The sequence below is a fragment of the Vicia villosa genome, linkage group LG3 (assembly GCF_029867415.1).
Source record: "Vicia villosa cultivar HV-30 ecotype Madison, WI linkage group LG3, Vvil1.0, whole genome shotgun sequence".
NCBI classification, from domain to species: Eukaryota; Viridiplantae; Streptophyta; class Magnoliopsida; order Fabales; family Fabaceae; genus Vicia; species Vicia villosa.
In genome coordinates, this window is record NC_081182.1 from 61,443,728 (window position 1) to 61,515,816 (window position 72,089).

The window sequence follows — 72,089 nt, forward strand, 5'->3', positions numbered from 1 at the left end:
GAAGATGATTGATGTCTTTGAATGGTCCCCTGGGGCTTTTTAGGGTTTCCCAAAAGTGATCCCTGATTTTAGTCCTTGATAGGCTCCAAACCCTAGTCTGTTGATCTGAGTAATCCTGTGCTTAGATGACTGGGTGTCTTAATCAATCATAGGTGTAATAATGAGGCTTTTGAGTCTTATGATTGTATTAGAGACTAATCCCTCTATTGATTGATCCTTTGCCTGAGTTTTCTTGTCTTTGAATACCCTCGATTGAATGTCAGGCTGCTTTGGGTACTTGCTTTGACTTGATGAAAATCCTGAAGATATGTCATCTCAGGGGGGGTCAAAAATTAGGGTATGACAGTGCCACCATACCAAGCACGCCGATGCTTTCATAGCGCCAGCGCGGAAAAACGCCCTTACGGACCCTTGCCAAGATATCATAATGGTAGCTCAGGTGTATGCCTAGTAGCTAGGCCTGCTCTAATTCAAGCATACAATGAGTAGCACACAAGATTTTCCTAAACTGAGGAACATGCCAAGTTTTACCCTGTCAGTGCTCTAACTAGTACACAGGACTCGCCTAAACTAGGTGTCATACCAGGCTTGCCTAGTCAGTGCTCCTCTGAAGTAGACAAGATTCGCCTAAACTGCGTGTCATACCAGGTTTACCCTGTCGGTACTTCACAACATAATACAATCAGAAAAAAGGCATACAAACATAGCATACCATATCATCAAGCCACACAAGCAACAATCTCCGAACGTTCAACCGAAACGAACGGATAAGCATAATATGATCATCACATAGCATATCAATATAATGCATCAATATAATCCGCATATTGAGAATAAACACATCCATGATCATATACCACATAGCATGTTTAAATACCAGTTAAACAAGTCTCAAACGACTAAGGAAGCATTCAGTTTCCTATATAGAATTGAACTGCTCTCGGGGAATAGTTGCACAAAACTCCATTTACAACCTTTCATCTAAATGGGCGTCAGATATATTGAAAAATGATATTTTAATATCGGGGATAATGTTCCTAGATAGTACATCTTATAAGCTTTCCAACAGTATGAAGTACGCGTCAGTTGGACTTACGATGCAAAAGTTATGAATTTTCGAAGTTTTGCCATTTTCCCCTCTAACTTAATGTAACGGGTTACACTGTAACAGAAGCAAATTCCTGCATTTCTGACTCAGTGTAACCGATTACTGTAACGGATTACACTGTAGAAGAAGCAATTTTATTCACTTATTAGCAGCGTAACTGGCTACGGTAACGGGTTACACTGCAGAAGAAGCAATTTTCTACATTTTTAAGCTACTAAATCCACTCTTTTTCAATCCAACATGTCACAACATACCAAAATCATGTATTAACATAATTCTAACACTAAACAACCAATATAATTACATGCTAGCAAGTATCAACATGCAACCACATCCCAAAAGAAATCAAGTATCAAGAGACATATTTTCCATTATTGCAACAACATGTAACACAATGATATCACTAAGCCCTTATCATGCAATCTTCCCAACCAAATTTCTACCCAATTTCCTATCTATGGAACTCACCTTGCATCAATGGAGGTTTAATTGATAGCCATGTTGCACTTGAGCTTCCATCTTGATTAATATTTCACTTCCAACATCATCAAACCCGTAACCCTCTTTTGTCCACTTTCAACATCAATTGCCAATCTTCAAACTCGTTTTCTCCATCAATAAAGAAGATATAAGTACAATATCATATATCAAATCGAAGGAAATTTCGTGCAGATTCCATAACTTCAAGAATTACCTGAATCAGGGCTACGAGTACAAAGTTATGGCTTGATGAATAAAGGATGCTCCAAGAATACGAAAATGGGTTTTTGTTCATGAGTTCTTCTTTCCCCTTCTTTGCTTCCAAGCTTCTCACTCCCTAAAAATCTGATTTAGAATGGTATTGTCTCTACCAAACAAGCCTTAAGTCCATGCAATTAATGGTCAAAGTCCATTATGTCCTTCAACTAAGTGGTATTTACAACAATGCCACTTAGTTCAATTCCAACTAATTCCATTACTTCTTCTTAAGACTTCTGATATAATATAAACATGCTTATATCAAAACGGGATATTAGAATAATGGTTCCTAATCCAAGGATTAGAAGTTTAAACCATTATAGATTGAACCTTTTCTAGTGAAAAGGACCTCCCACAAGCCAACACAATGTCTTATCGGAAATCGCTTAACCTAGATTGGAAATCGTTTCAGAAGAGAGAGAATTGTTGAAATTCCTTTAATGTAGATGCTCAATGTTAAGATAGAAAATTTAAGACTAAAATAAGATCATTTGATTAGAACAAACAAGTAAGTAATTATAGTTAGTAGTAAAATCTGGTAAAAAAAAAATATAAATTTTGAATATTTATGGACATTCTTTTGGAATGGTTGCAAATTTAAAAAAAAAAATAAAAATTTGGGTTACCCATAAAAAATTTGTATATTCATTGATAATATTATTTTATATTTTTATGTGAAAAACTAATATTTGAAGAATTTTTTAAATATAAATGCTAATATTTTATCATAAAAAAATACCTATTAACCCATTTTTTATAAATAAAGATAAAATTTAATGGGTTAATAGGTATTTTGTCACCTGCCATATGAGTAAAATTTGAAAAACCCCTTTAAAAAAATCAAGATTCGGTCCTTAACATTTCAAGATTCTCTTTATTATGACACCTGTTGAAATCTAATCACCACAATATATTACGTATCATTTTAATTTATTTATTTGATGTAAAAATCTTAGTTGTTTTGGTTTTTTATTATTTTTTATTTTCTTAAAATCGATTATTCATTATTTTATTATTAAAATAAATGTTAAAAGCCAAAAACAGAAGGGTCCAAAATAAGAGAATTTTCAAATGTTAAGGACCAAATCTAATTTTTTTTAGGAAAAATAACTATTAACCCAAATTTTCTTTTTTATACCAAATTTGTGTATTCATATATCGTAATTATTTAATTTATTTTTTATCAAAAATATATATATTTTTAAAACTTCTTTTTTAGTATAAATGCTAACATTTAAAAAAAAAATTAACTTCTTTTTTTATAAATTAAAGTCTTAATACCATTTATTTTACTTTAAAAGTATTTGTAATTATAGTAAATATATTATATATATTTTAAAAAGAACATCATAAATAAAATACATAGATGCAAATAATGTATATCATTTTCTATATTTTTTAAATAAAATTTACTCTTGAAACACAGTAAACTTTATATATTCTAATTAAATAGGATAACAATTAAAATGAGAAAAAAATTATCTTTAAGTATGTCGTCACATGTAAAAAAAAAAATTTGATTCCAAATAATTTTAATTTTAAAGTAAATACAAATAAAAATAAAATTGTTCAACAACTAATTAATTATTATAGTAATTTTAAGGATTTAAATATTAAAATGATCTAAATTATTTTAATATAATTTTAATTAAAAATTAAAGAAATAGTTCTTTTAATTTATTATATTTGAAATAAAGATAAATTATCTTAAATTTTTATTAAGAACTTAAGTCAATTTTTTTCTTGTATCATGTCATAATATAATACCGTATATGATTTATTTTCCATCAAGTATATATACTATTTAATTTACAAATGACTTTTGTTAATTATTTTTACTAAAATTATCGATATCCAATTAGAATTTATGGGTATTAACAAATTGATTACCTTAAAAGAATTAATAGGTTAGTCAATTTTCTTTTAAATTGATTTTCTATGTAAAGATCAAATAAAAATTGACTCTCAAAAATTTGTTTCTTTGTGTTCTTCAAAGATGAATTTTACTCCCTTTATAAACCCAATGCCATGTTTTTCACAATATTAATTATTATTATTATTAATATTAATCACACGAAATAAAGTTGAATTATTTTATTTTAACCTTCTTCAATAAATGTATAATTTTCAGTCATTCAAACTTTTAACTTTGCATCTTTTCACATAATTTTTTAATAGTATAAATTTATTATTTTTAATATCAAAACATTAAGGTGTGGAAATGGCGACTCCATATCTTCTACATTTCCTTCCTTTTTCATTTCGTACATTACCAAAGTTTTAAAATATTAATATAATAATATGACACTTAATAGTTATATTTATTTTTTTATGCACTACCTATGTCTAAAAAACTATACTAATAAAGAGGAAAAATAGAGAGAGAAAAGAGAGAATTCTATCTCAGAAGTGGCATAGGAGGTTACCCTTCAATACAAATTTCAAGTTCTCCAAATTAAGGATAATTGATAAGCTAATTGAAATGTTTGGTAAAATTAATAGTTCAAATAATTTATAAATATAAAACGACACAAAAGATACTTAATACATAATTATTTTATTTAAAATTCTAATAAATTATAAAGGATAAAAGTGGATTTTTACTAAAATAACAAGAATAAAAAAAGAAGAAAAATGATAAGTTAAAACGCTATTTAAAATAGCATTTGGAAAATAAGCTATAAGCTCGAGATGAAAAGACCGTTACCAAACAAGCCTAAATTGTCATATGAGCTTATAAGCTATGATCTCAAAATTATATCTTTCCAAACAAATTCATAATATATTTGATTAGTGAACCGAACTATAGTATATAGACTGTTTTAAAATCGAACCATAAGACAAATAAATACAAAAAAAATAAAATTGAACCAAATCAAAATTGAAATAAAAAAATACTAAAAACAATCTAATTATTTTTAAAATTCAAAAAATAATTTAAAGTTTTGATTCTTTAATAAATTGTCGGCTTGGAAATAATTGTCTTCTAATAATTCAGTATGGTTTAAAATTTTAAAATGGTTTACCGATACTTTTGTTTGAATGTGATTATTAATAAATTGAGTGAAAATCCATTTTAGTCCTTCACAAAAATTGCAGAGGTCAAATTAATCCCTGAGAAAAAAATCCTTAAAAATCCTTATTAAATCCCTTACAAAATTTAACTGAGACATATTAGTCCCTCTACTAATATTTTTTTAAACCAATTTTTTTCTTACTTTTGAGCCGTGACTGGACTGTTATTGAAGACCCATTTTAGTCCCCCACAAGAAAGGAAGAGTCCAAATTAGTCCCTGAGAAATAAGTTCTTATTTAATTTCTTACAAAATTTAATTGAGTCATGTTAGTCCGTCTTTTAAATATTTTTTATTTTTTTAAAACGATTTTATAAACCCGCTTTCAGAAATTGAGTACGGGTCAGAGGTTGAGTTCCTTTGCACATGATCTTCAGAGTCCGTCCGAGTTTCCACCAGAAGTTGTGTTACCTAGTTGTGAGACATTTGTAGCACCCCAAAATTTGCCCTCTTTATTGGAGCTATAAGTTAATAATGACGTTTATTTCGTCATTCAAAAATCGAAGAAAAATAATAAAGAGTTTCTTATAAGGTGCTTGCAATTGTTAATTCAACTGAGCTTCATTGGATTTCATGTTGAGGAGTTCTTATATGCTTCGATTCTTATCTTCCTCAAGAATTCCTCAAAGCTTTATTGTTATGTCAGATTGAAGTACAGTTCATGTCATTGTGTGAGAGTTAGATTTGTGGGTTCATTTTGTTCAAGGTGTGCTTATTCTTGCATTTACCCTTGGATTGCAATATGAGTTTGACTTAGCTTAGTGATTGAAGTTAAGGATGCATTCGAAGAATAAGATGATCGAGATTTAAAGTTTGATTCAATTGATTCCATAAATTCAATTTAAATTCAAGATTAATTAATTGGATCCAAAGTCTTAAGCATTTGATTGGTCGAAGAATTGATTCAAGTTGGGAAATTCGTTCATATGGATTTTATTATACAAGTTTCAAGATTCAAGATCATTCAAATAATTCACAATTTCATACAAAGTCACAAAAACTACAAATCATGTTCTTTAACCAAAAAGCCCATTCAAATTAAAAAAAAGCCCATTCAAACTTGTACAAGATTATAAAAATTCTCAAGAGTCCATTATCATTACAAACTCTATTACAAAAATAAATGTCCATTCCATTTACATCCATCACAAAGTTCATTACAAAATTACAACAAAACAGAAATTCTGCAAGAGACCATGACGCCAAGGTAGCCTTCATAAAACCGAGTCAGTCATTCATTAACAAGGCAGCACCTTACTGCATAAGAAAACAATTTCAAACCAATTCCGCAGCTAGCTTCAAATCAAAACCGAACTTGCTGCAGTTTCAAAATAAAGACTTCACAGCTCAAACCGTGAACCCACAGCTACTATGTCCAAAACCCCTCGACAAAACCAATGATCTTGCAACGAATAAAACCAGTCCATAATAATTACCATCGGTTCATCCCTGCAAATAAACCGAACCGGTTTCGGTTCGAACAAAAAACGAATTAAGCATCACAATAGAAGGGGGAAGAAATATCAAATGAGGTTCACATAACAGAGAATAAAGGAACTCATAGAAAAAGAGCTCTAACAGAATTCAACAAGGAACGTAACAAACTCTTGGAACTCTCTCTCTGAATTTGCGATTCATCTTCATCGCATCTTCAACCTCTCAATCATCCTCTTCATCCTCAATCAATCACCACTCAGTAACCTTCATCATCTTCCACCTTTCTCCAATCTTCAACACAACTCAATCTTCATTGATTCACCAGTCCTTGAATCTTGAATCTCTCTGCAGAAAACCACCATAATCTCCATTCACTCTCTTCATCATTTCAACCTTCTCCAATCACTCTTCATCTTTTTCTCTCAACAATAACAAAAATCGTAACCGAATACTCAATCATCTGCAACCTTCCTCATCTCTTCATCGCACATCTTCAATCAACAGAAGCAACAGAAAAATGATACAACAGGATTTTAACAGAGAAAATGAGGAGGAGAAAGGAGGAACCGAATCGGAACGAAATTGAAACCATACCTCATAACAGAAAAGGAATTCAGAACCGCTCTCACGCACTCAATCTCTAACCTGGATCATCTTCTACATGATCAACTTTCAGTAACCTCCATTCTTGAGTCATCATAACTCCATTACAGCGACACGCGCTACAACAATACACAGTAACTTGCATCAATCGGTATCACATCATCATCGCAACGCATCCACGACAACCTTCATCATATACATAGGGGAAACTGGAGACGAGAGGAAGCGCGAGACGAGGGAGTTGAGATCGGAAGAGAGCAGAGAGCAGGCGAAAGGGGAGGACGTGGCCGAACGATGACTCACGGTGGCGCTATGGAGAACTCGTCGTGGAGATCCACCGGCCGCCGTTTGTTCATGAGATGAAGAAGAATGAGTGTTCAAAGGTTAATTTCTGAGTGTTGAAAACCTAATTTCTGCTTTGATTAGTATTAATTGAAATTTGATGATTAATTGAGATTAAATGTGAGTCCATCTGGTTAATAAAATCTAATTAAGGTTATGATGAGCCAAATTGTTGAACCTTGGGCCTTACAAAGATTCGCTGTGCACTCCCCCTTGGCCCATCGCACCACTCTCTTTTTGGTGCTGAACAAAAACCAAACAAAAGCAACTTTGGGCCACAGCCAGTGGGCCCTGCGCCCTTCACCTGGACTACACACTATTTCTAGCAATAAACCCCCTTGAATTCATTTCTCTGCCCATTAGATTTAGTTTTTCTTCTTATTTTTCTCAAGGAATAAAATGACATGAAAACAATTATTTTGTTATAGTAAAAATGACATAAAAACAATTACATTTGTTAGACTTTTGCATGATAAAAAAAATAATAAAAACATGTATTCTTTTCTAGTTATTAGATTTTTGTTTTCTATATGTGTTCTAGGTGATCATAAATATCTTTTCCTTGTTAGAATTTAGATGTTTTGTAGATAGTTTTGTTCTATTACTTTTAGATGAAAATGACATAAAAAACAATTTAATTTTGTTAGATTTTTGTTAGAACTTAATTGCTAGTATTTTCTATAGCGTGCTTCCTTGTTACTACTGATTTGTTTGTTGAGATGTGCGAGGTACTTCGCGAGAGCCTTCGATTGCTTCGTGTTCCACTTTATTTGTGGGACACGAATTCGCTTCCGGTGCGATTGATTTGCGTCGTGTTCCACCTTATTTGTGGGACACGAACTTATTCCGGATACGATTCATCTGATCTCTCATTCATTGAGATGTATATTCTTGCATCGTCTGGCCTGTGTTTCTCTTGCAGGTTGCTCGTGTGGTTATGCTCGACGTGTACCACATGTCGCTCGTGATTTATTTTCACGACGACGCTTTCTGACTCGCCTTGCTTGATGATGGCTTACGCGAAGTATTCCGGACTTCTCTGCTTACGCTTGCTAGCTCATTGCGGATTTGCTATCCGTTCGGTATTGTCTCCTTGTCCTTTTTATCGCTTTCTCGCATCATTCTATAACATGAGAAGTAGGACCTAGACATGCATCTCGCCAAGCCCTCGAAAGAGGCTCTGTTTTTGTTGGTGTGTTTATATTTGTGCTTTGCGGTAGGGAGTCATGGTGTAATAAGTCCTATATGGCACTCCGTTAAGTCCTCATGGAAGGCATGCGGAAAGGGTTAGCAATCAACCCCCTCCTAGTCTCATCGAGTCTGTTCATTATGTGCACGCTTCGCGTCGCTTGCTTTTGAACCTGCACAAGATCTTGTTATCGAGTATGTCAGGAAAAGGGTTCATGCAGCCGGACCCCCGCATTTCCTATAGCTCGCGTTGCTCGACGTTGATGCTCGGTGTACGCACACACCGTTTTCCTTTACAATCCGTGACGGCTTGTTTGCTGAGAGGGATCCGCTCCTCTTGTCTATGGCCCGATCATTTTCGCGAGGTCTAATGCTTGGTTAACTTGGGTTGAGTTACTCCCCTTGGCTATGGCGGGACCGCTTTTCTACCATTCGACCAGTTTCGTTGGTTTGTTTGCTTTACGAGCGGAGCTCGTTTGTGTGATATTATTGTTTGCTTTCCCTTTTATCCCCATAGGTTCATAGTTTAGTTTAGACTGGTATCCTTTGTATGCTAACATTAGGTAGCAAGCTTTTCCCCTTAGCTTAGGTCTTCCTCATGCATTCCTTAAAACACAAACCACACTCTTTGATTTTCTTTTCTTAAGAGCTTGTTATTTCCGCTCCATTCCCAAGCATAAGTCTCCAAAGGTCGAGCAGCGGAGTGCGAATGTAACTTGTTCACCTAAAAATAACAAAACAAACAGAAATTAGTTAGCCGAGCTACGGTAGCTTTGATTCTGCAAAACAGATACGTAGGCAGCGGGGTAGGGCCCGTGCGAGCACAATTCTTTCTTTTCCCTACATTCTGCATGCATTTTAGTCCAGATTAGCGTAGATTCCTTACACACCCATAGTTTTAGACACAGGCGTGGATACCATCGAGTACGATGGGCGCGAGGGGTGCTAACACCTTCCCCTCGCGTAACCGAATCCCTTACCCTTTTTCTCTGGTCGTGAGACCGTTGTTTTGTTTTGTGGTTTGCTGGCATTCCATTCCTTTTCAGGATAAATATGTTAGTGGCGACTCTGTTAATTTTCGCGGTAGCGACAGCTGGCGACTCTGCTGGGGACGTCTCGACCTGTTGCTGGTCCGGACTCAGCAAGTCGATCCTAGCGCTTGTGTGTTTATCTTTGGGTGTTTTACTGCTTTGCATATTTACCTATTTGCATTGCATTCTATGTGCGCTTTTACCTTTCTGCATCATATTCCGGACTGTCTGGATCTCTATTTGTTGGGTGGGTGTTTCAAGAGGTAAAAGGCCCAATACCCAGGCTATGTGTGAACCATAGGAACCCTAGGATAGAGTGGGAGCATGGTTTGTCTCGAGGTGTACGTCTCGGGATGGATTATGTGACCACGAGCAGAGTAGTGGTTTCAAACGGAGGTATTATCGTCACCCGCTTCTGCGCTGTGATGATGCTTACCTTCGGGCGGACCGTATACTGCGTTTCATGACCTTACCTTGGCCTAGACTTTACCCGTGAGTGGGGCGGGAATCAATGATCATATAACAGGTACATTGTTGGTGACCGCTGTTCTTGTTCGTGGGTTACCGCTGTTCTTGTTCGTGGGTTACCGCTGTTCTCGTTCGAGTGTACTATTGGTTCCTGTTCGTGGGGTACTATGGTTCTTGTTCGAGTGGTAATCTGTGTTCTATTCCAGTGTGTTATTGACTATGGGCTTTGGTTCCGTGGATTGATATTCCGTGTTCCGTGTGGTATACCATTTGGGGCCGAACCTTTGGCTTCGTACTATGTGTGTTACCGGCAGTCCAGAATGCCTGGTGGGCGGCAACAAACCCCACCACTTTGCATCATTGCATATTTACCTTTCCAAAAAATGATGTACAAAAAATAACTAGCATACATGTTCCTTTCATTTCCAAGGAATCATATCTTTAAGCCTCGTGTTGAGCTTTTCCATCTCATGCTTTCTAAATAAATCAAAACACGAGGATTCCTTGGAAATTGAATGAACATGGCATTGCATTCATACCATGCATCTCATACATTTCATGCATAACAGGTGTCCAGGATCGAGGATCTCATTCAGACTTGGTACTCTCACCAGACACAGAGACTTGACTTGTTCTTATTGAGTGTTCAAAGATCAGTTATGGAACAACTTTGTGGGGATTTGACCAAGATGAAAGCTCAGTTGGGGTTGTTTATGAAGACATGCAAGTTGTGACCCGTGCTCAAGGATTCTTAATAAGAAAGACTCAGGGAGCACTTCATGGATTTCTTCCACAATTTTGCGGTTTCTGAAGTTCCTCGTCAGCGGATAATCTCCTTTTCTCTCACGAATTCAAGGGGCATGTTCTTAGCAACGACAAAAGAGGTTTAGAAGAGAAGTCTATCTGATTTTCATGTCTTATGCTCATTTGCTTCCATGCTTGCTTTATTTGCAACTAGTTAAACTCCGTATTGTGTGGATGTCTACAAATTCTCTGCTGGATGACGATGAAACTAGGTGTGAATTCTATTCTGGGGAACCTAGTCGTGATGTTAAGATTTACAAGTGTTTGAAATTGCTTGGGGCTCCCGCACGAGGGATAAGCAAGACATTGTCTATCTTGAGCATTGCACCATTTGCATTGCTCGAATCCCTAAAGCACTTACATATTCCGTGTGACTTTGCCAGAATCTTCTGCCAGACAGTAATCAAGAGTGATCTGCATAAGCACCTCTCATTCTCAAGGTTCTGTTTCATATCCAGAGTCACTTCCTCCTCATGGAGTTTCCTTTTCAGTAGCCTTTGCTTGTTAACGGAGACATAAAGAGAATATGAGAAGCAAGCTGATGTGATCCCAATGCCTGGTGTTCCGTTGCTTCCTTGCTTGATAGAATTTTCATTGGTTAAGATTCATTGCTTTGGGTCTTTCTCACCACAGATAGCTCTCCTGATTTCAATGACAATACTCGGTGTTTTCCATTCTCGGGGCACCTGATCATAATATCAAGCCTTACAAGATGTTGAGGTACAAAGAGTCCAGGGCTTGCTCGATGCAAAGATGTTTGAGTTTATTCGTAATGGTTTCCACTGGCTGATCCCATTTCATTTGCTGCAAGTAGAATGTTTGTTCTTCCTCGAGGAGTAACTCATAAGAATCACTTTCAACTTGTACTGCCAGAGGCTTCCTTCACAACAACTGTTGTGTATTCCAAGTAACGACTTTCATAGCCAAGCGGCAGAGGTTATTGTTGTTCACTGATAGTAATACAAGGTTCCCCCATTCATGATGGTGTTTTCTGTTTCAGCAGCTATATTTAGGGCTCCCGACCGAGGGATAATCAAGACTCCGTGTTCTTGAGTTCGCATCATTGGCAGCTCAAATCCCTAAAGCATTCACAAACTCCAGTCGCTATATTTAGGGCTCCCGACCGAGGGATAAGCAAGATGCCTTGTATCTTGAGTTGTGCACCACTAGCACGACTCAAACCCCTAAAGCTGAGCACTTACAACTTCTGTATGGCTTCGCCAAAATCTTCTTCCGGGAAGTACTCTAAAGTGTTCTACAAGAACATATGCTAGTTCTTGGTGTGTTTTCCACTCTAGGGCAGTTGGTTATCTGATCGAAGGATGTCAGTCATTCAAAGACAAGGTTCAAGACCTGATTGACTCAAAGGCTATCACATTTGCACCTGAAGTCCAGAATTGAAGTTCTCCTCTGACTCAACGGATCTTCTGAAGCAATAAGTCCATACGGAGAGGATCTCCTCAACATTGGCAATTCCTAAATCATCATGCATTTTCATGTGTAATCTTTCTTGCTTTGTTCAATATTGTTGCATGTAAAACTTGTTTATTTTTGAACTATAATCATAATGCATTGGATATGTTTGTCTTGAAAAAAATCCATTCGCTTTTGTTCTTATATGTTTTTCTATGCTTTTTGTGATACTTAACTCTTGTTAATAAAGCATGATAACTCCGAAGGGAGAATGATGAACATAATACCAATAACCTCAAATGGTATGCTTTTGAGTAGAACCCTGTTGATGATGTACAGGCATTGTTTCAAATTCCCAAACACTGGAGATATAAGGGAGTGAAACCTTCGTTAACCCCTTTGAGCCTGGAAGTAGGAGTTTCTTTTCTATACGAAAAACCCTCACATTTAACCCAGGGGCGGGTAGTGTTTAGTTAACCTGATCAAGTGTTCGGAATTCATCAGGAGCACACGTCTAAGGATACAATAATGGCTATCTTTCAAAAGAATGAGGAAAGTCAAATCCACCACGATTATCCCTCACATCAGGAGGTCGAGATCGACATCAAAACCGTTGTGGTTACCTCATATCAGGAGGTTGAAACCAACATCAAAGCCGTTGTGGTTTATCCCTCACATCAGGAGGTCAAAATATGACGATACCTCAATGGTAATTCTTCATCAATCAATGACTCAGGCAGTCACTATGCACTTCCAACAAATCTGAGATTCAGGATCACACGACTGGTTCAAATAAATAATGAAAAAAAAGAAAAAAAAAAGAAGAAAAGCCCGCTAAGTCAACAAGTTGAAAGCATGTGACTTAGGCAAAAGTTAGGGCATCCCGCTGGACATCCAACTCAAAATTCAAAAGAATTTATCCAGGCAAAAGTTAGGGAAACAAAAAAAAAAGAAAACTGAAAGCAAACAAGGATTACAAAACAAGAATCCTTATCAAAAGAACAAAGTCGTGTGATCAGACACCGAAAACAAAAGGTAAAGTGACTGCCATGTCCGAACGCCTCATTGGCTCCTCAATCATCTCAAACTCCTCTGGAAAGATGAATGCTCGTGTCAAGTTAACTGAACTTAGGAATGGAGAACATCATGAAGGGGGTGGGCACCAAATAATTTGAGCCTAAAAATCCTTTTTTCTAAAAACCGTGAACCTGACCACGTTACAACCCTGAAAAGTCCTAACTGAAACAGGGTTAATTCGAAAGCAGACTATACACGAGAATACGGTAAGTTGACTCCTAGGAGATCCGCTAAACGCTTGAGTTGGTATCACACCATCTTTCTTTCAAAAAAAAATTGATGTTACGACATCCTTTCAAAAAGTTTATTTAAACTTCAGGACAAACATACTCTTTGCATTAGAATTATATTTCTCATAATAAACATTCTTTGCATATAAACAAGTGCTCGACATCAAGAAAGTTTCCATCATGAACTTCTGATGAAAAGTTGTATCCTCCCGAAGGACAAGTTGTCTTCCGAACTCCGTTGAGTAGAGGCAGCAATATTTCAAAGTTTGATCACCCTCAGAGGCACAAAAGCAATTGAATACTTTGTCGAGCAAGTTTTCAATCAATCTGAGGCAATCAGGTCAAGATTCGAAGAATCTCTCAAAATGCTAAGCAATCAGGGGCATTCACCCAGGCATAATCGAAGCTACCTCAAATACAGGTCAAGCAATGGCATGGTTCCAAAGTTCATGATACTGGGGCAAGTTGGCTATGATAGCATTAATCTCTTCAAAGTCCTTACAGGCTGGGGCAAAGCACTATACAGTGACATTTCCTTCCTCATCAGGAGGTGTTCAGTTTAAGTTCAAGTGTGAGCTAAACAACTTGTTAACTTGAGAACCGTCAGGGTCGTCATCCTCAGCAGTTAGAAGCTAAAAGTCCAATACTTGTTGGCATTCTTACAACCAATATGAATATGCAGGACACTATGAAAGCCAATGCCTGTTTGGTCTCTTTGAAGTCAACACTTGCTTGACCCCTTAAGCCCACTTACTGGTGGCACTCTCTCAGAAAATCAATGCCTGTTTGATACTCCAGACGATACTTGTTTGGTATTCTAATCACTGCTTGCCTATCAACTCATTGAATCCATTGCTTGTTTGGAAAGTTTCAAGCTCAGATGTATGACAATCTGTTTGCTCTTGCATTTTTCTGTTGTGGGTGAGCATCATTATCCTCTTCCATGTGAGGAAACCCCATGAAGATGTCATGCTATATCCTAGGGCATTCTCATCTGTTTATCTCGCAGGTACATCCTTTCGAGTGCACCATGTAAGCGCGTTGGCAGATCTAGCCAAGCGAGAGATCCTCATTCCCCAGCTGAGTGCATCTAGATGAGGTTTTTCTTTGTTCCAATATTCTCATCTCCTCAGCAAAGCACATCTCAATGCAATTTCCGTGCTTCAGAAGCCTTATTCCGCGATGGAATATCTCTTCCCCAGTTGAATCATGACTGAATGGTATCTTATTCCCCAGAAAGCTCTTAATGAGGTTCCTTGCCCAAGATCCTCATTTCCCCAGTAGAGCATTCTCTCCAACAGATTGACCTGTTTCCCCAAGAGAGTTATCTTATTCCCTAGTGGAGTTATCTTAACAAGAGGTTCTTACGCCGAGTTCCTTATCCTCAGCGGATTTCTTATCTCCTTAGTGGATCATTATGCAGAAGTATTGATCTTCCCCACTGAGTCTTTCCTCAGCAAAGATTCATTTGCATCCTCGGCAGAATCTGTTCTCGTTTAGAACTTCCCCAACGGAATGCGTTCTACACAAGCAAGTTGGTCACTCCCCATCAGAGTTGTCTTCATGACTTGCTCTTATCTCCACATCCCCAGAGTGTCGAGAATTTGCTTCTCCAATGAAGTTGCCAAGGTATTCTCCAAGCAGTCGATTGGGATGTTCTTATCCCCAAGCAGGATTTATTCCCCAAACAGAGCTCGCATCCAGATTTGATTGTCTCCAGCAGATTTCTGATTCATCTTTGCCAGCTCGTAGTTTGTGACTTCTGGTCACTCATCTTGTCCTCCCCGCAAAGTTCCATACTCTCTTCAGGACTTCTTCAGCAATTCAGTGCTCCTCCGTTGCCTCCCTAAGCAACGTTCGAATCATGCATCATTTGCATAGCATTCTCTAAGCATGCAGCGTCTTCCTCCTCGGAAACCTTATTCCATAAACATTCATACATGCATCATGCATAAATCATATCATATCTGTCTCTTTCTGCAGGAAAGTTATCCAGATTCAAATGCTCCCCAGAGAGCAATATTCGCCTAGTCATTACAGGCGCTTATCCTGATGTTTTGAATCAGAAGAGGATTGTTCTACTTATTTTCTGGCGCAGCTCAGATCAGTTCAAAGACATTCATATTCCCGATGCCCCCAGATCGGTGGAAGATATTTGTTCCTATCCTGATATTCAGTTCAGTTTTGAAGGAACCGCCTCCGGATCTCTATAGATCTTTCGAAGGAGCAAGCCCTCTGATACATCAGATCAGTTGGAAATATATACTCCCTGACGATTTAGTTCGTTCAGAAGAAGAAATTCGTTTGCCCAGTCCTGATGCCTAACCATCAGTTGAGGACGTTTTCTTTACCCGGCGTACACAGTTCGGAAGAAACATCTGTTCCTATCCTAATATTCAGATTCAGATTAGTTGAAGGAACCGCCTCCGGATCCCCGTGGTCTTACGAAGGAGCAAGCCACTGATATCATCAGATCAGATGGAGATGTTTGCCTGATCGACTTTGTCTTTCAGATGAAGATTGTCCTACTTATTTTCTAGCATCATGTCTAGATCAGTTTAAAGGCATTCTTTCCCCGGCGTACACAGTTCGGAAGAGATATTGTTCCTATCCTAATTCCAATTCAGTTGAAGGAACCGCCTCCGGATCCCCGTGGTCTTACGAAGGAGCTAGCTGCTAATTCCCAGATTAGTAGGAATATCTACCTGATGATTTAATTGCATCAGAAGAGATGTCTGCAAGATTCCCAGATCATGATTCCCAGATCAGAGATACCTATTACTCGTTGATGTCCAGATCAACCGATGTATCTCCTTCGATTCCCATATCGACCTAAGACATCTATCCCGATGCAAGTTCGGAGACATTTGATACGTCTGATACTCAGATCAGTCGAGATGTTCCTTCTCTTGATGCCCATATCATTTGAAGTGTTTCCCCTGCCTGTGGGTGCCCGTTCCTTCTTATCACAAGTTGGAGCATATTTAATTATCCAGGTCAATTGAAGTTTTTTCTCCCTGTTCATAGGGTGGTACGTTCCTTCTTATTGCAAGACGGGATCTTCTATTGATCAAGAGTGCAAATTTTCAAGTTCATTCTGGTATTCAATCTCCTTCCACCTCAACGGTTCGAAACTTTCGTTTCTCACTCGCCAGGTTCAAGAAGTTTGAATAGGGGCAGCTGTTGCACCCCAAAATTTGCCCTCTTTATTGGAGCTATAAGTTAATAATGACGTTTATTTCGTCATTCAAAAATCGAAGAAAAATAATAAAGAGTTTCTTATAAGGTGCTTGCAATTGTTAATTCAACTGAGCTTCATTGGATTTCATGTTGAGGAGTTCTTATATGCTTCGATTCTTATCTTCCTCAAGAATTCCTCAAAGCTTTATTGTTATGTCAGATTGAAGTACAGTTCATGTCATTGTGTGAGAGTTAGATTTGTGGGTTCATTTTGTTCAAGGTGTGCTTATTCTTGCATTTACCCTTGGATTGCAATATGAGTTTGACTTAGCTTAGTGATTGAAGTTAAGGATGCATTCGAAGAATAAGATGATCGAGATTTGAAGTTTGATTCAATTGATTCCATAAATTCAATTTAAATTCAAGATTAATCGATTGGATCCAAAGTCTTAAGCATTTGATTGGCCGAAGAATTGATTCAAGTTGGGAAATTCGTTCATATGGATTTTAGTATACAAGTTTCAAGATTCAAGATCATTCAAATAATTCACAATTTCATACAAAGTCACAAAAACTACAAATCATGTTCTTTAACCAAAAATCCCATTCAAATTCAATAAAAGCCCATTCAAACTTGTACAAGATTACAAAAATTCTCAAGAGTCCATTATCATTACAAACTCTATTACAAAAATAAATGTCCATTCCATTTACATCCATCACAAAGTTCATTACAAAATTACAACAAAACAGAAATTCTGCAAGAGACCATGACGCCAAGGTAGCCTTCATAAAACCGAGTCAGTCATTCATTAACAAGGCAGCACCTTACTGCATAAGAAAACAATTTCAAACCAATTCCGCAGCTAGCTTCAAATCAAAATCGAACTTGCTGCAGTTTCAAAATAAAGACTTCACAGCTCAAACCGTGAACCCGCAGCTACTATGTCCAAAACCCCTCGACAAAACCAATGATCTTGCAACGAATAAAACCAGTCCATAATAATTACCATCGGTTCATCCCTGCAAATAAACCGAACTGGTTTCGGTTCGAACAAAAAACGAATCAGCATCACAATAGAAGGGGGAAGAAATATCAAATGAGGTTCACATAACAGAGAATAAAGGAACTCATAGAAAAAGAGCTCTAACAGAATTCAACAAGGAATGTAACAAACTCTTGGAACTCTCTCTCTGAATTTGCGATTCATCTTCATCGCATCTTCAACCTCTCAATCATCCTCTTCATCCTCAATCAATCACCACTCAGTAACCTTCATCATCTTCAACCTTTCTCCAATCTTCAACACAACTCACTCTTCATTGATTCATCAGTCCTTGAATCTTGAATCTCTCTGCAGAAAACCACCATAATCTCCATTCACTCTCTTCATCATTTCAACCTTCTCCAATCACTCTTCATCTTTTTCTCTCAACAATAACAAAAATCGTAACCAAATACTCAATCATCTGCAACCTTCCTCATCTCTTCATCGCACATCTTCAATCAACAGAAGCAACAGAAAAATGATACAACAGGATTTTAACAGAGAAAATGAGGAGGAGAAAGGAGGAACCGAATCGGAACGAAATTGAAACCATACCTCATAACAGAAAAGGAATTCAGAATCGCTCTCACGCACTCAATCTCTAACCTGGATCATCTTCTACATGATCAACTTTCAGTAACCTCCATTCTTGAGTCATCATAACTCCATTACAGCGACACGCGCTACAACAATACACAGTAACTTGCATCAATCGGTATCACATCATCATCGCAACGCATCCACGACAACCTTCATCATATACATAGGGGAAACTGGAGACGAGAGGAAGCGCGAGACAAGGGAGTTGAGATCGGAAGAGAGCAGAGAGCAGGCGAAAGGGGAGGACGTGGCCGAACGATGACTCACAATGGCGCTATGGAGAACTCGTCGTGGAGATCCACCGACCGCCGTTTGTTCATGAGATGAAGAAGAATGAGTGTTCAAAGGTTAATTTCTGAGTGTTGAAAACCTAATTTCTGCTTTGATTAGTATTAATTGAAATTTGATGATTAATTGAGATTAAATGTGAGTCCATCTGGTTAATAAAATCTGATTAAGGTTATGATGAGCCAAATTGTTGAACCTTGGGCCTTACAAAGATTCGCTGTGCACTCCCCCTTGGCCCATCGCACCACTCTCTTTTTGGTGCTGAACAAAAACCAAACAAAAGCAACTTTGGGCCACAGCCAGTGGGCCCTGCGCCCTTCACCTGGACTACACACTATTTCTAGCAATAAACCCCCTTGAATTCATTTCTCTGCCCATTAGATTTAGTTTTTCTTCTTATTTTTCTCAAGGAATAAAATGACATGAAAACAATTATTTTGTTATAGTAAAAATGACATAAAAACAATTACATTTGTTAGACTTTTGCATGATAAAAAAATAATAAAAACATGTATTTTTTTCTAGTTATTAGATTTTTGTTTTCTATATGTGTTCTAGGTGATCATAAATATCTTTTCCTTGTTAGAATTTAGATGTTTTGTAGATAGTTTTGTTCTATTACTTTTAGATGAAAATGACATAAAAAACAATTTAATTTCGTTAGTTTTTTTGTTAGAACTTAATTGCTAGTATTTTCTATAGCGTGCTTCCTTGTTACTACTGATTTGTTTGTTGAGATGTGCGAGGTACTTCGCGAGAGCCTTCGATTGCTTCGTGTTCCACTTTATTTGTGGGACACGAATTCGCTTCCGGTGCGATTGATTTGCGTCGTGTTCCACCTTATTTGTGGGACACGAACTTATTCCGGATACGATTCATCTGATCTCTCATTCATTGAGATGTATATTCTTGCATCGTCTGGCCTGTGTTTCTCTTGCAGGTTGCTCGTGTGGTTATGCTCGACGTGTACCACATGTCGCTCGTGATTTATTTTCACGACGACGCTTTCTGACTCGCTTTGCTTGATGATGGCTTACGCGAAGTATTCCGGACTTCTCTGCTTACGCTTGCTAGCTCATTGCGGATTTGCTATCCGTTCGGTATTGTCTCCTTCTCCTTTTTATCGCTTTCTCGCATCATCCTATAACATGAGAAGTAGGACCTAGACATGCATCTCGCCAAGCCCTCGAAAGAGGCTCTGTTTTTGTTGGTGTGTTTATATTTGTGCTTTGCGGCAGGGAGTCACGGTGTAATAAGTCCTATATGGCACTCCGTTAAGTCCTCATGGAAGGCATGCGGAAAGGGTTAGCAATCAACCCCCGCCTAGTCTCATCGAGTCTGTTCATTATGCGCACGCTTCACGTCGCTTGCTTTTGAACCTGCACAAGATCTTGTTATCGAGTATGTCAGGAAAAGGGTTCATGCAGCCGGACCCCCGCATTTCCTATAGCTCGCGTTGCTCGACGTTGATGCTCGGTGTACGCACACACCGTTTTCCTTTACAATCCGTGACGGCTTGTTTGCTGAGAGGGATCCGCTCCTCTTGTCTATGGCCCGATCATTTTCGCGAGGTCTAATGCTTGGTTGACTTGGGTTGAGTTACTCCCCTTGGCTATGGTGGGACCGCTTTTCTACCATTCGACCAGTTTCGTTGGTTTGTTTGCTTTACGAGCGGAGCTCGTTTGTGTGATATTATTGTTTGCTTTCCCTTTTATCCCCATAGGTTCATAGTTTAGTTTAGACTGGTATCCTTTGTATGCTAACATTAGGTAGCAAGCTTTTCCCCTTAGCTTAGGTCTTCCTCATGCATTCTTTAAAACACAAACCACACTCTTTGATTTTCTTTTCTTAAGAGCTTGTTATTTCCGCTCCATTCCCAAGCATAAGTCTCCAAAGGTCGAGCAGCGGAGTGCGAATGTAACTTGTTCACCTAAAAATAACAAAACAAACAGAAATTAGTTAGCCGAGCTACGGTAGCTCTGATTCTGCAAAACAGATACGTAGGCAGCGGGGTAGGGCCCGTGCGAGCACAATTCTTTCTTTTCCCTACATTCTGCATGCATTTTAGTCCAGATTAGCGTAGATTCCTTACACACCCATAGTTTTAGACACAGGCGTGGATACCATCGAGTACGATGGGCGCGAGGGGTGCTAACACCTTCCCCTCGCGTAACCGACTCCCTTACCCTTTTTCTCTGGTCGTGAGACCGTTGTTTTGTTTTGTGGTTTGCTGGCATTCCATTCCTTTTCAGGATAAATATGTTAGTGGCGACTCTGTTAATTTTCGCGGGTAGCGACAACATCAGAATCTTATCATTCAGAATTTGAGTCATCAGATTCTGATCTTTCATAATCTAAGTCTCAAGCTTCTCTTCATATGTTTCTATCAGAGTCCGATAAATTTTTTAACTAATGATCTTGTATACTAGAACATATGTTAATAAACCTGGCAAATAAGCCTGATAATAAACCTAACAAAGAAAAGAACATCGTCGTATCGCAATGATTTATGCACAATTCATTCACAAATAATTTCAAATCAACAGTCATAAAATATGACTTCGATTACATTTTAAAAATAAGAAAAAATCGATTTAAAAAAAATACTAAAAGAGGGACTAATGGCTTGATTAAATTTTGTAATGGATTAAATAGAGACTTTTTTTTTCTCAGAGACTAATTTGGACTCTTCCTTTTTTGTGAGGGACTAAAATGGGTCTTCATTGGCAGTCAAATCATGGTTCAAAAGTATGAAAAAACTGGTTTAAAAACATATTAGTATAGAGACTAACATGACTCGGTTAAATTTTATAAAGAATTTAATAAGGACTTTTTTTTCTTCAAGAACTAATCTGACCTATGTAATTTTTGTGAAGGACTAAAATGAACCTTCACTCTAATAAATTAAAATGATTTTGTTTGATTAGAATGAAATTAATTTAGTTCAAATCAATTCAATTTTCTCAATAGACTGTACGATGAACAACCCTACTTAAATTAAAGTACAAGAATAAAATACACAATATTAAATCCGTACTCAATGAACTCCAAAAACACAAGAAACAATAATACCTTTTATTTATTTTATTTCATAATACATGGATTTATCTCCATCCCAAATAGATTATTGCAAAAATCATCATAAGAGCTTTAGAGAATTAAGGCTTTGTATCACTCTTAAGTTCAGAACGAGGAGGAGGATGATGGGGACAACATCGTTCAGGATGAATAGGATCTATGCATGGCAAGCAATAGTCACTTGGAGTTCTTTTATTCGATACACCGCCAACAATAGTACTTGAATGAGGAGGAGGATGAAGGGGACAACAATTTTCAGGATGCTGAAGATCTATGCATGGCAAGCAATACTTACTTGGAGTTCCTTTATTCGATACACCGTCAACAATAGTACCGCCAACAATAGTACTTGTAAGAGCAAAAACCAACACAAAAAACTTCAAAATCATCTTCAAGAAAGATTCCATAACAATTTAATTTATTATCAACTATATTCTTTTCTTTTTTTTATAATAAAATGTTGAACCCCTATGTACCTATTTATACAAATTTGAAAGGATTCATAACATGATGTGATTGACAAAAAAATATTATATGAAAAATTAAGTTTTTTCTTTTATATTTAGCAATTTTGTATGCAATGACGTGTAATGAATTACTTTTAAAATTCATAAATATGTTATATATATATATATATATATATATATATATATATATATATATATATATATATATATATATATATATATATATATATATATATATATATATATATATATATATATATCGAATATATATATATATATATATATATATATATATATATATATATATATTTATATATTTATATAATAATTAATGTATCTAATATATAAATAGATTAAATATATTATATATTCAATGAATTTGAAAATGTGAATTTTATATAATAATATATTTATGTACTAAATTCGTTGACACACTAATAAAATTCTAGAGAGTTCCTACGACATTACTCGACTAAATTTTTTATGTAGAAAAAAAAAATAATATTTAATATAATTTAATTGATATACATCAACTTTATAGAGATATTTTATAAATAGAGTGTAGAGATTGGTCATTATATTTCAAATTTTAACTAATAACAAACACATGCATACGCACGAGTTCTAGTTTGGTACAGACATTTGTTTACATAATATATTTATTATAAATCAAAATTAAAATTTTTGGAACATAAATACCACTTTTCCTATATAAAAATATTTAGATCAATAATAGATTTTTCCCGTAAATAAATATTATTTATATTTAAGTATCATTTAGAAAAAAATTTGGATCAATGATAAATTTTCGTACATAAAAAAATATTTTTCCCATATACCTTTTTTTAATCAAAATTTTTTGGATCACAAATACCAATTTTCATATATAAAAATATTTAAATCATTAAAAGATTTTTCTCATATACAGATATTATTTATGTTTAGGTATCGTTTACAAAAATATCCGAATTAATTGTAAATTTTCGTATATAAAAATATTTAGATCAATAATAATTTTTTTCCGTAAACCTTTTTTGAATAAATTATTAATAGATTTTTTCAATATACAAATATTATTTATGTTTAGGTATCGTTTACAAAAATATCTGAATCAATTGTAAATTTTCATATATAAAAATATTTAGATCAATAATAGTTTTTTTCCCGTATACGTTTTTTGAATAAAAATTTATCATAAATATCATTTTCATATATAAAAATATTTAGATCAATAATAGTTTTTTCCCGTATACTTTTTTTGAATAATTTTTTTGGATCATAAATACCACTTTTCATATATAAAAATGTTAAATCATTAATAGATTTTTCCCATATACAAATATTATTTATGTTTAGAATTGTTTACATAAAAAATATTTAGATCAATAATAGTTTTTTTCGTATAGCTTTTTGAATAAATCTTTTTTTATCATAAATACAATTTTTCGTATATAAAAATATTTAGATCGATAATAGATTTTTTCCATATACAAATATTATTTTTGTTTATTTATCATTTACAAAAATATATGAATCAATAGAATTTGACTATAAATAATAGTATAAATAATAGTAGTATGCTACAATTGAATAAGTAATACACTTTTTTTCCCGTAGATATATATATTTCTCATATTTAATTTGATAACATATATATGTGAAATGTAATCAATAACAAATAACTTTTGTAATATTTAATTGGGGTTAATAAAATTTTTGGTCCCTCTAAATATTGCAGATTCCGTTTTTAGTCTCTCCAAAATTTTCCTTTAAGAAATCGTCCCTTCAAAATTTTTTGTCGAAACTATTGGTCCCTATTGTCAAATTTGCTAGAGATTAGCTACGACTTTAGCCACCGATTAGCTACAAAATTTGACGTTATGGACCAATAGTTCGGAAGAAAATTTTTGAAGGGACGATTTCTTGAAGGAAAATTTTAGAGGGACTAAAAATGAAATTTGAAATATTTAAAGGGACGAAAAAGTTCATTAACCCTATTTAATTGTGCAAACATTATTTTTATTGTATACACTTCATTAATGACATATATTAATATAATAATATCTTGAATCATATAAACTAAACTTAATGATATGTGACCCATATTTTTGTATTTTATTCAATAACACACCTTTTCAAGTATATTTTTAAATTTATTTTAATTGAAATAATTTATTTTAAATTAAAATTAATATTGTTTCTTAAAAAGTATTGTATCTTAAAATAAAATTTATTTCAAATTATATTTCTTCGTTATTAATATTCAATTATTAAAGCTAATTTTTAAAAATTAAATATTATATTTTAAATGTAAATTAACAATCATTTGAAATGACCATAATAATCTTTTTATTAAATAATAATTTATTAGAATATTTTTATTAATTATTTATTAAAAATTATAATAATAATAATAATAAAGTAATAAAAAGTGAAAAGGGAAAAAGTGAAAGTGAGTTGGAAAATGAAAAATGGAAATGTAAAAAGTGAAAAGTGAAAAGTGAAAAATGGGTTGAAAAGTAAAAAGGGAGTTGGAAAAAATCAACAAATGACATTTTTGCACCTAAATTATTAATTTAAACTTAGATAATAAAAGGATATTTTGGTGATTTCCAGATAAGTAACTTTTCTTATATTATAGATATTAGAACTTGATTAATATTAAATATTTTATTGGTTAATGAAGTGATAAATTTAATAAATAAATATTAAATAAAATACGTGGTTAATATATATATATATATATATATATATATATATATATATATATATATATATATATATATATAAGATATATCTAATTGTTAAGTTTTTTAAATAAATTTTTGTTTAATTTTATGTACTCACCACAAATATATATATATATATATATATATATATATATATATATATATATATATATATATATATATATATATATATATATATATATATAATTGTTGAATTTATATATTAACAATTAGTTCTATCTCTAAATATATATCTAATTTTGTTTAATTTTATGTACTCACCACAAAATATATATATATATATATATATATATATATATATATATATATATATATATATATATATATATATATATATATATATATATATATAATTTTTGAATTTATATATTAACAATTAGTTCTATCTCTAAATTATGTTATAATTTGAACAAAACTTAACAATATCTTAAATCTCTCTTAGATAGCTCTTTATTATATTTTGATGCAAACTTAAATTAACAATATATAAACTAGATCGCCATTGCACGGGTATATTAGAATAAAACTATATTATTTTATAATAATTGATATTTAATTTTTATTTACATATAAAATTATTTTGTAAGTCATTTGAATTATTTTTGCAATTATATTACTGAATTTCTAATGTAAAAGAAAAAAATAGAAAAAAATCACTTTTTATTTAATAGTATTTGAGATTAAATTATACATATTTATATTATAACTATTTACATAGACAAATTATTTATATTTTTATTTTGTAAGAAATCGTAAAATTTATCTTATATATTTATAAGATAAATTTTACGATTTCTTATAAATATCATTTTATGTACATCTTTTATTCAACTAAATAACCGGTGTTCTTTCTTTTATATGTTTTATGTTCATTAAGACTAATAAGATATAATTAAAATATAAAACTTATTTATTGAGGAAAAATTTATAAATATTGATCTATATAAAAACAAAAAACAATAAAATTATAACTTACTCATCAAAAATAAGTTTGGTATTATTTTTAGGAATGATATAAATTTATTTTAAGAAATTAAAAAAAATTGATTTTATCCATATTACAAAAACTTTATATAGAAATAATTTTAATAGTTATTATTCTAATTTAAGTAGTTATCTAATTATTAGTTGAAAATAATATAAATTATAGCATCATCTAAATTATAATGATAAAAATTATATAATTTGAACGGTTATTAAGATATAATTACCATCATTAAAATTCATGTAATAAAAAAATTAAATTAAAAATGCAAATGACTTAAGTACCATTATAATATTATTAATATTCTCGATTCAAACACAATTCTGTGAAAGAACATCGCACAAATAAAAATTTAAAATTGAACCCAAAAATTATTAATTGTTAAGCCATATGTGAAAATTGGAAACAAATACAATAACCTAAAAAAAATTCAGTTTTTTTAGCATTAATATAAATCAATAATAGATCTTTTAATAACACTACTATATTCAACTCTAAATTCTAAATCGGAATACTCGAAAAGCTTATATTACTTGAACACATTGTGTATTTAACCCCTTAGGGTCTGTTTGATAAAAATAGCAGTTGATTGACAAGCTAACTAATAACTTATAACTTATGGCTGAAGACTGATTACTGATAGCTTATAGCTTATAGCTGATGGTTGAGACTGATAACTAATAAGCTGATTGAAGTGTTTAGTAAAATTAACGATTCAACTAACTAATCAATGTAAAATGACATAAAAGATATTTAATACATAATTTTTTTTTAAAATTAAAATAAATTATAAAGGATAAAATTGGATTTTTGTTAAAATATTAATGATAATAAAGAAAGAAAAATTGATAAGCTATAAGCTATAAGGTAAAATGCTATTTGAAATAGCGTCTGAAAATAAGCTATAAACTCGTGATAAAAAGATCGTTATCAAACATGCTTAAATTTTCATATGAGCTTATAAGCTATAAGCTCAAAATTATGTTTTGCCAAATAGAACTTTAATCAAAAAATTTCAAACACATTTTTAACACGTAGAATTTCCGAATATTACCTTAAGCACCGTGTGTGTCTATATATATATACATATATATATATATATATATATATATATATATATATATATATATATATATATATATATATATATATAGGGGACGACTCAAGTGAGAACACTTGGTTATTATGAGAAATGAGAACAATGAATCACAACCTTTAAATTTAGATTTGTTGATTTTAATGGACATGATTTGTTTCTCTTTCTATGATTCTTATTATTTATTTTAAATCAATATAGAAAGAGAAACATATCATGTCCATTAAAATCAACAAATCTAAATCTAATGATTGTGATTCATTGTTCTCATTTCTCATAATAACCAAGTGTTCTCACTTGAGTCGTCCCCTATATATATATATATATATATATATATATATATATATATATATATATATATATATATATATATATATATATATATATATATATATATATATATATATATATATATATATATATATATATATATTCTGATTTTAAAAAATATGTATTGAATAAGTTAGTGAGTTTTTGATTTTCGTCTCTGTAAGTTATTTTTATTGGTTTGAGTCTCTATTTCTTACTTTTTGCTTGCTGTTTAGTTCCTAAAGCCAAAATCCGCAGGAAAATATGCAGTTTTTCTACGGATTTTCCTGCGAATTTTTCTGAAGATTTTGATTTTAAGGACTAAAACGAATGCGAATGTGAAATATAGGGACTCAGGCCCAAAAAAATTTACAGGACGAAAATAAAAAAATTCGCTAACTTACAAGGACCAAAACTGCATTTAAGCCTAAAAAGACTTAAACTCATAAGGCTTGTTTTTAAAATTATTTAGAATTTTGTGTCAAAAAAAATATAGAATTTTAAAAATAGTTATTTATTAGTTATTATTTTATTAATTTAAAATTTTTTTCAACTTTTTAAAAGGATATAAATAAATTTAGAGTTAAAAGGTAGTGCACTGACACTGTAAAATAATTTTACACTGTCATCCAATAAAAAATTATAAATGTGACATGTCATTAAGTTTTTTTTAAATAAAAAAATGGTTTAATTGGATATATGGGTGGTGATTGGTTGACAGTGTAAAAATATTTTACACTGTCAGTGCATCACCCCTTTTCTCATAAATTTAACTTACATGTTTTGTCATTGTGTAAATATTAAAAGAATTTAAGATTTTTATTTTTTTAAATTGACATTTAAAAAATAATATAATACATGTCGATAATAACATATATTGAATAAAATAAAAATTTTAAGTATCTACAAATTATATATTTGAATTTTATAATTTTAAAACTTAAGAAATTCATATAAAGATTGATCAACTAATAAAATGATTTGTTATTAAAAATTTAATCATATAATAATATATTTTAATATTTAAAATAAAAATATTTTTAATTTTGTAAGCTTTTATTTTATTAGTTCTTTTAGTTTAATATTTTAAATATATTTGAAATGTTATTAGATTAATTTTAGATTAATTTAGAATTATAAAACAGTAAAAGTTATACTACTAAAATATGTGAAATAACTGTTTTCTTTATAAAAGTAACTTCTATTTTTTTATTTGTCTTAAAATTTTCCTTCAATATATAAAGAAATTTCAGTATATACAAATTTTTGAAGTTTTTTTATTTTATTTTAAGGTATATTTCAGTATATACAAATTTTTGAAGTTTTTTTATTTCGCATGGGTCGTTTTAACGAGGATTACTAATTCGGAAGTATATATGGATAAATAACAATTATGAACTAACGTATTTATAGTTGATAAAGTAAATCATACTCAAAATACATCAAAATTTAGATATTTGAAAATGATTTAAGATACTTAATACAAAAAGCAAAGAGAATTTGTACATTGCACATGTTCAATGTCGCTGTTGAGCATGGTACATACATGGACACCAGATACAAGAAATGAACAATCATCTTTAAGTTCAATGTCGTCGTTGAGCAAGAAACAAAGACAACAGAGAATAGAATAAACTGTAGTCTTCTTAATGCAATCAACAAATACAAATATGTGTACACATGGGTAAATTTGACTTTGCACATTTGTGATCAAATATTTATCAATTATATAATTCATAAATTAATGAAACGAACCCATAATAGATTCAAAAAGGTGAAAGAGATAACAATATCATTTAAGGTAATATTAAGCAACTAATATTTAAACAAGAAAATTTCTTTACCCACCTCCCTCTTTTCTTGGTCACCTCTAGTGAAAAACCCAAAATACCCTCACTTCGGAAATGCATTTCCGAAACGCTTATTTTTTTTTTAAAATTTGTCTTATTTCGGAAATACACTTCCGAAAATACGAGAAAAAAGGTGTTTTCGGAGATGCATTTCCGTAAACACCCCTTTTTTGGGTTTTTGGAAATGCATTTCCGAAAACACCTTTTTTTTGGGAGGGGGTGTCTTCGGATATACACTTCCGAATTTTTTTTGGGAGGGGGGTGTCTTCGGATATACACTTCCGAAATATTCCAAGACCAAATTGGTCTTAGAATGTTTCGGATATACACTTCCGAAAGAATTCAATAATTATTAAAAAATTAAAATCAAGAAGAATCAATACAATTAATAGGTATAAAATCAAGGTGAATCAATACAATTAATAGGTATAAAATTTCCTAAACAATTTTGAAGTTAAAAATTATTTTACTAACTTATATAAATCAAAAATATCTTAATTTCATAAGTAAATTTTGAATTATTTAAAATTAAATATAATATATAAATATAAATATAATATATATATATATATATATATATATATATATATATATATATATATATATATATATATATATATTATAAATTGAAACACTCATTGTTTTAATTTTTATAATTATTATATAAATGTATAAATATATTTATAATTAATATATGATAATTATTATATAAATATATAATATTTTTTATAAATATATAATAATTATTATAATTATTATATAAATATATAAATTAAACACTCTTTTTTTTAATTATTTTTGTAAATATATAAATATATAATAATTATTATAAATATATAAATATATAAATAAAAAATTATAACTCATTTTGTAAGTGAAATTATTTTAATTATTTTAATTAAAATTATTTTAAATTTTAAAATATGAATCAAAATAGAAATATATAATAATTATTATTCATAACTCATAAATTATATAAAAATATATAATTATTATTATTCATTACTCATAAATTATATCAAATTTATGATAATTGAATTAATTAATATTCTAAAATTAATTTTTGGGATTTTTTTAGATTTTTTTTTGTTGTTTCGGAGATGCATCTCCGAATTAGTCAAAATCCCAATTTTTGGGATTTTTTCGGAAATGCACTTCCGAAGTCTCGAAAAATTTAGAAAAAAAAATATTTCGAAAATGCATTTCCGAAACGGGGTAAAATGGGGTTTTCGCTAGGGTGACCCCCATAGGGAGGTGGGTAAAGAAAAAATCTTTAAACAATTAGTAACAGAAATTATTGGATGCTAAAAAGGGTTTGATCTCATCTATAACAACCACACATAATATATATCTAGAAAATATATTACATATAATGTAATTTGGTACTGATACACAAAAGAGTTTATCTGCATCACTATATATACATGTCTAAAAGAGATAGTGTATAATATGGCACATTTTATACTAAGGTGCCTATACACAAGCTAAGATCTAGATCAATATCTACATGATCCCAAAATAATATCTACACATCGGAAGATCTCAAGAAAAAATGGATCTCCAAAGGACACCACACAAGCTTATCCTTGACTTTCACCTGCATAGAACCACCTGGAGTAACAACAATAATAATGGGGTGAGATTATAATCTCATTGGATTCTCTATCTTATGGGTCCTATTAGCTCTACAGGGTTTCTGATCGATTACTTAACTTAAGCTTCACAACATAAACATGTGCACACTCACACAATAGAGAAAGACTTAAGTATCTACAGGGATTTTGCAATATATGGAAACATGCTAAATCTTAAGTTTTCATAATTAAATAAACCACATTTCAATTGGGATGTGCACGATCAAGGGTGGTTCTTGAATACATGATTAAGTTCCATCAGTCAACGTGATTGCACTTATCAATCACTAGATTATCACATGTCATGTACGCCTACCGTACCACCCCCAGTCGACCACAGGAGAAACCCCTTTTCTTATAACATATGATATAGAAGTTGTCATTCAAATATAAATCGACATTACAAGAAATGTGCTCCCTAGCCACGTGAAATAGTGACGTGATTTTCACGTGTGTAAAATAAACCAGTTGTGACGTGAAATTCACGCCGCAACATATTTATAATATTTAAAAATAAAAAGTAACGTTAATTAAGGGGGAGAGTCAGAAAGTTTATTAAAAAAAATGTTGTGACGTGTAAAACACGTCGCAACTTAAAATAAAAAAATTGAAAAACAATTGTCGTCAGATATGCACATGGGGGGAAGTTTGAATTTTTTAGAATTCAGTTGTGACGTGTAAATCACGTCACCACTAAAAATTGTAAAAACCCAAAAACTTTAATGCCAGAGTTGACTGACAAGGAGCACGTGGGCTGGGACCGTTGGTTTGTTGCGACGTGAATTTCATTTCGCAACGTGGCGATGTGGAAATCACGTCGCTAAAATCTTTATTACATTTTGCCAAAACGCTTCTTCCTCTCTCTCGTTCCAGAAGTACTCTCTTCTTCCCATTCTCCCATTCTCCCCATTTTCTCTCAACTCATTCTCCCCATTTTCTCTCAAAATTTCTTCTCCCATTCTCTCAAATTTCATCCTCTTCCTTCCCAATTGCAAAATAGCCAAGGTAAGTATCATATCTTTTTTAATTTTTATGTTATTTTATTTAATATTTTCGTTTTTGTATAATTTATTTGTTTGTGTTTTAAATTTTTTTTAGGTGTAATATTTGTGATTGAGGGAGCATTTGAAGAAGATATTTGAAGATTGATAGAGGAAGATAGAGGTATTTTTGGCATTTTATTTTTTTTAGGTTTTTTTATTTATTGATGAATTAGATTGTAGAAAATTATGTTTGTAGACAATTAGATTGAAGATTAAAATTGATGAACGTTAGTTTTGTAGAAAATTAGATTTGTAGAAAATTATAGTTGGAAATTAGATTGTTAATTAGAGTAAAAAAATTAGAGTGAATGCATCTTAAAAATGATACTAATATTTGCTTACTTGAAATTAAATGGCAGCAAAAGTTTCCAATGCAACACACCCTCTTTGTACTTAAAAAATGTGAAATTGATATGTGCATCGGCGAGGATTGAACCAAGAAATGATTATTGCAAAATGATACATTAGAGGAATAGTTGTGAATAGTCTTTAAGTGAGGTGTTTTTCTTGAAAAACTTAATATAATGATTTTATTAAGAAAGATAGTTGATCACATTTAATCTATAAATCACATTTAAGTTTGTATATTATAAATAAAATGTTATTAGAAATGAAATATATTAGGTATGTATATTTAAAATAAAATACAATAGAGTAGAATTATATTTTATATTTCTTAAAAGGAATAATAAGTTTGTTAAGAACAAAATAGTGTGAAGTAGTATTTTTTTTAAACAACATTTTAAAAGAAGGTTATTACATTGTTATTAAAAAAAATATATTATTTTGTTTTAAAAATATTTATTATAGTGTGAAGTATATTATTTTGTTTTAAAAAATAATATAATAATATTTTGTTTATAGTTGATATAAGTAAATGTTTAATTATTTACTTATAGTTGATATAAGTAAATGTTTAATTATTGTTACTAAAAAGAGAATGATTGGATATATGTGCAGTATGGAATATTATTTGTATTATCGTAGTTGGATGTACGATAGAGTGGAACCAGGAAGACGTGCACTTAAACTCAATTTTATAGAAGGAGTTAACAGGTTTATCACGTGGGCGTTTGCTCAAGAATGTTGTCGAAGCGAAGGAGGAGTTAGGTGTCTCTGTCTTAAATGTGAATGTAGACCTATAATTAGTGACCAGAGGAAGTGGTCAGACATTTGTATAGAAGGGGTTTCATGGAAAATTATTGGGTTTGGACGTTTAATGGTGAAAAATTGTCGAGTAACGTACCAGAGACTAGCAGTACGCGTGCTTCAAGTAGTCGTCCGCCAATGGAATATGAGAAAAGACCGCCTATTGAATATGAGGAAAACTTTAATCAGATCGGTGACATGGTTGAGGATGCTTTTGGTGTGAACGTAACCTATGATCAACCTGAAGATTTTGATGGGGAAGAGATGCCGAACGAGGAAGCGCGGAGATTTTATCAGTTGTTGAATGAGATGAATACGCCGTTGTTTGACGATTCGTTTGACTCAAAGTTATCAATGTGCGTGAGATTATTGGCCGCCAAGTCAAATTGGAATGTTCCTGATCAGTGTTTGGAATTCTTTGTAAAAATGATGTTGGACTCAACTGCAATGAACGACAACTTACCTACAACATTTTATGAAGCAAAGAAGTTGGTGTCGAAGTTGGGCTTAAGAGTAAGAAAGATTGATTGTTGCATTAATGGTTGTATGTTGTTTTATGACAATGAGTTTGGTACTCAAGATGGATTGTTGGAGGAATGCAAATTTTGTATGAGTCCAAGATATATAGTTCGCAGTAGAGCCATTAAATCTAATCAAGACCGTGTAGCAGTAAAGTCCATGTTTTATCTTCCGATAATTCTAAGGTTAAAAAGAATATTTTCTTCAATGCACAGTGCAAGTCAAATGACATGACATCATACAAACAAAATAAGTCCTGGCACTATGCGGCATCCATCTGATGGCGAGGCATGGAAACACTTTGATCAAATACATCCTGATGTTGCCGCAGAACCTAGAAATGTCAGGCTTGGATTATGCTCAGATGGTTTTTCTCCTTATGTTCAAGCGTCGGGAAGTGCGTATTCTTGTTGGCCAGTTATTGTAACCCCTTACAACCTCCCTCCCGAGATGTGCATGACAAAACCATACATGTTTTTGACGTGCGTCATTCCAGGACCTTCGAGTCCAAAAGCCGGAATTGATGTGTATTTACAACCTTTAATTGATGATTTGAAGAGGTTGTGGATTGGTGGAGAATGGACTTATGATATATCACGTAAAAAAAACTTTACTATGCGAGCTTCCTTGATGTGGATCATCAACGACTTTCCAACATATGGCGTGTTGTCTGGTTGGGGTACACATGGCAGAATGGGTTGTTCGCATTGTATGAGATACACCAAGGCGTTTACGTTGGATAAAGAGGGGAAAAACTCGTGGTTTGACTGTCACCGCATATTTCTACCAAAAAATCATCAGTATAGAAAGAACAAGACAAATTTCATAAAAGACAAATAGGTAACAGATATGCCTCCGCCCCGATTGTCACCAGGTGCTGTATGGGACCAAGTTTGTGGGCTACCAAAAATTACAGATACTGGAAAGGCATGTAGAATTGAAGGATACGGGGTCGATCACAATTGGACAAAAAGAAGTATATTTTGGGACCTTCCATATTGGAAAGATAATTTGTTACGCCATAATCTAGATGTTATGCATATTGAGAAGAATTTTTTTGATAATGTATTTAACACCGTGATGGATGTTAAAGACAAGACGAAAGATAATGAGAAGGCTAGACATGACAAGGAAAAATGGTGCAATCGAAAAGAGTTGGAGTTGAAGCCTCAACCAAATGGAAAATTATTGAAACCGAAGGCTTGTTTCAGTCTGACCTCCCAAGAAGGTAAAACGGTTTGTCGGCGGTTAAAAGAATTGAGAATGCCCGACGGCTATTCTTCAAATTTAGCAAGGTGTGCTGAGGCTAACACTAGGAAGTTGCATGGTATGAAAAGTCATGATTGCCATGCTTTTATGGAACAACTGCAACCAATTGCGTTTGGTTCTCTACCTAAACATGTGCTTAATCCACTGACTAAAATTAGTCAATTTTTAAGAGATATTTGTGCTTCAGCTTTAAAAGTAGATGACATCATTAAGTTGGATCGAAATATTCCAGTCATTCTATGCAAGTTGGAACAAGTATTTCCGCCTGGTTTTTTTGACTCCATGGAACATCTACTTGTGCATCTTGCCTATGAAGCTTATCTTGGAGGATCTGTTCAATATAGGTGGATGTATCCGTTTGAAAGGTTCATGGGTGATTCAAAATGATCAGTGAAAAATAAGGCTAGAGTTGAAGGATCGATATGTGCACATTACTTGCATCGAGAAACATCACATTTTTGCAGTCACTATTTCAAGCATTTGATGTTAACTCCAAGAATCATTCGAAATCCTGTCAATGTTAGTGAAAGGAGTCAATTCACTTTATCGGTCTTCGGGCTTCCAGGCCGTCCATCTGGAAAAAAGGTGTGCATTGGTTGACCCAACAAGAAATGCAATCTGCCCATGTTCATGTCTTGATCAACTGCGTTGAAGTTAAACCATTTATTGAGTAAGTATACATACCTCTAAATTTTAATTTTCTTTACAATCATAAAACTCATTACTCTGAAACTTATAATGTGTTTCTCTTTATGGAATTAAACAACACCTATTTTCATACTACCGGTGTACAATCAACATCTGGTGTCATCCATGCTCAATTTCCAGCATGGTTTAAGGAGAGATTGTATAGCATTGTTGCACCGACTCCTGAAATACTCCATTTGAGAAACTTGTCTCAAGGCCCTATTCAAAGTGCAAATGAATGGCACACATACTTCGTGAATGGATATAAATTTCACACTCATACATGGACTGAAGGGAAAAAGACCATAAACAGTGGTGTTTTTGTGAAAGGAGTTACAGATGGTGGTGAAGATGACTTCTATGGTTTTGTCAAACATATCTACGAGTTGGTGTACACTTACTTGGACTCGGAAAATAAAGTTGTCTTGTTTTATTGTGAATGGTATGATCCAACTAGAGGCACAAAAATAGATAGGACATATGGTACTGTTGAGATTCAAATGGACCGGAGGTACAAAGAGTATGACCCTTTCATAATGTTACATATTGTTAGGCAAGTTTATTATGTTCCTTATCCTTCATTTGTGCCACGTAAACGAGGGTGGTGTGTTGTCATAAAAACAAAACTAATGGGTCATATTGAATTTGACGATCTAGTGGAAGAAGATCTTGCTTTCCAAGTTGATGAAGTGGAACAAATTAGTGATGTGATTGCAGATGAACAAACTACAAGTTTGTCTGATACAATGGTTGAGGGGCATCTAGTTGATTCGTCTATATTGGATGAAGAGCATGAAGATATTGCATCTGAGGATAATATCACATCAAATGATGAGAATGATGTGGATGATGAGCATGAAGATTTAGAATAATGAATATGTGTTGTTGAAAATGTATTTTTATAATTTCACTTAATGAACTATGTATTGAATGTGTTAATGAATATGTGTTGTTGAGATTATATTTTTATAATTTTACTTAGTGAACCATTTGTTGAATATATTTATATTAATTGTGTAATCTCTATAAATAGGTAAAATGCCACCCCGACCTAATAAAAGTAAGGGTGTAGCTGATGATAGTGGTAAGAAGAAGTCCCAACGCCCACGAGTAGTAGTATGTCAGTCACCTCAGTCGGCCACGTTCCTCCCCCGCAGAGTCAGGTTAATCGTATGTCCATGGCCAGCATTCAGGCTTTTCTACCATTACTCTCCTCTCCGTATCCATATGACAGTCCGTCTTTTATTACCCCACCACCACCTGGTTACCCATCCTTCCAGCAGACACAGATGACCCCATCCTTTCGGCAGACCGGAGGATTTTGCTTTCCACCTTCCACACAGATTAGTCCCTCATCTTTCCAGCAGACTGGAGGATATAGTTTTCCACCTCCCACACAGACTTGTCCCACCCCACCATCTTTCCACCAGACTAGAGGATCTAGTTTTCCACCTCCCACACACACTGGTCCCATCCCACATCCCCCACATGTGCCCTCACAGGATGATGATCAGGCGGAGGATGAGACTGCGGATGATGAGTTGGATGGGAGCGATCTTCAAGGGGATGATGATCCGAGTCAGATTCATATCATTGACGGGATATTTTTTATTAGGCCCGAAGGAAGCTCGTAAGTTTCTTATTTATCAATTTTTATTTAAGTATACATTTCCATTTTTAATAACTTTATAATTAATGTTAATTCAATTAATGTTGTTTAGATTCGCGCCGAGTCGGACTGCTGCCAAAGTTATAAGTTATATAATTCAGCAGAATTATAAAAAACTTATAAAGACTTTTAAAGATGTTAAGGGCGAGGATAGAGAACATTGGTTTAAGCATTTTCAGGTATACTTAATTTATTGTTTAAGTTATTGTTATTTAAATGACTTTTTCACTACAGTTATCTAACTTTTATTTTATCCACTTTTATTGCAGGGAAAATGTGTGTGGGAACCAATGAAAGAGAGACAGATTAAAAAAAATTATTATGGCAGAACTACAAGACAACTTTCTGACATGCTACGACGTGTTAGAAAGCGTTGGGAACTTCATGGCATCCGTCCCAGTTGGATAGGAGAAGAAATCTTTCGGGAACTTCTTAAATATTGGGAGAGTGATGAGTTTGCGGTCAAATCTGAAAATGCAAAGAAGATGAGAGCATCTGAAAAGGGGGGTTGCCTTAATGCTGTTGGAAGTATAAGCACTGCTGAGCATGTTCGACGCCTGGTAATAATTGTTAGAAAATTAATTCAAGTAAAATGGAATCGAGGCTAGAATCGTGTACGGAACACTTTCCTTATAGTATTTCAAGCACTCCCAATTTGTCTTGGAGTTTCTACGCAGGAATACCCAGGATAATTCAGCCTTCTCGAGTTTGCGCAAGACCGGCGAAAACTCGAATGTAGCGAAGAGTGCTCTGGAATTATTCTAGAGGATTTGTATTTTTGTGATTGTTATTTTCTGAATTCGGAATGAATTATTTATAGGCCACATTGGTATTGTTTCACAGGGTAGCGACCCTTGGTGAAACAATCTCTCTTACCAAAAGTTACAAAGTTTGGCCAAGAGTTGTATGTTTTCATTCTGCAACACTTCATGAAGCGTTGTCAACTTTCGAATTCAAAACTAACATATTTTCCTTGTCATTTTGGAACAATCTCATATTATTAATTATTATTAACAATTTACAACAATCCCCCACTTGTTCTAATAATGACAAGTCCAATTCCAGAATATAAAAAACAAAAGAGTGTTAATACAGTTAGGTATCTTTCGATTTGAACTTAACCTTAGTAAAGACAACGCAAAGCCTAATTGGAATGTTAGGTAGCTATGATTTGAACCGTTATCCCATGTGATCAGACCGGCGTTACTATACACACACTCTTGAAAGGTTCTTCGCCTACATATCTCGCCTAGCACTATTTATGGCCATGTGCTTTTCCTGTTTTCATGAATTTTTTATAAGAGAAACTCCAACTCTCACTTTAAGACGGGACCATCTTGAAATTCATATAGGTGAAGTTCAGTTTGTATCTATTTCTTGAGATACAAATCCTCCTCGATATAGAACTTCATTAAGAGTTTCTAAAAAAACTCAACCCTCAGTTATGTAATAGTCAACATTGTCACAAAATGTTGCACCATCTTCCAAATCAACGACTTGTTGTTACCCATTGAATCTTAGGTTAAGATGTATTAACTTCAGATTGGGTTGCTATCATTGTTGGAACACTTATTCAAGGAGTTTCAACCTCACACCTCTTGAGGTTGTCTTTACTAAATCCCTGGCCAGTAGTTTAGTAAATGATTTATTCAAAATTATAGATCGATCGTATATATGTGAATGAGATGATTACATCTTTAATCAATTTTCTCACGAAAGAATGTCTAAGGCCTCAGCGCCCAGACTTTTCATTTTACACATATCTGAATTCTCTTGATAAATTGGCTTGACTATCACATTGTGTTAACACCTTTGAAAAATTGTCTTTAGCCAATGGAACTTCCAACAGAAGGTCCTTCAACCATTCAACTTCTTGACCAGTGGAAGCGAGATCCACATACTATGGATCCATGGTCAAGAGTGTGTTGCATATTAATCTCATCCCCAACTAGTGTAAATATATGATATCCAACACTCGATATCCAACTCATATTGGTATATCCTTCTTATATGCAAGAAACTTACCATAACGGAGGTCAATATTTTGGCTTTTAAAAGATGATCAAAATCCTTGTGATGACCTTCCAATGCTCACCATTTGGATTTCTAGTAAATCTACTCATTTACTAAGTGCAAATGCTATGTCAGGTCTAGTACATTACATTAGAACACCAATTTCACTTGCGTATTCTAATAAAGCCACATCTCTTCCATCATCATTTTGACACTAAGATCAAATCGAATATTCACTTTCTTGAAACGTGATAGTTTGAACTTATCAAGAACTTTCTCAAAGTGTCTTTGACTAAGTTCATAACCCCCACTATTTTTTCATTACTTTGATCTCCAAAAGAGTGTCAACTAGTTCAAGATCTTTCATCTTGAATGTGGTTTTCTCAACCCCCACTCTTTCGCTTTACTTTGATCGAAAAGAGTGTCCACTATTTCAAGATTTTTCATCTTGAATGTGGAAGCTAGAAACCTCTTTGTTTATAAGATTTCATTCATCTCGTTGCTAATGATCAACATGTAATCAACATAGAGACAAAGGAATATCACAATATTCTTACACAACTTCGTGTACAAACACTTATCACAAGAATTGGATGAAGAAGCTTTTTAGATAATCATGCATGATGATGCAAGAAGGTTTTTAGATGAAGTGAGAAATAAAATTATGAGCAATTTAAAATAAATATTATGAATTGCAATGAGTACCTTAGTTATATTCTCTTGTCTCAAATATTCACTTGAATTTCTATGTTCAACCTTCTTGATCAACTTCATCATTGACGTGCATGAAACTTTTGATCATTTTTCTTCTTTGATAACCTTTGTCTTCATCAAAACTATATATAAGATATATTCTTCACAATCTCCCCCTTTTTGATGATGACAAACTCTTTGAATTCTTGTTTTGATAAGATTAAAAATTCTCCCTCTAACTCCTCCTTAATCGGAGAATCTTACAATGACAAAGTCAAACTTTTATTGTCATTGTTTCGGTGCTTGTTTTAATCCATACAAGGATTTAACAAGCTTGTACACTATTTGTTCATTAACAGGAAGTATATAACCTTCTGATTTCTCCATGTAAATCTCCTCATCGAGATCTCCATTTTAGGAATGTCATTTTGACATCCTTTTGATGAACTATAAGTTCATGCAAAACTAATGCAAACAATACTCTAATTGTTGCCGTCCTTGCTACTAGTGCATATGTGTTTAAATAATTAACACATTCCTTTTGTCTAAACACTTGGCTATTAATCTAGACTTGTAGGTGTTTAGTGTACCATCTTTATGATACTTTCTTCTAAACATTCATTTGCATCCAATGGATCTTGATCTTTTAAGTAGATCAACAAGTTCCAAGTATAGTTTGACATTATTGAATTTATTTCATCTTGGATACCATCCTTCCAAAAGGAGGGTTCCATTGAAGTTACTACTTCATTATGAATCTTAGAATCATCTTCCTACTTGAAGAATAATTGGAATCTTAAGAACAAAATTCTCATTATTTCCTTCTACTTGAAGAAATAAGTCGAGAATTTATTCTGTTCGGTCTTAGATCCTGAGTCTTTCGAACTCTCTTTCTTAACCTAAGTTCGAGTTGTTTTCCAACCATCATCGACGAACTTTCGGTTTGTGTTTCAATAATTGTGGATAACCTTTCTCACGAGGTTCTTCAAATGTAGGAATCTCAAATTCCTTATCCTCCACGATAAGGTTCTCAAAATTCTACATCTCGTTATGAATCATATTTGAATGATCTTTATATGTCTTATAATAATAAGTTTCACAAAATATTATTCACGTAGCATCCAAATCAAAATTCATTTACAAGATTTAAAATCATACACAGTAATGAATTAACCATTTCTATTTTGATGATAATTTAAAATTAATAAATTAATATGCTCATGTCTCTTCCATATAAATGTTTCAAAAAATTTAATTTACCATTTTAAACAATTCTAACATTATGTACTGTTACTATATCTTTATACTCAAATAAAAAACTATAATTTGAGAGATATAATTATTAAGACTACAACAATATATATTTTATGCATATATATACATATACTAAAACATCTTTTAAGAAGGATAAATAAACTAAGAGGTTTATGCAAAGTTAGTATGTATATATATGTACTGTTTCGTTACACTACACTGCTTGGGGACACTGTTTCGTTACACTACACTGCTTGGGGACACGTATATATCCATATTATTTCAATTTCCTACAGCATATAATATATATATATATATATATATATATATATATATATATATATATATATATATATATATATATATATATATATATATATATATATATATATATATATATATATATATATATATATATATATATATATTTAAGGGTTGTTTGTTGATGATGCAGCGCATTGTTTAGAGAACAGATGGTATCTCTCAAACTGATTTTTTTTTTTTATAGACATTGCAATTTTTAGAACATAATAGATTGAGAAAATTATATTCTGTAGAGAAACAACCATTGAAGATATATTCCATTTAGACACAATTATTTCAAAGAAGAAGAAAACACAAAAAATATACAATTAGCACCATTTCAATAGTTTCTTTTAAACTCCAATCATCTTTAGAAAGAATAACTAGTCTAATATATTGATTCAAAAAGAATTCTACATGACATAGCAAAGTTGAAACTACAGCCACTGTGAGAATATCAAAAGGATAAACAAATTGATAAATAATATTAAAATCATAAATAATCCTTTTACTAACGAGTATTAAATGTTTCAAAATACTCTTTAAAGTAGTTAATACCATGTAATAAATAATGTGAGCAGTAGTTAAAAAAAAATCAATATAACCAAACATATACAACGCTATATTCATGATAGAACCCAATATATCATTTCAAGACCTTCATTTTCTATTCAATAATGTTTCAATATTAAATGAAAAATAATAAAAACTTACTCGAATTCGTAAGTTAGATTCTTCCTGCATTTAGAATGTGTCGACCATACAATAATTTAGAAAATTTCTTTACCCACCTCCCTATGGGGGGTCACCCCCAGCGAAAACCCAAAACTGCCCCTGCTTCGGAAATGAACTTCCGAAGTTATTTTTTTTTTATTTTTTTTTTACTTCGGAAATGCATCTCCAAAAACACCACTTTTTTGGTATTTTCGGAGATGCATCTCCGAAGTCATAAAAAATTCAAAACCGTGAATATTTTCGGAAGTTCATTTCCGAAAATATTTCTGCATATACAAATTTCCCTCCTTCACTATTTCATCATTTTTCTCCAAAACTTCTCAAAACCCTCTCTAAAACCCAATCAATCTCCATCAATTTTTCGCCCTAAAATCAAGTTTCAAACCGTTGATCACGTTAAAGGGAGCATAGAAAGCTACAATTTCAGGTAAACATCTATCATTTCATCCCCTATTTCACTACATTGATTCAACAAATTTATGCTGAAAACTGATATGGTTCGGAAGTTCATTTCCGAAATATATCACCTAATAAATTTCGGAAATGAACTTCCGAAATATGCCCTGACAGTTAAAAAAAAACAGTTTTGGCCAATTTTGCTAATTTTTGCATTTGTTAGGTATGGTGCATCCGGACAACATTGTGCAAGACGATGGAGTATTAAATCCGGAAATTGTCAACGTTAATAACGATCCGGTTATTGACGCTACTCCCATGATCAATGCGGTCGATGTTCGGCAACATTTTACAAATGATCGGAGTTTCGGTAGTCGAGAACAATTGATTGATTGGGTTCGGAAGGAAGCTAACAAACATGGATTTGGAATTGTTATTTTAAGGTCGGACAACGGAAATAGTAGGCGGAAAGCTTTCGTTGTTTTGAATTGCGAACGGGGTGGTAGATATGTACAATCAAACCGGGTGCTAAAACACGAGGACACGGGATCGAAAAAGTGCGGGTGTCCGTTTAAGTTGCGTGCCACTCGGAGGGTTGATGATTTGTGGCGGTTAACCGTAATTTGTGGAATGCATAATCATGCCTTGGATGTCAAGTTACACGGGCATCCAATGGCGTGTCGTTTGTCCCGCGAAGAGAGAAATGTGATATCGGACCTAACGATAGTCAAAGTGGCGCCTCGCAACATACTTGCCGATTTGAAGCGTAAGAAACCGGATAGCGTTTCAAATATCAAGCAAGTTTACAATGAACGGCACAATCTCAAGGTTTTGAATATGGGCCCTCGGTCGGAAATGCAACAACTTTTGAAACTTCTAGGCGATAACAATTATGTTTCAAGCTTCCGAACCTCCGAGGACAAAGTTACCGTGCGTGATATTTTTTGGACTCATCCCGAAAGTATCAAATTGTTCAACACATTTCCAACCGTTCTAGTCATGGATTCGACGTACAAGACAAACAAGTATAGGCTTCCTCTTCTAGAGATCGTCGGTGTGACCTCGACCGACAAGACTTATTCGGTGGGGTTTGCTTTTTTGGAGTGTGAAAAAGAAGAAAACTTTACGTGGGCCTTGGGAATTTGCAAGTCTTTGTTAGTTGATCAAGAGGTTATGCCAAACGTCATTGTCACCGATCGAGACAATGCTTTGATGAATGCGGTCGATACCGTCTTCCCGACATCGACCGCGTTACTTTGCCGGTATCACATAACTTGCAACGTGAGAAGCAAGTTGAAACCCGCGGTTGGGACAAAAGATAGGCCAGATGAAAACGGTAAAGTTGTCAAAGCCGGTGTTGTGGTTGAAAGGATAATGTCGGCATGGAAGGAAATTTTGGATGCACACTCCGAAGAGGTGTATACCGAGAAATTGGTACACTTTAGGTCTTTGTGTGGTTCCATTAGGACATTTTGTCATTACGTCGAATCCACCATTCTTGACAAAGTTAGAGAAAAAGTCGTGTGCGCTTGGACAAATCGAGTTAGACATCTTGGTTGCACCACGACTAACCGTGTTGAATCCGCACATGCGGTCTTCAAGAGGTGGTTGGGTGATAGCAAGGGAGATTTGTGTCGGGGATGGGACACCGTGAACCAAATGCTTGAAAATCAACACAATGAAATTCAAACATCGTTCGGTCGGAGCAAGACGGTTATGGAACACCGGTATAAGGGCCAAATTCTATTCTCCCAATTGATTTACAACATATCTCGAACGAGTTTGAATTTTTTGTTTCATGAAGCTAAGCGGTCGGAGACCACGGGGCCCGATAGTTCATTATGTGGGTGCACCATTAGAAAGACATACGGCCTTCCATGTGCTTGTATACTTGCAAAAAAGAAGAAGTTGAATTCACCAATACGCATGGATGAGGTAGCCGACCATTGGAAGAAGCTTCGTTTTGATGATTTTGACCCGCCGAAAGAAAATGACTCCAAAATCACCATCTCCGACGAGTTGGAAGTGATAATGGAGAAGTTTGCTAAAGCGGACGACACAACAAAAATGCAATAAAAGAACAATTGCGAAAGATCGCATTTCCGGAGACCACAGATTTGAAACCGCCATCTCAACCGGTTAAAACGAAAGGTGCACCGAAAAAGTCCAAAATTACACAAGATGACACGTCAACAAAACGATCTCCTTCCTACTTTGAACATGTTGATGCATCGTTCTCGGAAATTCATGAGACACCGAAGTCTAAGTGTAATGGTAACAAAGGAGCCCGTATTTCGAAGCCACCTCGTACACCGCCGATCAAAAAATCACCAATTGTCTACATTGATGAGATGCCACTTTTTATGCACAAATATATCGATAACATCGTTGATGTTGGAGGCGACGGTAATTGTGGATATCGGGCCATTGTGGGTTTGCTCGGTAAAGGGGAAAATAATCACACTTTAGTCCGACGGGAACTCATTGCGGAGTTGACTTCGTATCGGGACATCTACGGCCGACTATATGAAAATCAAGAAAAGTTTGCAAAAATTCATGATGCACTTGTTCCATCACTTACCGGTATCGCTCCGGTTTCGAAGTGGATGTCATTCCCCGATATGGGTCATCTAATAGCAAGTGCGTATGATATGGTGTGTATCGATTTGACGAGGTTTGGACTAAGTGAGACTTTCTTTCCACTTCATAGTCGACCGCCGTTGGGCGCGTCGGGCCGCATCATATGCATCGGGTATCTACGATCGCGGCACTTCGTTCAAGTGTTTTTGAAACCGGGTTGTCCTATACCGGCTACTTCTTGTCAATGGACGGCACATCGTTCAAATGAGGCGGAGACTTGGCCGGATCCGTTCGTTTCGAGGATGGCGGATTTTGAAGAAATGATGAGCAAAGAGCGCGAGCAAAATAGAGAGCGGTCGAAGAACGTGCCTATTTTGGACTTAGGATCCACCGATTGGTTCGGTGAATTTTAGTTCGTTCCGGATCGTTTTTGTTTGTAACGATCATTTTTTGTATGTATTGTTGTTTATCATGTAAAATCGGACCGATTCAATACATATATAATATAAGTATGTTTTATGTTGTCATTGCCTATTTTATGCCTATTTTGTATGCTTTTGGTATTGTTTACACAAAACAGAATGCAATGCACAAAATGCAAAATTCACCTCTGTTTCTGCATAATTCGGAAATGAACTTCCGAAATATACATGTCTGGAGCCTATTTTCAGAAGTTCATTTCCGAAATGTCCCCTAAGGCAGGATAAGGTTAGTTGGGTCATCAATGCTCCAATAAGTCTATAAATACTACACACTCTTCTTCATCCTCTTCACACCACAAAAGACAAATGACACAAACCTACCCCCACCTAGCATTCGTCTACTTTGAAACCGGCTACCCGATGCCGTTCCAATTTCGCTTCTCGCGCGACACGCCGTTTGCGGAATTGATACCGTCGCTCAACACGCTTTTGCGCTATCCCGAGAATCGAAAGGTTGTCAAGCTCGAGTACCGCTCGCCATCGCTTAACGACGAGGGAGGCATTAAGTTCACACCTTTTGAGATCAAGAACGACGAATATTTAGCGGTTATGTGGACAACGTTCGACCGATTTTCTTCGAAAGGCCCGATCGAGTTGGACGCCAAACTTCAAAGATCGGCGGACGACGTTATCAAAATGTTGACTCATCCCCACCTACCCGTGTTCAACAATATGTAACTTTAATTTTCAGTAATATTATCGTTGTAATCTTCACCCGATTAAATAAAGCGAATCGTTGTTGTTTTTCATTATCATTTTTCTTCTGTCCAGACATAAATTCGGAGGTTCATTTCCGAATTCCATCATGGGGGTGCGTTCGGAGATGAACTTCCGAAACACCACATTTTCTGATAATGTAACTTTATTTCGGAGATGCATCTCCGAAACCAATATTTTATATTAAAAAAAACACGTTTTCGGAAGTTCATTTCCGAAAACACCTTTTTTCCAAAAAAAAGTACCGTTTCGGAAATGAACTTCCGAAACAAGGGGTAATGTTGTAAATTCACCAGGGGTGAGCAAGAAGGTTAGGAGGTGGGTGAAGAAATTTTCATAATTTATCTTATGATGTTTGAAACGGAAGCCTCAATAGCCATTATTTGAAAATACTATAAGATTGTTAGAAAATTAATTCAAGTCAAATGGAATCGAGGCTAGAATCGTGTACGGAACACTTTCCTTATAGTATTTCAAGCACTCCCAATTTGTCTTGGAGTTTCTACGCAGGAATACCCAGGATAATTCAGCCTTCTCGAGTTTGCGCAAGACCGGCGAAAACTCGAATGTAGCGAAGAGTGCTCTGGAATTATTTTAGAGGATTTGTATTTTTGTGATTGTTATTTTCTGAATTCGGAATGAATTATTTATAGGCCACATTGGTATTGTTTCACAAGGTAGCGACCCTTGGTGAAACAATCTCTCTTACCAAAAGTTACAAAGTTTGGCCAAGAGTTGTATGTTTTCATTCTGCAACACTTCATGAAGTGTTGTCAACTTTCGAATTCAAAACTAACATATTTTCCTTGTCATTTTGGAACACTCTCATATTATTAATTATTATTAATAATTTACAACAATAATTATTACCACTTCTTAAAGTTATAATTTCAATTAATAATTGATATTATTAATTATAGTTTATTTTGTTATTTAGACTAAGGAATTAAATAGACCACCACTTATGATCGAGCTGGTTGCGAGGACTCGGAAAAAGAAAATAGGAGCTTTTGTTGACGATCGTACATAAAAAGCTATGGTAAGTTATTTAAGTTGTGTATTATATTTGGTTAAGCTATCGGTATTATTTTTTTTAAGCTATCGGTATTATTTGGTTAAGTTGGGTATTATATTTGGTTAAGCTATCGGTATTAGTTGGTTAAGTTGGGTATTATATTCGGTTAAGCTATCCGTATTATATTTGGTTAAGCTATCGGTATTATTTGGTTAAGTTGAGTATTATATTTGGTTAAGCTATCCGTATTATATTTGGTTAAGCTATCGGTATTATTTGGTAAAGTTGGGTATTATATTTGGTTAAGCTATCCGTATTATATTTGGTTAAGCTATCGGTATTATTTGGTTAAGTTGGGTATTATATTTGGTTAAGCTATCAGTATTATATTTGGTTAAGCTATCGGTATTATTTGGTTAAGTTGGGTATTATATTTGGTTAAGCTATCCATATTATATTTGGTTAAACTATCGGTATTATTTGGTTAAGTTGGATATTATATTTAGTTAACCTATCGGTATTATTTTTTTAAGCTATCGGTATTTCTTTAAGCGATGAATTGTGATGTATTTGGTGGCGATTGTGTAGTGTCGATAAAGTGTTGATATATATGAATTAAATTGGTGATAAAAGTGCCGATTCTGAACTGATGTAAATGCTTATGTATGGCATAAACGATAATGTATCCTCAGCCGTGGGCATATATATATATATATATATATATATATATATATATATATATATATATATATATATATATATATATATATATATATATATATATATATATATATATATATATATATATATATATATATATATATATGCTTATGTGATGATTGATGATATGATCGGTATATCCGAGTGAATATTAACTTGATGATGCAAAAAATATTGCAAAGTGAAAACCATGAATATGTGATTCCTTAATTTGTTGATGAAGTTTTATTATTCTGATTTATTAATTAATTCCGACAGGTAGAATTGGGGAGTTATAATTTTCATGTGGCATGTGAGATGTTGTGGCGTGAAAATCATGTGGCAACTAAATTTGTGGCGTGAAATTCATGTGGCAACTAAATTATATTTAACTTTTTTTGTATGTGTAGGTTGATTATCAGGCATTTCTTGTATAATTTCTGACTATTAATCCTCAGTATACTCCAAGATCGGGAGAGCCGCTTCATCCGGATGTGGATTTTTATCTTTGGACTAAAGTCATTGGCGGCAAGGGGCCTAACGGGTGTTTTTTTGGTGGTGGAAATTTGGCAGGCACCTTGAGACCTGATGATAGAACTCTATATCAAAGAGTTCTTGACGGGGAAGGAGGTTCACGTCCTGTAACTTTAACAGATGAACAGAGAGAAACCGTAAGACAATTGGCGGTAAATGAGGTGAGGCGTGAGGCGGCGGAACGTGAAGCGGCACTGAAAGCCCAAATGGAGGCCCAAATGATGGCAATGCAGAATGATCATCAGCGGAAAATGGAGGTCATGGCGAAAAGACAATCGGATATGGAGGCGCAAATGCGACAATTTATGCAATCCTTTGGTGGAAACCAAAATATGGGGGGTGATTTTATTCCCACGCTCACAACTTAACACATATCAACACGCTCTTCATTTACTCCTAGGCAAATTTAGTGACGTGATTTTCATATCACTAGGTAGTGACATTTAAATCACGTCACTAATGAAGATGCTTTTTCTGACCAAACATTGCTACGCCTGCTCTGACTAAATGTGCATTAATCTCTGGTCCAAATGTTGCGACGTGATTTCTACTTCACTAAATAGTGAAGTGAAAATCACGTCACTAAAAGTTGCCACCTTGCCTCCTGCGACGTGAATGATCACGTCGCAAATATTGGTTTGTAAAGTGTTTTTTCTGTTTGTGGCGTGATATTCACGTCACTACTGAACATTGTTTTTGTAGTGCAAAGAGCAGAATTGAAGGACAACTAATATGTTGCCTATATAAGGAAAAAGATAAACTATCAGATAAGAAAAAAACATTTTAGAAAAAAAGAGGATCGTAACTGCCTTCACCAACGGCGTAGTCAAGAAAAGAAATGCTTTAGGATACAACCGTCGCGTCCGGCCCTGAGAATTCCACACATAAGAGTTAGTGCTTCGAAGGGAAGACATCATAAGGAAAATATCTTGGGATGGAAATTTAGATGCTAATTGGGAAGATCCCTACTACATGCGGCTAGCACTAGGAGATGAACGTACTTCTTAGAGTACCATGAAGAAGAGAAGATAACAAGGCAATGAGTGGAAATATATTTTGATACATTAAAATTGAAGGTTGCATAGGATTATATTAAAGCTAAAGATAAGGAATCATGGAAATCCTAGAGGCCAGGCACTAGGGACTCTATCTGGCCCAAAATATTGAGAAATGCAGCTTCTTTCATGTCATCTTTGGAAATATCTCATAACTGGTCGCTCAGGGTGACCTGTCCCTCTTGGAAAACCCCAGATCCTTAGTTTGGTCGGTCATATTCTCCTCAAAATCTGACTTGAGGTTCTAGATTATAGAAGTTGAAGTCTTCGACTAGAGTTCCATCTGATGAGCACCACATTACATCTCTTCGAACAACTTTTCAAGCTCAAATATGCGACCGATCAAGGCTGTGGGGGATCCATATTGTTTTACTTCATCCAAGAAAGGAGAAACTTTGTCCAGATGGTCTTGCAACACAAGACATTCCTTTTGAAATTTGGCCATTTTTGCCTCATAGAGGGCGTAACGAGCCTCCAAATCCTTAGCCTTTTGAGAATAAGAGTCGGTAAGAAGAAGCGCTTTAAGACCAACTACAAGCTAGTTCAGAAAGGAAGCCTCTCAGAGAACCTATTAAGATGATTCTTCCATCATATTAGATTTACGAGGGTAGAGAACTGACGAAGATGCTAATAGTCATCAGCTGACACACACTTTTTCATATCCTTAGTAGTTCGAGGTAAGCGGCCAAAAAACATAGAGGGAAAATGGGCTAGAGTATCTCCGAAAAAGATGCTCGAAGAAGGTTAAAATTGTCTTGGCCTATTTGTCTTTGAAAGGTTTCCTAGGAAGCCTGCTTTTCCCCAACCCTTATTAGTAGGCCGATCATGGTTCTTCTTACTCCGACTCTCTAAAGATACTAGCACGACTAAGGGAGCCTTGACATCTTATACATCCTTAAAAACAACGGTAATTTTCTTTTTGAGACCATATATAAAATAAAAAATAATCAAACAATAAAAAATGTACGATATTACAGACCTCAATTAAAGTAAGGATAAAGGATGCACCAAAAATCTTCCTCATCTCATCAACTGATTTCGCTTATGCAATATCTCTACAATGTATCTATGAATCAAAAAGGGAAAGCAATGTTTAATTCACAGCCTTCTCTGCATCGGTGATGGCATCAAACATGATGTAATATTATTTAGCCTTCTTAGAGAAGTGATATGGGGACAAAAGTTGTTTCCTCCATGCAATACATGCTACAAACACTAGGGAAGAAAAAGGAACAATGCATAATTCATTATAGGGGACCCCACTTCGAAAGGAACCTTCATTTCATCGTCCTCTTAAATGAAGGTGGAAGGCGTTCTTAAATATATTGGGTCTAACCAAGAATAGTCCCCTATAGTTGTCATTGTCCTTAAAATAGTCGAATCATGCACTTCTATTATGAGTAGATCAAATGGACCATCTATAACGGGCTTGCAATAAAAAAGATTGGTCCCTAGGATTTAAAGAGGGTAACAACATACATGTGTAAAGAGGAAAGAAAGCACAAAAGAAACCCAGAGTAGGAGCAAGGAAGTCGATGGTAGAAACTAAAGAGGAGAGGACTATCTAAGACTAATAGGGGTGTGAAATGGAGCCTTGGGAGAAAACTCATTTCTTATAAGAAAGTTAATTAGAAATCAACGATCCAAATCAAAGGTTAGACTTTACTCCAAGGGTTGTTAACACACTACTCCACCAGGAGAAACAAAGTGGCAGACGTACTCGATTGCCCTAAGTAGTGGAATCATTCCATAGCCTGCTTCTTTATGGTGACGTTCTAAGAGTAGGTAGCAAAACGTTCATGTGACAATAAAGCATTTTAAAAATGAATTGTTATTTTTAGACATTGAAATAAGTAGGGGTGGCAAAACGGGTGGTCCGCCCCGTTTAGGCCCGCCCCATTTAAGCCCGTTCAAAAGCGGGCGAGGCGGGCCAACTTAGGTGTTCGAGTTCAAAAATCAAGCCCGCCCCGTTTACTAACGAGTTGGCGGGCCGGGCCGTCAATTTTTAATTTTTTTATTTTACAATTTTATTTACTACGTTTGCAATTTTTTTAATTATTACCAAAGAGGTCGATAAAAGAATTTTTTTAACAACGAACAATAGAACTTTAACACGTCTTAAAGACCAATTACAAAAAAAAAAAAGCAAAATAAACGCAAGCATAATAAAAAAAGTTATCAAAATAAATAATTAAATAAACAATACATATCATTCTAATCCTATTTAAAAATAACTACTAAAAGAATTAAATTAAAATTTTACACAAGCAAATAGTGATAACAATTACACTGCATAATACATCACAATGTATAAAATTGTAGTGCATAAAATATCAACACCTGACTTTCTCAGAGTTTACATCATATAGACTCTTATATTGACCGGTTTTTTAATAGTTAAATTCTAAATTTGTCACACGCATACACTAATCAAATCTTTCCTTTTCTTAAAATCAACATCTATTTCTAAAGAAAATATGTGAGCTAATGTATTGAGAACTTAATAATTATGCATGTCTTACAATTGTTCTTTTATTTCAAGTTTTTCCAATCAACACATGTATTAGAAAGTTATAGAAAGAACATTACAATTATAATTCCATTTGTATGTATAATATCTTAAAATACAATTCAATCAACATAATCTTAAGAGAAGAGTATTGTATTTATAGTTAAAGTTGTTTTAATTCTAAGTAAAAAAAGTCTTAACAAAAAAGCCCGCGGGCAAAACCCGCTCCGCCCTGCCTCGGCCTGTTTTTTAAAGCAGGTTAGGCGGGGCGGATCAACTTAAAATACCGAGCCAAAAACCTCAGCCCAGCCCGTTTTGCCACCCTAGAAATAAGAGAAATTAATGTTAGAATTAAAATTTTCATAAAACAGTGAAAATTAAAAGTTATTAAACATAATTGAAAAAATATTTTCAAAAGTTACATTATTAATTATTATACTATAAAGAATACAAGTTTATTAAAATGAGTTGTTATTTTTAGAGAATAAAGTAAGAGTTATTAAGGTGGGAATTAAAGATTTCATATAGAAAAGTTGAGAGTTAAAAATTATAAAAGACATAAAAAAACATTTTCAAAAGGAGATTTTTTTAGGCTTAAATAGTCTTTTGTTCTCTGTAAGCTGACATATTTTTTTATTTTTGACCATATATCTTTTATTTTCTTCTAAATAATTACTAAATGATAAAATTCTGTTAGTTTTAGTCCTTAAAGTTAAAATTGCAGGAAAATATCATACCAAAATATTGAGAAATAAAAATTATAAAAGTCAATGGAAAAATCTTTTCAAAAAGAAATTTTTTTTTTAAAGTAACATTTTTTTAGCTCTGATTTTATATGGACACTTTGTCCATTTTTATTTTAAAGAAGTTTAAATGTTAAAAAAAAATATTTTTAAAAGTTACATTATTAAATTATTCAGTTACAAAATTTTAAAAAATGAATTGTTATTTTTAAACATTAATATAAGAGCTATTAAGGTGAGAATAAAGATTTCATTCAAAATCCAACTCTCTTAGGAATAAACTAGGTAATAAATCAGTTTATCCACTCTAGGGTTTATTCCTTAAATGGCGACTTCAAGGTTTGGTGTACAATACATAAATATATGCCTTTTTTAACAACCTTGACCTCAGGAAGATTCTCTAGAAAGAAATCAGGAAAATTCATTTAAAAAATATTGGGATTTGGTTTTTTGATGGAGGATTACAACAATGCTCTGCAAGCTCAAGATAGAGTTGGAGGTAGCACAATCTCTAATTAGAGTATATTTTGATTGAATAAAGAAAAGTAAGTAAAGTAAAGTTCACATTATTTTTTAGAAAATGATGGTAACATTTACAAATTTAATAAGTTTTATGACTTTTAAATTAATTCATTGATGAGCAAATATTTATACGGTAGAAGCTAATTATTAATATCAAATGATTCCTAATCCATATGAGTAAATATCTTTAAATATAGCAATCAAATAAAAATATTGATTACAGTCAATGAATAAAAAGTTACTAATTATAAAACAAACAAAAAATGCACATGATTAGTTGTCAATTGCCTCATGTTATGAATACTTTGAAATGTGTATAAATAAGTACATAGAACTCAACATCTAATTACGATATAATATACAGTTATAATGGAATCTTTTTTGAAGATGATTTTGAAGTTTCTTGTGTTTGTATTTGCTTTAACGAGTACTATTGCTGGAAGTGTATCGAACATAGGCATTCAAAATGTGCCATGCTTGCCATGCATAGATCCTACATCTAATACATGCTGCAAAGGTCCTCCTTCTTCTCCTCTTAAGAATACTATTGCTGGAGGTGTATCAAACACAGGCAATCAAAACGTTCAAACTCTATGCTTGCCATGCTTAGACCCTACATCTAAACTATGTTGTCCCCCGTCCTCCTAAGAGTGCTATAAGTCTTAAAACTTTACGACTCTTATGTTGATTTTTTTACAGTAGTCTATTAATGCTTGAGATAAATCTTTAAAGCTCTTATGTATGAAATAAAATATTATTATTTCCTTGTGTTTTGAAGTTCCTTGAAAATAAGAATTTAGTAATGTGTATTTTATTCTTGTATTTTATGCTTGAGACTAAAATTTATGGAAAATGCTTAATGTCGCGAATATTAATATCACGAAAACATAGCGAATGACGTGCTGACTCCAATTTTTGTTTATCTCTTCTCTCTCCAATCATGTCTTATTATCTCTCATTCTTACTTTCACACTTGGTTTACCTTCCAAAATGAAAAGCGTAAGAGCATGAATAGTGTAATTAAACAATGAAATGATTGGATTGTACTTAATAAAAAAAGTTGTGAATTATTTTGAGCTACTAAATGGTGGAAGTACTTATGCAAGGTGTCAAATTTGAAAAAAATTCACATGATATAATTTGAGAGTTAGCAATGACATGGTTCAAAAACTGCATTTAAAATTATGATATTTAGTTGACGTGACAAACTGAAACACAAACTAGGACATGATAGTAGTAAGTAGTGGTTCTATTGTCAAAATAGTATTGAAAAATATATAAAAGTAGCATTCGCGTCCAATTGGGTTCGTGACATATAGCATTACTCAAAATTTATTTGTGCAAGACTTTATGCATTTTTTGAGGTGTTTTTAGATTTATAATATAGCCTTTAATACATGGGATAAAGAAATGGATGAGCTCTATGGTAAAATAACTTTACTGTGGGACCTATTGTAAAAAAAAACTTTTAATTATTGCATATAAGTCCCCATTCATTTAATAATATTTTACAAATTAAAATTAACTTTTATTAGATTACAATTTTTTTTAAACTCAGATTACCGTTCTTCTTCATCCTTCTTCCAACTTCCCTTCAAAACCCTAAATCCCTAAATTCCACCCATCTGTTCTTCGAAATCCTACAACCTTCTCCCAATTTTGACATACTCCGTAAATTCCACATATTCTCCCATTCTTCAAATCATATGTTCTTCTATCTTCTTCCACTTTCAATTTTTGTTTACTCTCTCTGCGAACCTGCGAACAGATGAACATGACTTCCCAACGACATCATATTCTCAAGGTTGGTGAAGACAATGAAATCGATAAATATAGACCGAAGATGAAGCTGCTCAAGGTGAAGGATGAGACACTCCCACACATTTTTTTAACCGTGTTCATGTTTGATGTTGAGCTTTCAAAGTAAATTTACGTGTAATTCAGATTTGGTTCTTTTTTCATCAGATCGTCTATGTTTCAAAGCACAATGATTCCATGTTGTAGCCTCCTTTGACAGGTTCATATCGATCCAATATGTATATTTTTCCAATTCTATGTAATTGTGGATTAGATTTGTATTTATGTAATTAATGAATTCTGAAATGGAATTGAATTATCCAGAAATTGTGTAGTTGTGGATTAGGGATTGTATTTTATCATATGCATAAATTCTGAATTTGCATTTGCATTGAATTGGGAGATAGTTAAATAAGATTTCACATATCTGATACATATGTTTATCTTATTGTTTGAGGACACGTTTAAATGGATATGCTCCTCCATTGGGCTGTTGCTTTTTTGTTATTTGTTACCCTGTTTGATGCAGGTTTTATTAGCCTTATTGGCTTTGTGGTGAGCTTCTGTCTATGATGGTTAAGCATGCTGCTTCTGTCATAGATGGTTAAGAATTATGTGGCTTCTGCCCTATGGTGGTTAAGCATTATGCCCTTTGTTGGCTTTATTGATATTTTCTTCTGTTAAATATTTAAGCCTCGAATTATTGCCTTATGGCTTTAATTAGGCGGCAAAGTAATTTTCAACTTCCTGTAATGAAATCGTACAAGACATATTTGTCAATCTGAATGTAAACAAGAATAAATTATCCATAATATAAACATTATTACAGCATGAGTTAACCATTCAAAACATATATTGAAAACCAAAAATATAATTGCCTAAAACTTGCTCGAAATATTCACTCTTTTCTTGCTTTCAGGGGTTTGTTTCGACTGTAAGTCATATGCGCTCATTTGTTCCTGCCATTTATGACATAACAATGGCTGACCCTAAAAGTTCTCCTGCTCCTACAATGCTAAGACTCTTAAATAGGAAACCTTATGTGGTAAGCTCATTTAATTAAAGTTTTAGTAATACATTTATTTTCATAATCCTAATCATCTAATTGAAATCCTCTGCATGCCATGAAATTAGAAAATGATAAAACAAAAAATGATAAAAAATTGGAGAAGGAAAAGTATCTGAACCAAACAATGATGTTACAGTTATTGATATTCCACCAGACCTATTGATTACAGAATTTGAGGACCCAATCGTAGCAATTGTTGATTCTACATATCTGGAATTTACGAGCACTTCTTGCTTCTACATTGGAGGTTGTTGACAAAATATCTAGACCATATTCTTGATTTAATGGCAGGTATACATATACATTGCAGACATGATTCAATTTTTATATTCATTTGAACTAACTATTTGAATTCCCAATACAGGAGACGTGTGGGATTATTTCAGCGCAAATTCTGTTGATAAGTTGGAAATCCACGATGTAACATTGGTTGACATCCTCACCCCAGAATTTCTCAGTTCACTGCAAACATCAGGATTACCTAACCATCATATAAAACTAAAGGTTGGAACACCAATTATGCTCATGAGAAACATCAACCAGTCTGAAGGCTTATGTAATGGAACAAGGTTGATAATAACAAAGTTGGGAACCCATGTTATTGAAGCTTCAATAATTGCTGGAAAGGGGTCAGGAAACCGCGTTTACATCCCACGAATGGATATGTCACCGTCACAATCCCCATGGCCGTTCAAGCTGAATAGAAGACAGTTTCCCATTATAGTCTCATATGCTATGACAATTAACAAATTTCAGTGGCAATCTTTGGATAATGTGGGTCTATACTTGCCAAGGGATGTTTTTGAAGGATAGAAAAACACTTAGAAAGGGGGGGGTTTGAATAAGTGTAGCTTTAAAAACTTGACAGATAAAAATAAATTGCACAGTTATTTTTATCCTGGTTCGTTGTTAACTAAACTACTCCAGTCCACCCCCGCAGAGATGATTTACCTCAACTGAGGATTTAATCCACTAATCGCACGGATTACAATGGTTCTCCACTTAGTCAGCAACTAAGTCTTCCAGAGTCTTCTGATCACACACTGATCACTCCAGGAACAACTGCTTAGATACCCTTTAAGACTTTTCTAGAGTATTCTGATCCACACGATCACTCTAGTTACAACCTGCTTAGATAACCTCTAAGACTTCCTAGAGTATACTGATCCACACGATCACTCTAGTTCCTTACAACTTAATGTAATCAATTCTAAGAGTATTACAATTGCTTCTTAAAAGCTATAATCACAAACTGTGATATTTCTCTTAACGTTTAAGCTTAATCTCACTAATATATTACAACAGCAATGTAGTGAGCTTTGATGAAGATGAAGATTCTGAGCTTTGAATAGAACAGAATTTCAGCAAGTTAATAGGCGTTGTTTTGTGCAGAATCGTTAACCTTGCTTCTCATCAGAACTTCATATTTATAGGCGTTGGAGAAGATGACCGTTGAGTGCATTTAATGCTTTGCGTGTTCCGTACAGCATCGCATTTAATGTTATACGCTTTTGTCAACTACCTCGAGCCTTGTTCACGCTGTGTCTACTGACGTAGCCTTTAATAGCTTTTAACGTTCCTTTTGTCAGTCAGCGTAGCCTGCCACTTGTACTTCCTTCTGATCTGATGTTTGTGAATACAACGTTTGAATATCATCAGAGTCAAACAGCTTGGTGCATAGCATCTTCTGATCTTCTGACCTTGAAGTGCTTCTGAGTGTGATACCATCAGAACTTCAGTGCTTCTGATCTCATGTTCTTCTGATGCTTCCATAGACCCATGTTCTGATTCTGCTTCGACCATCTTCTGATGTCTTGCCAGACCATGTTCTGATGTTGTATGCTGAACCCTTGAGACAAAGCTTCTGAGCGCTGAATTATGCATACTCTTTATCTATTTCCTGAAAAGGAAATTGCATTGGATTAGAGTACCATATTATCTTAAGCAAAATTCATATTATTGTTATCATCAAAACTAAGATAATTGATCAGAACAAATCTTGTTCTAACAATCTCCCCCTTTTTGATGATGACAAAAACATATATAAATGATATGAATTTGCGATCAGAAGGAGCAGACGGCAAAAGACAAATTACACAGCTATAGCATAAGCATATGAATATGTCTCCCCCTGAGATTAACAATCTCCCCCTGAGATAAATAATCTCCCCCTGAAATAAATACTCGAAGAACTTTAATAAAAGACTTCCCTGATTATTTCGGTAGAGACGATCACATAAGCTTCTGTCTTCAGAGAATTCATAGCTTCTGACTTCTGCTTCCATTGGACAGCTTCAGAACTAGAATTTCTTTAGATCCCTAGAACACTCACAGCTTCTGATTCCTGCTTCCATCTAGGACAGCTTCAGAACTTGAATTTCTTTGATCTTCAGAACATTCACAGCTTCTGATTTCTGCTTCCATTTAGGACAGCTTCAGAACTTGAATTTCTTTGATCCTCAGAACATTCACAGCTTCTGATTTCTGCTTCCATTTAGGACAGCTTCAGAACTTGAGTTTTCTGGATCTTTAGAACATTCACAGCTTCTGATTTCTGCTTCCCTCGGATAGCTTCAGAGCTTGAATTTCTACCAACATCACTTCATGCTAGATTTGTATCAGAACATTGTTGAATGTACCAGAGCATCATCAGATCATCTCTACATCCTGAAATGTTACAGAACAAAAACTAAATGACAAAAGTCAGCATGAACGAGTCAGAACATAAAATATATATTAGAACACATGATATGTATCAGAGCCATATAGGCTAACATAATGTTATCAGAGCAAATAGAATTTTGTCAGAGCAAATAGACAAATATGGATCAAATTCTATTATCAGTGCTTCTGATTCCTTCTTCTTTCTTGCTTCTGATTTCTGAAGCTTGATAGCACTCAGCTTGCTTCAGTTTCCAGGAGTTTATTCTTTTTACAGAATAACACTTCTTATGGTTTTGCTTCTTGTGTTTTCTTTGAAGATTCTCTTCACTTCTTTATACCTGCAAAACACTTAAACCATGTAGAACTTGCAGTTCTTGTTAGTAAAAGCAACTGACTAAATCAAATCATTTATCATTTATCTTTCTCCCCCTTTTTGTCATATCATCAAGAAAGCAAAAAAGATTCAGAGACAAACAAAACAAAACACACAGAGGAAGAAGATGATTTCATTGAAGTTCAAACAGCAGGTACAGAAATACATGAAGATAAGTGAGATCAGATGCACAAAAAAAACAAAACAGATGCAACGAAAAGAAAGAAACAACACAGACTCAATCTAAGATGGCCCTAGCCTTGACAAGATCTTGGCCAGCATCTCTTTAACCTCATTGTTGTGTCCTTCTTGCCTCACCATGAAAGCGTTATACTTATCATTGAGTGAGTTTTGCTCATCCTGTCTCTTCTGAATTTCTTCCAGAGTCCTTGCAAGACGAGAAGATTCATCAGAAGAAGCTTCACAGCTTCTATCCACAGGGATGACATGTTGATCTGCAGCTTCCATAGATAGATCATTTGTAGGGATTTCCTCAACAGGAACAGTTTTAGCAACATGATCTTCAGCATCTGCTTCTTGCATAGAAGCATCTCCATATTCTGCAGCAGGAATTTCCGAGTCTCCATTCTCAAGTGCCTGAAGAATGGCAGCTAGATTCCTGGGAGCAGAAGGACCTTCAACTTCTGGTGGGTCAACAACTTCTGGAATGACCAAGCTTGGGTCTTTCTCAGAAGGGTTTTCCCTCAGATAGTCAAAGAGAGTCTTGAAGTCTCCGAGCAGAACAGGATAATCAGGAATAAAGATAACAATATCCCTGCATGGATTTGCTTCCATTTCAGCAGCCAGTCTTAATTGTTCCATCTCATCCACAAAGGGCTTCTCCTCAGCAGCAACACAATTTCTGAGAGGATGGTAGTATATACTATTATCATCCTCCAGAAGGTAACCAGGGTAACCAGGGGCAGCAGCCACTAGTCTTTTCTGTACTCCCATTGCTTCTACTTGAAAATCCTTGCGAAATCTTCTCCAGATATTTCTTGTAGAAACATCATCCAGACCATTTAGAAATGCATCCTTCAGAAGGTCTAGACTGCTAATCACCTCATGTCTGAAAAGTTCCAGGTAGGTATAGGGTTCAGGTTCAGGCGGATTGAAGGTGAATTTGTAGTCAGGGTAGAGAAGACAATAAGGTTTGGATTTTCTGGTAGGTAATGGATGGGATATAGAAGGTGGAGGTGCGGTGGATGAGGAAGAAGGGATATCTGAGAGAATGATTGATGAGGGTGGAATATCAGAAGGGATGGATTGAGAAGAGGGTGAAGTATTTGTAAAGGGAATTGGTGAGAAAGATTTATCAGAAGGAGTTGGGGGAAGAATACTTAAAGGTGTGGGGTTTAGAATGGGAGAGGAGAAGGATGATGGAGAAGGATTTGGTAAGGTGAAGTTTACTTTTGGTTCAGAAGGAGGTGATTGGGGAGAAGGTTTAGGGACAGAAGGAGGTGGAGTAAAAACCTGCCTGGAGGAGTGTTCAGAAGAAGCATGTGAAGATCTGGTTTTGTGAAAGGAGTCTCTGATCCTTTTATTCCTTCGTTCAGAAGAGCCTACCTTGTCAGGATCATAGGTGACCCTCAACTTCTTGGCTCTCTCAGCCTCATCTTCTTGTGCCTTTCTTTTTAGCCTTGCCTGTCGTTCCTTCTTATCCTTCTTCAGAATATCATCTTTGGACGGGAGTACTCTGCCACGGATCCAAGCGGGATCAACGTCTGATTGCTTCCTAACACAATCTTCCAAGTAAAGCTTGACAACATGATCAAGTTCTTTATGAAACAAGGAGATGAATCCTTCAACAGCAATTCTTCTTGACAGAATGTCAGGAAAGCTTGTGCACACAAAAGGTACATTCTTAATGAGTTCCAGTCTGAACAAATCAACACCATTGAAGATGGGACCTTGAATTACTCCAAGAAAATGTGATGCATTGAGATTTCTGATGGAGTCCACCACTTTGCTTTCAATCAGAATGTCTGAAATCATCCTTCTGAATGGAATGGTTGTTCTTGGAATATGAGGGTACTTCGCCCTTTCATCTTCTCTTGACTCAAAGATAGAAGTTTTCAGATTTTCAAACAGAATATGAGAGATGTTGATCTCTATCTTTTTGCCAATGCAGAAAAGAGTATACTTGTGAGTCGGACTGATGTAGGAGGAGGAGAGCATCCTTTTTCTATGGTGAAGAGAACCCAGAATAATCTCAGCCCATACTTTATAAAAAGGCCTTAAGGTGCCCGTGTTATGAGAATCAATTCCAAAAACCGTAGAGATTTGTTTTTCAACTGGAGTCCAGTCAACTGTATTGGGTTGAAGACCAGACCAACCTTCTTCATCATCAAGATTGTACAGCTTCCTGATGAGCTTCTCAGTGATAACCACTTCATGCCCTAGCACGAATGAAATGATGGCAGTTGGAGTAACCGTTGCATGTACCCAAAAATCCTTCACAAGTTCAGGATAAATTGGACCAACCAATCTATCAAGATATTTAGACCATCCTTGCTCAAGGATTCTTGCATCACACTGAAAGCCATTAGCTTTAAGGTTGTTGATGTCCACAGCAGATTCACATAGAACTTCCAGTTCTTTCGTGGGTATTAAGCATGTTTTCAATGGAGCATGCTCATATTTGCTTAAAAGGATCTGTGTAGAAGTGAGCCTTTCTTTTGAATTTGATGAACAAGAAGATGAGTTCATGATGATAATGCTTTGAGATCAAATCAAAAACTAGGGTTTGAAGAGAAATGCAACGAAGAGAATGCACAAAAGAGAGAGAAAGAGAGAAAAAGAGGGAATGAAGATGAAGCGGGTTATTTAAAAGATTTAAAAAGAAATCATTATGCATTTAATGAGAAATGACATTAGGAGCGAGAATCACAGTAAATGAAATGATTTAATACAGTTACCTAGGTCGGCGTCTTTTCAACTGCACGCTTTGTACTAACCGTACAGACACGTGTTCACCATCAGATAATAGATGACAGCTGTAAATTTCAGAATAGACTTTACGCCTTCAGATTCTGATCACTGCTTCTGATCTGATCAAGTTTCTCTTCTGGAAACACTCCTTCTGAAGTGTGCTGATATAAATCTGAATGATCTTCTGATCCATTACTTCTGATATACACAGCTTCTGGAGGTTCACTTCTTTGTTCTGCAGCTTCTGATACGACAAAATTGTATCTGCAGAAATTCTTAAGCTTCTTTGTTTCATCAGAAACAAGTTTATCATCAAACCAGATATTTATTGATTCGTCCACAATCAGTGTTTCAAAATTGTATATTCTGTGGCATTTAGAGCATTCAGATTACTCAAGAACGAAACATCATTGCTAAGAAACAAACAAAAACAAATGGTTTCAAGACTGATAAACTATCTTTTCTGATCTCCTACAGACATAGTTTCTTCAACAGATTTAAGTACCAGAACTTGGAAGACAGTCCTTCTTCCCTTCAAGTGTTGAGACCAATTTGAGTCCAGGTGACATGACATGTTGACTTTTATCTTCTTTGTCGCCAAGAGAATCTGCAAAAGAAATAGTCTTTTTCTTTGGTACCCACATCTTCTTGGGTCCTTTCTTGTTAGTTCTCCTCAAGTTCTGATTGAACTTGGGTTTAACATTGTAAGCAATAGGAGGAACATCATGATAATTTTTAATGTGAGTTTCATGATATTTCCTAGGTTGTGTCACATGCTTTTTGGTGTGTGTTATGTGAAAATTTTGAGCATGTGAAGTGTGCCTAATATCATGGGAGTGGCCATACTTGAACTGATCATACAATGGCTTGTATGTGAATTTCATTTCATCAACAGGTTCAAGTTTGTATGGGGTTTCACCCTCAAAACCAATGCCAACTCTTTTGTTTCCAGACACAGCATATATCATAGAAGCTAGCTGACTTCTGCCAATACTTCTAGATAAGAACTTCCTGAAACTTAAATCATATTCTTTCAGAATATGGTTTAGACTAGGAGTGGATTTTTCTGAATCAGAAGGAGATCCAACATTATTGGATAATTTTAAAAGTTTTTCTTTTAATTCAGAATTCTCCAACTCAAGCTTCTTTGTTTCAAATTCAAATAGCTTTTTCAGCTCTTTGTATTTGAGACTAATCTGAGACTTGAATTCCAGAAGTTCAGTTAGACCGGAAACTAACTCATCTCTAGTAAGTTCAGAAAATACCTCTTCAGAATCTGATTCTGATGTAGATTCTGATCCGTCATCTTCTGTCACCATCAGCGCACAGTTAGCCTGCTCACCTTCAGAGTCTGAATCATCTTCTGACTCATCCCAGGTTGCCATAAGACCTTTCTTCTTATGAAACTTCTTCTTGGGATTTTCCTTCTGAAGTTTTGGACATTCATTCTTGAAGTGTCCAGGCTCATTGCATTCATAGCACATGACCTTCTTCTTGTCAAATCTTCTGTCATCAGAAGATTCTCCACGTTCAAATTTCTTTGAACTTCTGAAGCCTCTAAACTTCCTTTGCTTGTTCTTCCAGAGTTGATTTAGCCTTCTGGAGATCAAGGACAGTTCATCTTCTTCTTCAGATTCTGATTCTTCAGGATCTTCTTCTCTAGCCTGAAAAGCGTTAGTGCATTTCTTGATATTGGATTTTAATGCAATAGACTTACCTTTCTTTTGAGGCTCATTTGCGTCCAGCTCTATTTCATGGCTTCTCAAGGCACTGATAAGCTCTTCCAGAGAAACTTCATTCAGATTCTTTGCAATCTTGAATGCAGTCACCATAGGACCCCATCTTCTGGGTAAGCTTCTGATGATCTTCTTTACGTGATCAGCCTTGGTGTATCCCTTGTCAAGAACTCTCAATCCAGCAGTAAGAGTTTGAAATCTTGAAAACATCTTTTCAATGTCTTCATCATCCTCCATCTTGAAGGCTTCATACTTCTGGATTAAAGCGAGAGCTTTAGTCTCCTTGACTTGAGCATTTCCTTCATGAGTCATTTTCAAAGACTCATATATGTCATAGGCCGTTTCCCTGTTAGATATCTTCTCATACTCAGCATGAGAGATAGCATTCAGCAAAACAGTTCTGCATTTATGATGATTCCTGAAAAGCTTCTTCTGATCATCATTCATTTCTTGCCTTGTCAGCTTTACGCCACTGGCATTTACTGGATGTTTGTAACCATCCATCAGAAGATCCCATAGATCACCATCTAGACCAAGAAAGTAACTTCCCAGTTTATCTTTCCAGTATTCAAAGTTTTCACCATCAAATACCGGCGGTCTAGTATAACCATTGTTACCGTGTGTTGCTCAGCAGAGCCAGATGTAGATGCAGGTGTAGACTTTGCAGTTTCATCAACCATCTTTTACTGAAGCGTTTTTCTCTTCCTGAATCTTTTCTAAACACGGTTAAGTGCTTGCACCTTAGAACCGGCGCTCTGATGCCAATTGAAGGATAGAAAAACACTTAGAAAGGGGGGGTTTGAATAAGTGTAGCTTTAAAAACTTGACAGATAAAAATAAATTGCACAGTTATTTTTATCCTGGTTCGTTGTTAACTAAACTACTCCAGTCCACCCCCGCAGAGATGATTTACCTCAACTGAGGATTTAATCCACTAATCGCACGGATTACAATGGTTCTCCACTTAGTCAGCAACTAAGTCTTCCAGAGTCTTCTGATCACACACTGATCACTCCAGGAACAACTGCTTAGATACCCTCTAAGACTTTTCTAGAGTATTCTGATCCACACGATCACTCTAGTTACAACCTGCTTAGATAACCTCTAAGACTTCCTAGAGTATACTGATCCACACGATCACTCTAGTTCCTTACAACTTAATGTAATCAATTCTAAGAGTATTACAATTGCTTCTTAAAAGCTATAATCACAAACTGTGATATTTCTCTTAACGTTTAAGCTTAATCTCACTAATATATTACAACAGCAATGTAGTGAGCTTTGATGAAGATGAAGATTCTGAGCTTTGAATAGAACAGAGTTTCAGCAAGTTAATAGGCGTTGTTTTGTGCAGAATCGTTAACCTTGCTTCTCATCAGAACTTCATATTTATAGGCGTTGGAGAAGATGACCGTTGAGTGCATTTAATGCTTTGCGTGTTCCGTACAGCATCGCATTTAATGTTATACGCTTTTGTCAACTACCTCGAGCCTTGTTCACGCTGTGTCTACTGACGTAGCCTTTAATAGCTTTTAACGTTCCTTTTGTCAGTCAGCGTAGCCTGCCACTTGTACTTCCTTCTGATCTGATGTTTGTGAATACAACGTTTGAATATCATCAGAGTCAAACAGCTTGGTGCATAGCATCTTCTGATCTTCTGACCTTGAAGTGCTTCTGAGCGTGATACCATCAGAACTTCAGTGCTTCTGATCTCATGTTCTTCTGATGCTTCCATAGACCCATGTTCTGATTCTGCTTCGACCATCTTCTGATGTCTTGCCAGACCATGTTCTGATGTTGCATGCTGAACCCTTGAGACAAAGCTTCTGAGCGCTGAATTATGCATACTCTTTATCTATTTCCTGAAAAGGAAATTGCATTGGATTAGAGTACCATATTATCTTAAGCAAAATTCATATTATTGTTATCATCAAAACTAAGATAATTGATCAGAACAAATCTTGTTCTAACAGTTTTTACACATGGACAAATATATGTTGCACTATCAAGAGTAACAACAAAACAGGGAATCAAGATATTAATTCAATGCTAGTTTTGTTGCATAGAAATTGAATTAGGTGGACACTGTGTGTGGTGTGATTTAAACTATGTGATTTTTATTCTGGTGGTAAAATTACTCTTGTTTGGGTGGAGCTAGAAGTTCAGTGTTGAGCCTTTGTTGGCTTTTATGTGTACCAGTATGTAAACTTGTAACAGTATCATGGCATGTCATATGTTGTGTTATTATTAATATATTTCTTTAGCCTTTACAAAAAAAAATCATGATGAACATGCAAAGTTCAAATCAATAACTACAAATGTAGTTTACAAGGAAATCTTCAACAATATACAAGTAGCCTGATATTAATGAAAATAATTTCAGCCACAAACACTTTATTTGAAAAATATTATGTTGATTTCTTTTATATTTTTAAACCAATCCTTCAATGTTTACTTATAACTGACCATTCAAAACATAACACCCAACTACAATGACTATTGTGAATCAGACCTCAAAATAACAACGCTGACATACTTAATACCATAATTTAAAACAAAAGCATCATATAAAATACTACTAACATATAACATTTATATTACCAAAATATAAAAATATCACTTCACTACACAAAATAACATGCTTCTCAGACTGATAACATAAAAACAAAAACACCCATTGTCAAGAGAAACTGTTTTTAACATGTTCACACACACAAATACAACTGATATTTTGATATACATTCATGTCTTTGACTTAAATAAAAACACATTCATCAAACTCTTGATCTGTTGACGACTGAAACAACTACCAATTGTGTTCCAGATATAATAGTCAGGCTTGGTTTGTCACACATTACAAATCTAAGACGATCACCATCCTGAATGCGGCATTCATTCACAAAATCAGACCACCCATTGAAAATGAACCTCTCAACACAATACTTCCTCTTAGCATAATGGAGTTCACACTTGAAGACCTTTTTCAAATCAGAATCCCTAAACAAAACACGCGTATAATGCTTGTCCAAGCAACCACAAATAACTTTTTGCGGGAATTGCTGCACATAAAATATATAACGCCACAAACTATAATTACAACTGTCAAAATAAAAACAACAAAAATATCCAACATTAAATGCGTATATTTCAATAATTAAAATGCCTATATTATACATAAGCTAAATAACTTAATATACTTACGAAAACATTTCTCCCAGCTACCTTAGCACATTCTATAACCTTACACCACGAAAAGTACCTGTGCCCATCAACATCCTTCGTTTGAACGGGTTCCATAATCCTACAACTCTTTCTGTTTTTATTTACACGTTCTGACGACCTCATTTCAAACCCAGATCTTGCACCCAAACTGATACCAACTGCCCCATCAATCGCTGTTTCTCCCGCTGCATCTTTGCCCTTCGTTTTACTATATATTCGATCACTTCTTCTACGCCCTACTTGAACCACACCCTTCACATAACCTTCCTTCAACACTGCTTTACATTTCCCATCCCTCTTAGTTTCATCACCGATCATCATTTCAGACCGACATCCACTACTTTCCCCTGTGACAACGACCTCCCGCCCAGTATTCTTCCCTGCACGACTTTTCTGCCATTGTTTCTTAACCTCCCGGTTGTCTAAAAAGCTGTTGAACAACATCTCCCTATTCAACCTATCCCATGTTGATTCAACCTCCATCTTAGAAGTGTTCCTGCCAAAAGAAAACCCTTTTACTGGAAAATACACCATTTTATCAAAATATTACAAACTATAAAAGCAACATACAAAAAAAAAACTACACACACATTCGCCTCAAATAATGATTCAATGAACATAAAACAAAAACTAAAAAAAAACAAATCACAAACATATAACATGTTGGTGCGACCTCCATCTTCGATAAGTTGCTTATAACATAAACCACTTTTAATCATCAATACATGATTTGATCAAAATATTAGAAACTATAAAAAATAACATGCAAAAACTATAACACACACAATCGACTCTAAAACTAATTCAGTAAAATAAAGACTCATCTGAACCTGAGTCAGCCTTTCAAACAGCCCATCATAAGACTCGTCTGAGCTATAATCACTAAAAAGTACTATTCAACATTACATACTGTGTTTAGAAAACATATTACTACATGAATTTAAAAATCATACTTACGCATTTTCCAATTTGTTTGCAGTTCCATCAATACCATCTACCCCGACACCGACAATACTTGACTCCCCAACTAAAGACTTTGAACCACTGCAAACACAAAAACAATATATATAACATCAGAAAAACATCCCAAAATACAAAACTAACAATATTAAAATACCATTTCTGTAAAACATGTGAGGGCAATGGTGTAGTTTTCATGATGTCAAAACATTGTGAATTAACCACAATCGACATGGAATCATAAAAATCAAATGGATGCAACAAAGACAAGCACTTTTGGCTATAAGACACCAATAGGCCGACTCACACATACTATAGGTCGACCTACTGCAAGCATTTTATGAAAGATTTCATGCAAGGATTGAATGCGTCGACGCATTACCCTAGCAGGTCGACGCATGTGATTTTGGTGCAATCTCGGGTATGCACACGCCGACCCTTCAGGTCGACGCATCAATTTTTGGGTGACTCAAGTGCAAGATAAAAATGCGTCGACGCATTGATGGATTAGGTCGACGCATGGCATTTTGAGGAACTCACGGGAATGCGCACGCCGACCCTTCAGGTCGACGCAAGTGTCACACTTAACTCATTTTCAGGTGCAATAGTCTCAACAGGTCGACCTATGCAGGGGAGCAGGTTGACCTATCGCTTCTCAAACTGGTTTTTGCTGTATTCAAATTGGCCTATGCAATGTGTATGGTATAAATATCCAAATGATTATTCTCAAGCATTTTAACAAGAAACGTGAAAGATATACTCAAGCTTCTTCTCATCTTTAACCTTTTGCTTATTGATCAAAAATCACACATAATCATCTTTTTCGATCGGAGTAAGGAACGTGTGTTGATATGGTTCGACGGTAGACATTTATCTTGTTCGAGATTCGACGGTAGACATTTATCTTGTTCGAGTGAAGATTGTTGAGGGTGTTTCTTGTATAAAACCTTAGGGTTTTTCCTTCTTCATCAAGGATTTGGTACGAAGGTTTTTGACGATCGATTCGCTTTGGAAATCAATTCAGCCGTGCATAAGGGATTGAGGGATTGAAGATCCGCTCAACAAATTTGCTACAACCGGAGGATTGAGAAAGGAACGATCGGAGTCTTGATCGATGAAGATCATTGACATTGACTTGATTCAACTTGAATCAAGGGGAGGATCGAATTGTGTTCAATTTTACTGCATGTGTGTAGTTGGTGATTGGTACATTCTATCCTTGTTAAACATTTTGCAATCAAATAAAACTTTCCTAATTTCATTTGAAATTATGGGAAGACGTACTCCTGCGAGGACGATAGAGGAACTGCCTTAACAAATCTCGTATTCTTTATCGTTCTTACTTTTATCTTGTTTCTATTTGTTTTCGTTATATTTCCATTGTTGAACAAAAAACTAAGGTTTGGTAAATATCGATCACCAAGTGTTCGATAAAATTACTCAATCAATTTTTGTTCAAATTTTATTGTAAACGTTCATTATGAGTAATATACTATCAAGTGTGCAATTTAAGTAATTGATAAATTCGTTAAAACGTAATTCATTATTCTCCATTTTTCATCCGTTCGGTTTAGTGCACATATCCGGTCCCCGATAAAACAATCGCTCCTAGACGATTAAGTGATTCAGGGAAGTCACGTTTCAAAAGCTAAAATTTTCTTAAGTCGGAAAAAGGTGGTCTATTCACCCCCTCTAGACCATTCCTATCGTCTAACAAGTGGTATCACGAGCTCCGGTTCATTCTAGTGCTTGATATAACTTTTTAGAAAATAGAGAGCGGTCAAAAAGGGGCGTATAATAAAGCGCCTATTTTCACTAGAGAAAACTATAGTTATTGGAAAGACTGTATGTGCATTCATATCAACTCCATTGATAGAAAAATATGGGATGTCATCGTCAATGGTCCTATGGCTATCATCATAACCAACGATGCAGGCATCACCAGACCTAAACCTCAAGCACAATGGGATGACAAAGATGAAAAGAATTACGGGTATGATTGGAAAGCTAGAAACATGATTATAGCTTCCTTAGGGGGTGATGAGTACTTTCGTGTGTCGCATTGCCAAATGGCTAAGGCAATGTGGGATGCATTACAAGTCGCCCATGAAGGAACTAATGATGTTAAGCTAGCTAGAATCAATACCTTAACGTAAGAGTTTGATCTCTTTCATATGAAGCAAGGTGAAACCATTGCGGAAATGCAAAAGAGATTTTCTCATATTATCAATCGTTTACACACTTTGGGACATATTACTCCCAATGCCGTAGCTACTAACAAAGTTTTGAGATGTCTTAGTAGGTAATGGCGGTCACGATAATCAAAGAAGCCAACGATGTCTCTACATTGGACCTCGCGGCTCTATTTGGAAATCTAGAAGAACATGAGCAAGATCTCATGAATCTAAACAAACACGAAAAGAAAGAAAAGAAAGAGAAGTCAAAGGACACCGAAAAGAAGTCAATTTCTCTAAAGGCTTCAAGTTCTAAGTCATCCACCAAAGATACGTATGAGAGTGAATCTAGTGACGAAGATGATAGTCCGGATGAAGACATGGGATTATTCGTGAGAAGATACAATAAATATCTTCGAAAGAATGAAATTAAGCACTCGGGCAACAATCTAGTTGACTATAGATGTCAATTAAAGCGTAACAAGCAAGATGAGTATAAGAAGACTAAACCTAGAGGATCTTGTTACAATTGTGGTAAACCGGGTCACTACAAACCGGATTGCCCTTCGCTTAATAAAGATAAGACAAAGAGTAAACCTTAAAAGAAGCAAAAAAAAGGAAGAAGAGCCTATATCGCTTGGGAAAGTGACAGTGACTCATCTAGCAAAGAAAGCTCAAGCGATGAAGAGGAAACCCTCAACCTATGTCCCATGGCACATCAAAAAAGAAAAAGATTGTAAGTCATGATAAATATAATAATGTTGATGCTATGTCTTATTTTGAATTAAAGCATGCCTTTGATACTTTGCATCATGAAGCTAAGGAAGCATTTCAACGCTTAGCTTCAAATAAAAGAATTTTCAAATACCTTGAGAACAAAGTTTCCGATTCCGGAAAGGAATTAGAAACTCTCAAGGAATCCATGATCAAAAGTATCAAAGACACAAGCTTAGTTGACAAGAGTCCTTGGTTTATATGGGGAGGATGTGAAACTTATCACATTTGGAAAAAAGAAGTTAAAACTATCAAAGCCAAATTAGACAAGGCTTCACAACCAAAAATCACATATGCTATTGATCGATCACATTTCAAAAATAGTATGATAAATCCATATCAACGATACACTTATGTGATAAAAGATCAATCTAGCAAATGTGATGACCATTCAAACTCAAGATGTCTATATTGTTGCAAAAGGGGGCATACCATTAAAAAATGTCGCTTTAGGAGATTCTTGGTCCCCAAAGGAATTTTCAAATGGACTCCCAAGAGCAACCTTTGTCTCACTCACACACAAGGTACCAATGAAAATTGGGTACCTATTTCCCTTGTTTAAATTTGTAGGTGGAATGTCTTGAGCCATCCGAAATAAGACGGTTTCTAGATAGCGGATGCTCAAGACATATGACGGGTGACTTATCTTTATTCTATGACTTTGTGGCTAAGATGAAAGGATTTGTGACCTATGGTGATAACAACAAGGTAGTGTAGGTAATCCCTCTTCTACTACTATCCCTGACGTCCTTCTAGTTGAGGGCCTTAAACACAATCTTATTAGCATCAGTCAATTATGTGACAATGGATACTCGGTATCATTTTCTAAAGAAAGTTGCATAATTAGAAATGATGACAAGAAAGATGAGGTGTTCAAAGGCCTGAGGGTAAATAATGTATACACGCTTGACCTAAATGAAGTATCCTTGATTGAGGCCAAATGTCTAGAAACTATGAGTGAAGACTCATGGCTTTGGCATAGACGTTTAGCTCATGTCAACTTT